The 70785-nt window shown below is 45.3% G+C and overlaps 4 protein-coding genes and 1 long non-coding RNA gene across 7 annotated transcripts in view; 3 read left to right on the forward strand and 2 right to left on the reverse strand.

Moving 5' to 3' along the window:
• The first annotated feature begins 16103 nt into the window (after positions 1-16103).
• LOC114894305 (olfactory receptor 15) lies at positions 16104-26422 on the forward strand. The gene is given in 2 exon segments (XM_029220840.1): positions 16104-17148; positions 26343-26422. Coding segments are annotated over 2 exon segments (1125 nt in total).
• A 2568-nt stretch (positions 26423-28990) lies between these two features.
• LOC114894499 lies at positions 28991-33993 on the forward strand. Its single transcript, XR_003793239.1, has 3 exons — positions 28991-29054; positions 31449-31763; positions 33846-33993. It is a non-coding gene; the product is annotated as an uncharacterized LOC114894499 (long non-coding RNA).
• Positions 33994-36672: 2679 nt separating this feature from the next.
• On the reverse strand, positions 36673-48739 carry ZSCAN32 (zinc finger and SCAN domain containing 32). Its single transcript, XM_029221247.1, is given in 11 exon segments — positions 36673-36814; positions 36816-37551; positions 38649-38803; positions 38805-39084; positions 41789-41888; positions 42669-42695; positions 42697-42756; positions 43075-43169; positions 45995-46160; positions 47478-48028; positions 48637-48739. Coding segments are annotated over 10 exon segments (2103 nt in total). The 5' UTR covers positions 47841-48028; positions 48637-48739; the 3' UTR covers positions 36673-36693.
• A 69-nt stretch (positions 48740-48808) lies between these two features.
• On the forward strand, positions 48809-60454 carry ZNF174 (zinc finger protein 174). 3 transcript variants are annotated; one of them, XM_029221243.1, is made up of 3 exons: positions 48809-50141; positions 51135-51357; positions 59831-60454. In XM_029221243.1, exons 1-3 carry the CDS (start codon positions 49734-49736, stop codon positions 59998-60000), a joined length of 801 nt encoding a protein of 266 aa, XP_029077076.1. In that variant the 5' UTR covers positions 48809-49733; the 3' UTR covers positions 60001-60454. The 3 variants fall into 3 exon arrangements, with proteins under 3 accessions (XP_029077076.1, XP_029077077.1, XP_029077075.1); XM_029221244.1 differs by having other exon boundaries at positions 48815-50141; positions 59635-60454; XM_029221242.1 differs by lacking the exon at positions 59831-60454 and adding an exon at positions 54200-55269 and having other exon boundaries at positions 48832-50141.
• A 7684-nt stretch (positions 60455-68138) lies between these two features.
• The window catches only part of ZNF597 (zinc finger protein 597), an 8193-nt gene continuing 5546 nt past the window's right edge, over positions 68139-70785 (reverse strand). The window contains 1 exon segment of the mRNA XM_029222366.1: positions 68139-70785. This exon segment is cut by the window's right edge and continues 2210 nt beyond it. The gene's annotated coding sequence lies outside the window, so the exon portion shown is untranslated.

Below are 70785 nucleotides of genomic sequence, written 5' to 3' on the forward strand. Positions count from 1 at the left end.
CAGAAAGGAGGTTAATGGTTGTCAGAGGATGGAGCAAGGGAGAATGGGGAGTAACTACTAAATGGGTAGAGGGTTTTCTTTGGGGATGATGAAAATATTTTGGAAGCAGACAAAGGTAATGATTGAACAACCTTGTGAATATACTATAAACCACAGGATTGAACATTTTAAATGGTTAAAATTATGAATTTTGTTATGTGAATTTTATCTCAATAAAAATTTAAAAGGCACTCAAAACTTTCCCTAATTGATTTTTCTAATTGTAAAGAAATACATTCTTATTGTATTTAGCCAAACAATACAGAAGTCTATTTCAAAAGAAGTTAATCATTCTTCTTGGGGCAGGGACTATTGCTTGGCTGCTCAATACCTCTTCTCCATTTCTTTCTTACTAATATAACACTTGTATTATGGGGGCTGCCTGACATGATGGTATGTGATGTGATATAATAATTGTGACCAGCTAAAAACTACATTTTCCAGCCTCCTATGCAATTAGGTGTAGTTATATAACTGAATCCTCATCCATGAGATGTACGGGGAAGATATTTGGTGGGACTTCTAGGATAGCTTCCCAAACTAGGCGCAAACATCTCCTTCCACCTTCCGTGCACGAATGTGGACATGTGGCTAGAGCACCTACCACCATCTTAGACCACAGGTGGCCTTGAGGATAGACGCCACTGTTAAGAATGGTGGAACAGGGGGAATTCCCTGGTAGTCCAGCGGGTAAGACTCCGTGCTCCTAATGCAGGGGGCCCGGGTTCGATCCCTGACTGGGGAACTAGGTCCCGCATGCATGCCGCAACTGAGAAGTCCACATGCCGCAATTAAAAGATCCCGCATGCTGCAACAAAGATCCCGGTGCTGTAACTAAGACCTGGCGCAGCCGAAAATAAATAATAAATAACTAAATAATAAAAAAATTGAAAAATAATAAGGTAACTTTCTTTTCTTTCTTTTTTTTTTTTTTTTCGGTACGTGGGCTTCTCACTGTTGTGGCCTCTCCCGCTGCGGAGCACAGGCTCCGGACACGCAGGCTCAGTGGCCATGGCTCACGGGCCCAGCCGCTCTGTGGCATGTGGGATCTTCCTGGACCGGGGCACGAACCCGCCTCCCCTGCATCGGCAGGCGGACTCTCAACCTCTGTGCCACCAGGGAAGTTCAAGGCAACTTTCTTAAAAAAAAAAAAAAGAATGGTGGAACAGGGACTTCCCTGGCAGTCCAGTGGTTAAGACTTCGTCTTCCAATGCAGGGGATGCAGGTTCGATCCCTGGTCAGGGAGCTAAGGTCCCACATGCCTTGTGGCCAAAAAGCCAAAACATAAAGCATAATAAATTCAATGAAGACTTACAAAAAGGTCCACATAGGGCTCCCCTGGTGGCGCAGTGGTTAAGAATCTGCCTGCCAATGCAGGGGACACGGGTTTGAGCCCTGGTCCAGGAAGATCCCACATGCCGAGCGGCAATTGAGCCCATGTGCCACAACTACTGAGTCTGCACTCTAGAGCCTGCGAGCCACAGCTACTGAGCCCGCATGCCACAACTACTGAGGCCCACGCGCCTAGAGCCCGTGCTCTGCAACTAGAGAAGCCACGACAATGAGAAGCCCGCGCACTGCAACGAAGAGTAGCCCCCGCTCCCTGCAACTAGAGGAAGCTCGGGCACAGCAACGAAGACCCAACACAGCCAAAAATAAATAAATTAATTAATTTTTAAAAACTGGTACACATCAAAAAAAAATCTTAAAAAAAAAAAGAATGGTGGAACAAAAAGGCACAAGGAACCTGAATTGGTGATTGTTGAGCTGCTGCCATGCTAGATCTTGATTGTCGATTTCTTATTTATTTATTTATTTATCTATTTGGCTGTGTCAGGTCTTAGTTGCGGCATGCGGGATCTTTGTTGCTGCGCAAGGGCTTCTCTCTAGTTTTTGTGTGCAGGCTGTAGAGTGCTCGGGCTTATCCCTCGGCCTGTGGGATCTTAGTTTCCCGACCAGGGATTGAACCTATGTTCCCTGCATTGGGAGGTGGATTCTTAACCACTGGACCACCAGGGAAGTCCCTGATTGTCTATTTCTGAACTTGCTTTTTGTGAAGGAAAAATAAACCACCTATTTTCTTATAAAATAATTAATTTGGATCACTACCTCATACCGTATACAATAATGAACTCCAGAGAATTAAAAACTTACATATGAAAGATAAAACTATATGAAGAAATTGAAATGAAATATATTTGTAAATTTGGGATTGGGAAGAAGTTCTTAAAAATCTTAAACGCACAAATCAATTTTAAGGCAGATAATGTATTAATTGGATTATATAAAAATTTAGGATTTCTGTTCAGAGGTTAGCATAGACTAAACTAGGGGGAAATATTTACAGTGTATATACCTGGCAAAATTTATCTAGAGTATTCTAGGATCTACTGCAAATCAGGAAACCGCAGAAAAACTAAAATAAGAATGGGCGGAGGATATGAAAAGGCAGTTTATAGAAGGAGAAATAAGAATAGCCAACAGATTTATTAAAAAATGTCCAATCTCGGGCTTCCCTGGTGGCGCAGTGGTTAAGAATCCACCTGCCAATGCAGGAGATACGGGTTCAAGCCCTGGTCTGGGAAGATCCTACATGCCGCGGAGCAACTAAGCCCATGCAGCACAACTACTGAGCCTGAGCTCTAGAGCGCACAAGCCACAACTACTGAGCCTGCGTGCCACAACTAGTGAAGCCCATGTGCCTAGAGCCCATGCCCCACAACAAGAGAAGCCATCGAAATGAGAAGCCCACGCACTGCAACGAAGAGTAGCCCCTGCTCGCTGCAACTAGAGAAAAGACCACACACAGCAACGAAGACCCAATGCAGCCAAAAATAAATAAATAAATTTTAAAAATGTCCAATCTCACTAGTAATCACTTTAAATTAAAATCAAATTAATCTGAGATACCATTTTATACCCATCAGATTAGCGTAAATTAGAAAATTTGATTGTAGTAGGTATTAACTAGGTTGGGGCAGGGGGGCGTGGGATCAGAACCCTTCATTTATAGCTGTTGGGAGTGATATACTGCTACAACCCTCTGAAAGAGTCTGGTAGTGCTTATGTATATATATCCCTATTCCTCAGCATTCTCAATCATGTGTGTGTGTTTGTGTACACATATGTGCATACAATAGAGACTCATGCAGGTCCATAAAGGGACCTGTACACAAATGTTCACTGCAGCATTGTCTGTGGTTGTGGGAAATTAAGACAAGCTATACATTCATCCCTAGTGGAATGTACAAATAAAAGATGATAGATGCATATTCAGCATTGAAAACACTAAACTAAATATACACATAACAACATGGATATATCTTTTAAAATATAAGTAATAACACTGTGGGAAAAAAGGAGTTAAAGGGCTTCCCTGGTGGTGCAGTGGTTGAGAGTCCGCCTGCCGATGCAGGGGACACGGGTTCGTGCCCTGGTCCGGGAGGATCCCACATGCCGCGGAGTGGCTGGGCCCGTGAGCCATGGCCTCTGAGCCTGCGCGTCCGTAGCCTGTGCTCCGCAGCGGGAGACGCCACAATAGTGAGAGGCCCGCGTACCGCAAAAAAAAGAAACGAAAATAAATAAGCAACAAGCACATATTGTACAGCGTGGGAAATACAGCCAATATTTTATAATAACTTTAAATGGAGTATAATCTATAAAAAATACTGAATCACTATATTGTACACCTGAAACTAACATAATATCAGCTATATGTAAATCAACTGTACTTCAAAATTATATGTAAATCAACTATACTTCAAAAAAATACTAACCTCCTCTACATAGAATGGTCTGTTTATGCCTCGTGAGAAAACGAACACTGTTTAACACTAAGCAAGTCATTTTATTCTCACTTTATGCTTGGTTTACTTGTCTACCAAGTGGGGATAAGGCCACCTGCCATAGAAAGCATTTTAACAACTAAGCTAGATCCTGTGAAAGTACCTTGGAAAGGATAAAATTATATAATTAGTAATTATTTAAGGAATGCAGTTATTCTTATTGCTCTTTCAATTAGTAATCTGTGTTTGGAGATGGAGTTCAGGTGAAAGAACCAGTCGGTTCTTCGGGGACAGCCTTTTTCCTGTGTTCCAGCCATGCTAGTGCTTTGTGCTAATTGCCTGTGGGGGACAGAGATCCCCTCTTGGGCCCTGCAGAATGAGCCAGAGCGAGCCTGGCTTCCAGGTGGCAGAGCCAGCACTCCTCAGAGAGCCAGGGCCAACCCCAAGCCTGCGCTCTCAGCTCGAGGGCATGGGAGCAGCCACAGAGCACAGCCACCATCCTAATTCCACACTCTCTCTCCTACTTGATCCACCAAGCACCAGTGACAGTGTGACAGATTCAGGTGGAATCTTGAAGCCAAAGGTATGTTTCCATAGAAAATCTGTAGACATTTATTAGTGGAGAATCCAGGGTATGGGAAAGAGAGGCAAAGAGGAAAAAAGAGAAGGAAAGAGCAGTCATGGGGATCAGAGAAGAGAGAGCGTGTGAAACAGCCTTTTACAGGGGCTGATTTTGGCTTCTTCCTGCCTGGGAAAAGTTGGAGGTGATATGGTATTAGGGCCCCAAGCATATTTGTGACCTTCTCTATCAGCTAAGAGAAGAGATAGGAAGGAAAAATATTTAAGCTGCACAGGGGAATTGTAAAACTACAAATTAAGAACTTTTATTGAATAAAAGTCATCTCTAGAATGTCTAGGAGAGAAGCTGGAAAATTTTTATCCTGACCCCCCCCCCGTAAAAAAAGGCCCTTTTGTGTGCACATTCAAGTCCTAGGAACAGAATCCTCCAACAGAAAAGGGTCATAGCAGACTTAGGGACAGCCCAGTGCCCTTGGTCAGGCAAATCTCTAAACACGAAGTCTCTAATTCCTTTTTCTCTTGCCAAAGAATTTGCCAATATTTTATCATGCCAACATCTCAGAATGTATAATCACAATTTCTCTTGCTTTTAATTTAAGCCTGTTTTTGCTTTTTCTAGGTAAGGAGAGCACCTGCTCTGCAAGCAGGAATCTTTGAAATCCCACCATATAGCAAAGACATTCTTTAATCACTTCTTAAATGAGCCTAACATCTTGGCCATTTTCCATAGAACCTATTTCCTCCTTCTCCCTCTTCTCTGAAAATCTGCACATGCTCCTTGTCTTTTTAAAAATATCTGACAGGAGACTTCCTGGCTGTCCAGTGGTTAAGATTTTGCCTCCCAGTGCAGGGGGTGCGGGTTCGATCCCTGGTCGGGGAGCTAAGATCCTACATGCCTCGGGGCCAAAAAACATAAAACAGAAGGAATATTGTAACAGATTCAATAAAGACTTTTAAAATGGTCCACAACAGCAACAAAAAAAATCTTAAAAAAATGTAAGACCCTCCAATAAGGAATTTCCTAGGCAAGACAGGGCAGAAAGCTTCCTGGACCTAAAGTAGAGCACACCCCTCTCCGGTTTTCCCTTACAAGACCCGCTGCAAACTGCCCTCAGCTTGCACAGAAATGTACCCTCGATGGAACACCATGCTTATCCAGCCTTTTCCAGTCTGAGTTTTTGGTGGTAAATTTTTATATGTATTTGATGTACTACCATGCATTTAGCCTTCTTTTAATTTTATAAAATCCTATGCTCATTAGGATTACCCCCTTAGCCAGCCTGATAGTCCATGCATCCAGCATTCTTTTTCCAACAGTAGCATCAGAAATCAATTTAAGGGAGCTTGGTTGGATTCCCTGACGCAAACATCAAATGTAGAGGCCCCTTCAGACTTCATAGATTCCCTTCATTTCCCTTTATGAATCTTAAATTTTAATATATTTTTTCAACTGTGCTGCTCTTAGGAGTAATAATTCCCATAGATTTACTATGAACTATGTCATTTTTTCTTTTATTGATCCTATGTTTATCTCTTTTAAGATTCAAACTCCCACATCTCTAATTCTTTTTTTTTTTTTACATCTTTATTGGAGTATAATTGCTTTACAATGGTGTGTTAGTTTCGGCTTTATAACAAAGTGAATCAGTTATACATATACATATGTTCCCATATCTCTTCCCTCTTGCGTCTCCCTCCCTTCCACCCTCTCTATCCCACCCCTCTAGGTGGTCACAAAGCACCGAGCTGATCTCCCTGTGCTATGCGGCTGCTTCCCACTAGCTATCTATTTTACGTTTGGTAGTGTATATGTCCATGCCACTCTCTCGCTTCGTCACAGCTTACCCTTCTCCCTCCCATATCCTCAAGTCCATTCTCTAGTAGGTCTTTGTCTTTTTTTTTTTTTTTTTTTTTTGCAGTACGCGAGCCTCTCACTGTTGTGGCCTCTCCCGTTGCGGAGCACAGGCTCCGGACGCGCAGGCTCAGCGGCCATGGCTCACAAGCCCAGCCGCTCCGCGGCATGTGGGATCCTCCCGGACTGGGGCACGAACCCACGTCCCCTGCATTGGCAGGCGGACTCTCAACCACTGCGCCACCAGGGAAGCCCAGGTCTGTGTCTTCATTCCTGTCTTACGCCTAGGTTCTTCATGACATTTTTTTTTTCTTAGATTCCATATATATATATGTTAGCATACTGTATTTGTCTTTCTCTTTCTGACTTACTTCACTCTGTATGACAGACTCTAAGGCCATCCACCTCCATACTAATAGCTCAATTTCGTTTCTTTTTATGGCTGAGTAATATTCCATTGTATATATGTGCCACATCTTCTTTATCCATTCATCCGATGATGGACACTTAGGTTGTTTCCATCTCCTGGCTGTTGTAAATAGAGCTGCAGTGAGCATTGTGGTACATGACTCTTTTTGAATTATGGTCTTCTCAGGGTATATGCCCAGTAGTGGGATTGCTGGGTCATATGGTAGTTCTATTTGTAGTTTTTTAAGGAACCTCCATACTGTTCTCCATAGTGGCTGTACCAATTCACATTCCCACCAGCAGTGCAAGAGTGTTCCCTTTTCTCCACACCCTCCCCAGCATTTATTGTTTCTAGATTTTTTGATGATGGCCTTTCTGACTGGTATGAGATGATATCTCACTGTAGTTTTGATTTGCATTTCTCTAATGATTAATGATGTTGAGCATTCTTTCATGTGTTTGTTGGCAGTCTGTATATCTTCTTTGGAGAAATGTCTATTTAGGTCTTCTGCCCATTTTTGGATTGGGTTGTTTGTTTTTTTGTTATTGAGCTGCATGAGCTGCTTGTAAATTTTGGAGATTAATCCTTTGTCAGTTGCTTCATTTGCAAATATTTTCTCCCATTCTGAGGGTTGTCTTTTGGTCTTGTTTATGGTTTCCTTTGCTGTGCAAAAGCTTTGAAGTTCATTAGGTCCCATTTGTTTATTTTTGGTTTTATTTCCATTTCTCTAGGAGGTGGGTCAAAAAGGATCTTGCTGTGATTTATGTCATAGAGTGTTCTGCCTTTGTTTTTCTCTAAGAGTTTGATAGTTTCTGGCCTTACATTTAGGTCTTTAATCCATTTTGAGCTTATTTTTGTGTATGGTGTTAGGGAGTGATCTAATCTCATACTTTTACATGTACCTGTCCAGTTTTCCCAGCACCACTTATTGAAGAGGCTGTCCTACCTCCACTGTACATTCCTGCCTCCTTTATCAAAGATAAGGTGACCATATGTGCGTGGGTTTATCTCTGGGCTTTCTATCCTGTTCCATTGATCTATATTTCTGTTTTTGTGCCAGTACCATACTGTCTTGATTACTGTAGCTTTGTAGTATAGTCTGAAGTCAGGAAGCCTGATTCCTCCAGCTCTGTTTTTCGTTCTCAAGATTGCTTTGGCTATTCGGGGTCTTTTGTGTTTCCATACAAATTGTGAAATTTTTTGTTCTACTTCTGTGAAAAATGCCAGTGGTAGTTTGATAGGGATTGCATTGAATCTGTAGATTGCTTTGGGTAGTAGAGTCATTTTCACAATGTTGATTCTTCCAATCCAAGAACATGGTATATCTCTCCATCTATTTGTATCATCTTTAATTTCTTTCATCAGTGTCTTATAATTTTCTGCATACAGGTCTTTTGTCTCCTTAGGTAAGTTTATTCCTAGATATTTTATTCTTTTTGTTGCAATGGTAAATGGGAGTGTTTTCTTGATTTCACTTTCATATTTTTCATCATTAGTGTATAGGAATGCCAGAGATTTCTGTGCATTAATTTTGTATCCCACTACTTTACCAAATTCATTGATTAGCTCTAGTAGTTTCCTGGTAGCATCTTTAGGATTTTCTATGTATAGTATCATGTCATCTGCAAACAGTGACAGCTTTACTTCTTTTCTGACTTGAATTCCTTTTATTTCCTTTTCTTCTCTGATTGCTGTGGCTAAAACTTCCAAAACTATGTTGAATAAGAGTGGTGAGAGTGGGCAACCTTGTCTTGTTCCTGACCTTAGTGGAAATGCTTTCAGTTTTTCACCATTGAGGATGATGTTGGCTGTGGGTTTGTCATATATGGCCTTTATTATGTTGAGCAAATTTCCCTCTATGCCTACTTTTCTGCAGGGTTTTTATCATAAATGAGTGTTGAATTTTGTCAAAAGCTTTCTCTGCATCTATTGAGATGATCATATGGTTTTTCTCCTTCAATTTGTTAATATGGTGTATCACGTTGATTGATTTGCATATATTGAAGAATCCTTGCATTCCTGGAATAAACCCCACTTGATCATGGTGTATGATCCTTTTAATGTGCTGTTGGATTCTGTTTGCTAGTATTTTGTTGAGGATTTTTACATCTATGTTCATCAGTGATATTGGCCTGTAGCTTTCTTTCTTTGTGACATCCTTGTCTGGTTTTGGTATCAGGGTGATGGTGGCCTCATAGAATGAGTTTGGAAGTGTTCCTCCCTCTGCTATATTTTGGAAGAGTTTGAGAAGGATAGGTGTTAGCTCTTCTCTAAATGTTTGATAGAATTCTCCTGTGAAGCCATCTGCTCCCGGGCTTTTGTTTGTTGGAAGATTTTAAATCAATTTTCAATTTTAGTGCTTGTGATTTGTCTGTTCATATTTTCTATTTCTTCCTGATTCAGTCTTGGCAGGTTGTGCATTTCTAAGAATTTGTCCATTTCTTCCAGGTTCTCCATTTTATTGGCATAGAGTTGCTTGTAGTAATCTCTCATGATCTTTTGTATTTCTGCAGTGTCAGTTGTTACTTCTCCTTTTTCATTTCTAATTCTATTGATTTGAGTCTTCTCCCTTTTTTTCTTGATGAGTCTGGCTAATGGTTTATCAATTTTATTTATCTTCTCAAAGAACCAGCTTTTAGTTTTATTGATCTTTGCTATTGTTTCCTTCATTTCTTTTTCATTTATTTCTGATCTGATTTTTATGATTTCTTTCCTTCTGCTAACTTTGAGGTTTTTTTGTTCTTCTTTCTCTAATTGCTTTAGGTGCGGGATTAGGTTGTTTATTCGAGATGTTCCCTGTTTCTTGAGGTAGGATTGTATTGCTATAAACTTCCCTCTTAGAACTGCTTTTGGTGCATCCCATAGGTTTTGGGTCGTCGTGTCTCCATTGTCATTTGTTTCTAGGTATTTTTTGATTTCCTCTTTGATGTCTTTAGTGATCACTTTGTTATGAAGTAGTGTATTGTTTAGCCTCCATGTGTTTGTATTTTTTACAGATCTTTTCCTGTAATTGATATCTAGTCTCATAGCGTTGTGGTCGGAAAAGATACTTGATACAATTTCAATTTTCTTAAATTTACCAAGGCTTGATTTGTGACCCAAGATATGATCTATCCTGGAGAATGTTTCATGAGCACTTGAGAAAAATGTGTATTCTGTTGTTTTTGGATGGAATGTCCTATAAATATCTATTAAGTCCATCTTGTTTAATGTATCATTTAAAGTTTGTGTTTCCTTATTTATTTTCGTTTTGGATGATCTGTCCATGGGTGAAAGTGGGGTGTTAAAGTCCCCTATTATGAATGTGTTACTGTTGATTTCCCCTTTTATGGCTGTAGTATTTGCCTTATGTATTGAGGTGCTCCTATGTTGGGTGCATAAATATTTACAATTGTTATATCTTCTTCTTGGATCGATCCCTTGATCATTATGTGGTGTCCTTCTTTGTCTCTTCTAATAGTGTTTATTTTAAAGTCTATTTTGTCTGATATGAGAATTGCTACTCCAGCTTTCTTTTGGTTTCCATTTGCATGGAATATCTTTTTCCATCCCCTTACTGTCAATCTGTATGTGTCTCTAGGTCTGAAGTGGGTCTCTTGTAGACAGCATATATATGGGTTTTGTTTTTGTATCCATTCAGCCAGTCTGTGTCTTTTGGTGGGAGCATTTAATCCATTTACATTTAAGGTAATTATCAATATGTATGTTCCTATTCCCATTTTCTTAATTGTTTTGGATTTTTTATTGTAGGTCTTTTCCTTCTCTTGTGTTTCTTGCCTAGAGAAGTTCCTTTAGCATTTGTTGTAAAGCTGGTTTGGTGGTGCTGAACTCTCTCAGCTTTTGCTTGTCTGTAAAGGTTTCAATTTCTCCATCAAATCTGAATGAGATCCTTGCTGGGTAGAGTAATGTTGGTTGTAGGTTTTTCTCCTTCATCACTTTAAATATGTCCTGCCGTCCCTTCTGGCTTGCAGAGTTTCTGCTGAAATATCAGCTGTTAACCTTATGGGGATTCCCTTGTGTGTTATTTGTTGTTTTTCCCTTGCTGCTTTTAATATGTTTTCTTTGTATTTAATTTTTGACAGTTTGATTAATATGTGTCTTGGTGTGTTTCTCCTTGGATTTATCCTGTATGGACTCTCTGTGCTTTTGGGACTTGATTAACTTTTTCCTTTCCCATATTAGGGAAGTTTTCAACTATAATCTCTTCAAATATTTTCTCAGTCCCTTTCTTTTTCTCTTCTTCTTCTGGAACCCCTATAATTCGAATGTTGGTGTGTTTAATGTTGTCTCAGAGGTCTCTGAGACTGTCCTCAGTTCTTTTCATTCTTTTTTCTTTATTCTGCTCTGCAGTAGTTATTTCCACTATTTTATCTTCCAGGGCACTTATCCATTCTTCTGCCTCAGTTATTCTATTGATTCCATCTAGAGTTTTTTGTGTGTTTTTTTGCGGTACGCGGGCCTCTCACTGTTGTGGCCTCTCCCGTTGCGGAGCACAGGCTCCGGACGTGCAGGCCCAGTGGCCATGGCTCACGCGCCTAGCCGCTCCGCGGCATGTGGGATCTTCCCGGACCGGGGCACGAACCCATGTCCCCTGCATCGGCAGGCGGACTCTCAACCACTGCGCCACCAGGGAAGCCCAAGAAAAAAATTCTTTAAAAAGAAAAAAAAATGGACAGGCAGAACGCTAGGACAAATGATAAAAGCAAAGCTATACAGACAAAATCACACACAGAAGCATACACATACACACTCACAAAGAGAAAAAGGGGGAAAAAAATATATATATCGCTGCTCCCAAAGTCCACCTCCTCAATTTCGATGATTCGTTGTCTATTCAGGTATTCCACAGATGCAGGGTACATCAAGGTGATTGTGGAGATTTAATCCGCTGCTCCTGAGGCTGCTGGGAGAGATTTCCCTTTCTCTTCTTTGTTTGCACAGCTCCCAGGGCTCAGCTTTGGATTTGGCCCCGCCTCTGCGTGTAGGTCTCTGGAGGGTGTCTGTTCTTCGCTCAGACAGGACGAGGTTAAAGGAGCAGCTGACTCTGGGGCTCTGGCTCACTCAGGCCGAGGGGGGAGGGAGGGGTGCGGATGCGGGGCGAGCCTGCGGCGGCAGAGGGCGGTGTGATGTTGCACCAGCCCGAGGCTCGCCGTGCGTTCTCCCGTTCTCCCGGGGAAGTTGTCCCTGGATCCCGGGACCCTGGCAGTGGCAGGCTGCACAGGCTCCCCGGAAGGGAGGTGTGGAGAGTGACCTGTGCTCGCACACAGGCTTCTTGGTGGCGGCAGCAGCAGCCTTAGCGTCTCATGCCCGTCTCTGGGGTCCGCGCTGTTAGCCGCGGCTCGCGCCCGTCTCTGGAGCTCCTTTAAACAGCGCTCTTAATCCCCTCTTCTTGCGTACCAGGAAACAAAGAGGGAAGAAAAAGTCTCTTGCCTCTTCTGCAGGTCCAGACCTTTTCCCGGACTCCCTTCCGGCTAGCCGTGGCGCACTAACCCCTTCAGGCTGTGTTCACGCTGCCAGTCCTCTCCCTGCGCTCTGACCGAGGCCTGAGCCTCAGCTCCCAGCCCCGCCCACCCCGGCGGGTGAGCAAACAAGCCTCTCGGGCTGGTGAGCGCCGGTCAGCACCGATCCTCTGTGCGGGAATCTCCCCGTTTTGCCCTCCGCACCCCTGTTGCTGTGCTCTCCTCCGCGGCTCCGATGCTTCCCCCCTCCGCCCCCCGCAGTCTCCGCCCGCGAAGGGGCTTCCTAGTGTGTGGAACCCTTTCCTCCTTCACAGCTCCCTTCCACTGGTGCAGGTCCCGTCCCTTTTCTTTTGTCTCTGTTTATTCTTTTTTCTTTTGCCCTACCCAGGTACGTGGGGAGTTTCTTGCCTTTTGGGAGGTCTGAGGTCTTCTGCCAGCGTTCAGTAGGTGTTCTGTAGGAGTTGTTCCACATGTAGATGTATTTCTGGTGTATCTGTGGGGAGGAAGGTGATCTCCACGTATTACTCTTCCACCGTCTTCCCGATTCCCACATCTCTAATTCTTGAATCCTAAGATTCGGGGGTAGAACTCCTGTTCACCCCATCAAATACCTGAAATCCACCTTAGACTTCAACCTTCTAGACAAATTTTGTTCTGTTATGTGGCTCTTGCCTGCCATGCTGCCACAATGTTTACACTGAAAACCTTATCTCCAGTTCTGACCAAGTCATCATGAAAAGGTTAACTTAGACCTTAGATGCAAGATAGGCACAAACTGAGCTCTCAGGAATATCACTGTCAACTGTCTCCCACATAAATGAAATATTTTAAAATAAAACATATATAAAAACTTCTCTGCCAGGGTCAGGAATTCAGGATTAGGTTTATTTATTTGTTTTTTTTTTTATGATTCCCTTTCCTTTTATTACTCAGGCTAATATTAAAGCAAGGCTTGAATTCTGAGAACTTGCACCCACATACGGGGAGTGCTGACAGCTCAGGAGCAGTTTCCATGACAGGAGAAAGCCAACTCCAAATTCCGTATTTGCTGTGGCTAATCCACAAGTGGCCAATTGAGAATTGTGGTAAAATTTAGGGGAGGAATGGACAGAAATCTGGGCAAAGGTGGGTTATTACCACACCCAGGATTATCTTTAAGAAGCAAGTCTCGGCTGCTCTTCTCAATATCCTGAAAGTTCAAAACAAATTTACGGACAGGCCAAGATGGGAACCATCTATGTATACATGAGTGATTCCTAAAAATCTTTCTGTAGCCAAACAAACTCCATCTGGGTGCTCCTAAATTGCACCATACATGGCGCATCCTCTGAGTTCAGTATTGTCCTTTCTAGGCTCCTCTTAAAATGCAAATAGTGCCGGATCAATTTAACATTCCAGATTACAAGAGAGCTAGGAACCAAGTGGAGAGACCTTTTAAGGGTGGAAAACACCCTGAAGAGCAGTCAAGTTGCTGAATTCAAACTTGAAGTTACATTCATGTTTGCTTGGGAGTTTCTGAGTGCCTGGGGTCAACAGCCTCCCACTGTATACCCTTTCCTTTTTCTGTGCTGACTGGTATGCATAGAGTGGGGACCGAAAGAGTCCCCAGCTGAGCAGACACAAAGCATCAGCCACCCAGAGACCAGACAACTTATGGAAGAAGATGGGCCATGTCTGTCTGTGTTTCTTTCCCCTAGGGGTACAAGAGGACAGGCACTTCTAGGAGGAGGTAGTGAGATGGATACCAGGAAGAACAGAAATATGAGCTACCAGATTGGTACCTCAGTTCCGCAGCTCCCTTAAGTCCTAATTGAAAAGAATAAGCAGTCACCTCTTCTTCTTTTTAAATTAATTTATTTATTTTTGGCTGGATTGGGGCTTTATCTAGTTGTGGCGAGCAGGGGCTACTCTTCCATTGTGGCGCGGGCTTCTCATTGCGGTGGCTTCTCTTGTTGCGGAGCACGGGCTCCAGGCGCACAGGCTTCACTAGCTGTGGCTCGCGGGCTCTAGAGTGCAGGCTCAGTAGTTGTGGCGCATGGCCTTAGTTGCTCCGCAGCATGTGGGGTCTTCCCAGACCAGGGCTCGAACCTGTGTTCCCAGCATTGGCAGGTGGATTCTTAACCACTGTGCCACTAGGGAAGCCCTAAGTAGTCACCTCTTCTCAAGGTATTCGATAGAGGTATGAAGGAGGGTTGAAAAGTGCTCTGAAATCTTTATCATCCCTGACTCAAAAGAAACAGACAATTAGAAGAGATTTCCTGCCTGACATCTGGGTGGGATATAGCATTAGGATCTCCAGTATATTTGCTACTTATTGATGAAAAGGACAGTTCTCAGGGTCTTCGGCCAAGAGGTGTAGCCAAGTGGTTCCTGTCTAGAGCACCAGAACCAGATAAGCACATATGCACACTTCCCTTGAGTAGAAACTTCCATCAAGCCTGCTCTTTGGGCGTGGCAGCCAGGGTTCCTGTGGGACATGTCATGATCCAGAGGAAGAGCAGAGCATTTACTCCCAGTCTTCAGCTTCAAGATGAGGACAGCTGACCCAAGACTATTTTTGTTTTCTTCTCAGATCCTTTTATTTATTTATTTATTTATTTAAAAATTCTGACTTCCTTGCAGTTAGGAAGTCAGAATTTCTTTTTTAAAAAAATTAATTAATTAATTAATTAAGAGCTGTGTTGGGTCTTCATTTCTGTGCGAGGGCTTTCTCTAGTTGTGGCAAGCGGGGGCCACTCTTCATCGCGGTGCGCGGGCCTCTCACTATTGCGGCCTCTCTTGCTGCGGAGCACAGGCTCCAGACGCGCAGGCTCAGTAGTTGTGGCTCACGGGCCTAGTTGCTCCGCGGCATGTGGGATCTTCCCAGACCAGGGCTCGAACCCGCGTCCCCTGCATTAGCAGGCAGATTCTCAACCACTGCGCCACCAGGGAAGCCCAGATCCTTTTATTTATTAGCCAAAGAAGGGGGGTGGGCTTTGGTTCGTGATCTTCAGTAAAGCCTAGGTCTTGCCCAATGAAGGGAGATGGTAATTGGCCCATTATTAACAAGAGGTAATTTTTGTTTATGAGATGTTAAGAATTACTCCATGGTTTAGAGGTGGGCATAGTGGTCATATACCTCAAACTTTCGGGGATCCCCTCTGAAATCTTCTATTTTCCTTTTCTAATTATGGGTATCCTGTAACTGATTTAACTCCTTTTGGGGTAGACTCTGTTTCTATCTTTAGCCTGTTCCACCTACATGTACTTGGGCTTACATGAAGTTTTGTTCTGTTCTACATTTACCTCTTTTTAACTCACGTGTTTGTATCTTCTGTATTTGGTGAATATGTCTATATTCATGCTTCCCATTCTTTTCATGATTGTATAGACTCATCACCTTCTCCCTCAAACTTCATCTTTCAGGACCAGGAGTTTTCACTTGGGAGGGGAGGGATATAGAAGAGAAGGGAAGAAATTTATCAGAAACATTTGGGGAATTCTTCCAAATACAGCAGGTCTGCTCACCCCTCCCCTGAGTATACCAAAACCTTGGCTGGGGAAATTAGCATTTTTTGAGAATTTCCACATTTAGTTCCAATGGTCAACTTCCTCTACCCTTTTGAACTGAAGGAGTTCACACTCCTTCATCATGGACAAAGATGATGGATGGACAGGGTGCAAAGATGAATTTCTTGGGTCATCACTGTGTTGAACTGAAGACCCTGATCTTTTTGTTCTTCATGAAGCACTTCCTTCATTTTGTGATAGCTCATGTTGATATTCAGATGGAATAAAGTTTCCATTCATTGTGGGACTGATAGTGTTTGGGGATTGCAATGAAACCTTGCAATCATAAAATTTAAACTGGTACTTAACTACAAAGGTCGGCGACATCAGACCTGCACTGATGCAGATCCACCTAATCCAGTAGCTTCTTCACTTGCTTTACTCCTGGTTGTCCCTGGACAGATTCCTCAAGTGACTGAAGGCAACCAGAGATGGAAAGGGCCAACAGCAGCTCCTTGGAGAGCTTTATTCTGATGGGTGTATCTGACCATCCCCAGCTGGAGATAATCTTTTTTGTAGTCATCCTCTTCTCCTACTTGCTGACCCTTGTTGGGAACTCAACCATGATCCTGCTTTCCAGCCTGGATGCCCGGCTGCACACACCCATGTACTTCTTCCTCAGTAACCTCTCCTCCCTGGATCTTGCTTTTACTACTAGCTCAGTCCCCCAAGTGCTGATCATCTTGTGGGGATCAGACAAGACCATCAGCTATGGTGGCTGTGTGACCCAACTCAATGTTTTCCTCTGGCTAGGGGCTACTGAGTGCATCCTGCTGTTGGTGATGGCATTTGACTACTATGTCGCGGTGTGCTGGCCCCTGCACTACACCACCATCATGAACCCCCGGCTCTGCTGGCTGCTGGCTGCCATTACCTGGTTGGGTGGCTTGGGCAACTCTGTGGTCCAGTCAACCTTCACTCTGCAGCTCCCTTTGTGAGGGCACCAGAGGGTGGACAGCTTCCTGTGTGAGGTGCCCGCCATGATCAAACTAGCCTGTGGAGACACAAGTCTCAATGAGGCTGTGCTCAATGGTGTCTGCACCTTCTTCACCACTGTCCCATTAAGCATCATCCTGATCTCCTACTGCTACATAGCTCAGGCAGTGCTGAAGATCCACTCGGCCAAGGGACAGAGAAAGACCTTTAACACGTGCCCCTCTTATCTGGTGGTGGTACTCCTCTTTTATGGCTCAGCTATCTATGGGTATCTGCTTCCAGCTAAGACCAGCAACCAGGACAAATTCATTTCCCTCTTCTACTCTGTGGTCACACTCATGGTGAACCCTCTCATTTACACTCTGAGGAACAAGGAGGTGAAGGGGGCGCTGAGGAGGCTGCTGGGGAAGTCAGCTGAAGGAAGGGAAAACTATCATTTACCACCTCTTCATCTCTACAAGTTTTTTCTCATTCTCTCTGGCCAGCTGAACATGAGGAGTACTGACCGCAGTACAAGCATGTTCTTGACAGCACTAAGCTGTTGGTACATGGTTAATGTTATTTCTTTTTTTTTGAGGTTAAAGGGATTTTTTTTTAACATCTTTATTGGGGTATAATTGCTTTACAATGCTGTGTTAGTTTCTGCTTTATAACAAAGAAAATCAGTTATACATGTACATATTTCCCATATCTCTTCCCTCTTGCGTCTCCCTCCCTCCCACCCTCCCTATCCCACCCCTCCAAGTGGTCACAAAGCACCGAGCTGATCTGCCTGTGCTATGCGGCTGCTTCCCACTAGCTATCTACCTTACGTTTGGTAGTGTATATATGTCCATGCCTCTCTCTCGCTTTGTCACAGCTCACCCTTCCCCCTCCCCATATCCTCAAGTCCGTTCTCTAGTAGGTTTGTGTCTTTATTTATTTTATTTATTTATTTTTTTGCGGTACGCGGGCCTCTCACCGCTGCGGCCTCTCCCGTTGCGGAGCACAGGCTCCGGACGCGCAGGCTCAGCGGCCATGGTCCACTGGCCCAGCTGCTCCGCGGCACATGGGACCCTCCCGGATCGGGGCACGAACCCGTGCCCCCCGCATCGGCAGGCGGACTCTAAACCACTGCGCCACCAGGGAAGCCCGTTAATGTTATTTCTAATGTTCTACACTTCTTTACCAAATATCCTACTGTGGACCACAGATAACAGGGCAGATGTGTCATCAATGACTCAGAGGTTGTTGACTTAGTACAGACTTAGTTCACTGTCACTGCTGTCCACATTTTATTACGTGTAATAAATATTACATATGTATTATTGTATTTCTAGAGAATTCTGTACTTTTCTAAAGAAAGCACCTCCACTTGGCAGTATCTTATATAATTCCATAAAATCAAGCCAGGTTTTATTAGCCCCAGTTGAAAACCCAAGAATTCATCTTTGCACCCTATCCATCCATCATCTTTGTCCATCTCTCTTTGTCTTTTCTTAATGTTTCAGTCTATCTACCCACACTTCCCAGTCATATGCCCCTCTGTCATCTTGTTTAACCTCTATTTTATGTCTACATTCCATTTTCCCTTTTGCCTTATCCAATGTTGAATGAGAAATGGTAGGAAGGAGATTGGTTCAAGATGACGGAGTAGAAGGACGTGCTCTCACTCCCTCTTGTGAGAGCACTGGAATCACAACTTATTGCTGAACAATCATCAACAGGAAGACACTGGAACTCACCAAAAAAGATACCCCACATCCAAAGACAAAGGAGAAGCCACAATGAGACAGAAGGAGGGGCACAATCACAATAAAATCAAATCCCATAACTGCTGGGTGGTTGACTCACAAACTGGAGAACACTTATACCACAGAAGTCCACTGGAGTGAAGGTTCTGAGCCCCACGTCAGGCTTCCAACATGGGGGTCCGGCAACAGGAGAAGGAATTCCCAGAGGATCAGACTTTGAAGGCGAGCGAGATTTGACTGTAGGATTTTGACAGGACTGGGAGAAACATAGACTCCACTCTTGGAGGGCACACACAAAGTAGTGTGCACATCGAGTCCCAGGGGAAGGAGCAGTGACCCCCATAGGAGACTGAACTAGACCTATTTGCTAGTGTTGGAGGGTCTCCTGCAGAGGCAGAGGGTGGCTGTGTCTCACCATGTGGACAAGGACACTGGCAGCAGAAGTTCTGGGAAGTACTCCTTGGTGTGAGCCCTCCCAGAGTCCGACATTAGCCCCACCAAAGAGCCCAGGTAGGCTCCAGGGTTGGGTCACCTCAGGCCAAACAACCAACAGCGAGGGAACCCAGCCCCACCCATCAGCAGACAAGCGGATTAAAGTTTTACTGAGCTCTGCCACCAGAGCAACAGCCAGTTCTACCCACCACCAGTCACTCCCATCAGGAAAGTTCCACAAGACTCTTAGATAACCTAATCCACCAGAGGGTAGACAGCAGAAGCAAGAAGAACTACAATCCTGCAGCCTGTGGAACAAAAACCACACTCAGAAAGATAGACAAGATGAAAAGGCAGAGGGCTATGTACCAGATGAAGGAACAAGATAAAACCCCAGAAAAACAACTAAATAAAGTGGAGATAGGTAACCTTCCAGAAAAAGAATTCAGAATAATGATAGTGAAGATGATCCAGGACCTCCAAAAAGAATGGAGGCAAAGATCGAGAAGATGTAAGAAATGTTTAAAAAAGACCTAGAAGAATTAAAGAACAAACAAACATAGATGAACAATACAAAAACTGAAATGAAAACTACACTAGAAGGAATCAATAGCAGAATAACTGAGGTAGAAGAACAGATAAGTGACCTGGAAGACAGAAAGGAGGAATTCACCTCTGCGGAACAGAATAAAGAAAAAAGAAATAAAGACAGCCTAAGAGACCTCTGGGACAACATTAAACGCAACAACACTCGCATTATAGGGGTCTCAGAATGAGAAGAGAGAGAGAAGGGACCTGAGAAAATATTTGAAGAGATTATAGTCGAAAACTTCCCTAACATGGGAAAGGAAATAGCCACCCAAGTCCAGGAAGCGCAGAGAGTCCCATAAAGGATAAACCCAAGGAAACACACTGAGACATAGTAATCAAATTGGCAAAAATTAAAGACACAGAAAAATTATTGAAAGCAGCAAGGGAAAAATGACAAATAATATACAAGGGAACTCCCATAAGGTTAAGAGCTGATTTCTCAGCAGAAACTCTACAAGCCAGAAAGGAGTGGCATGACATATTTAAAGTGATGAAAGGGAAGGACCTACAACCAAGATTACTCTACCCGGCAAGGATCTCATTCAGATTCGATGGAGAAATCAAAAGCTTTACAGACAACCAAAAGCTAAGAGAATTCAGCACCACCAAACCAGCTCTACAACAAATACTAAAGGAACTTCTCTAAGTGGGAAACACAAGAGAAGAAAAGGGCCTACAAAAACAAACCCAAAACAATTAAGAAAGTGGTAATAGGAACATACATATCAATAATTACCTTAAACGTGAATGGATTAAATCCTCCAACCAAAAGACACAGGCTTGCTGAATGGATACAAAAACAAGACCCATATATATGCTGTCTACAAGAGGCCCACTTCAGACCTAGGGACACATACAGACTGAAAGTGAGGGGATGGAAAAAGATATTCCATGCAAATGGAAATCAAAAGAAAGCTGGAGTAGCAATACTCATATCAGATAAAATAGACTTTAAAATACACAATGTTACAAGAGACAAGGAAGGACACTACATAATGATCAAGACATCAATCCAAGAAGAAGATATAACAATTATAAATATATATGCACCCAACATAGGAGCACCTCAATACATAAGGCATCTGCTAACAGCTATAAAAGAAGAAATCGACAGGAACACAATAATAGTGGGGGACTTTAACACCTCACTTACACCAATGGACAGATCATCCAAACAGAAAATTAATAAGGAAACCCAAGCTTTAAATGACACAACAGACCAGATAGATTTAATTGATATCTATAGGACATTCCATCCAAAAACAGCAGATTACACTTTCTTTTCAAATGCGCACAGAACATTCTCCAGGATAGATCACATCTTGGGTCACAAATCAAGCCTCAGTAAATTTAAGAAAATTGAAATCATATTAAGTATCTTTTCTGACCATAATGCTATGAGATTAGAAATCAATTACAGGGAAAAAAAGTAAAAAACACAAACACATGGAGGCCAAACAATATTTTACAAAATAACCAAGAGATCACTGAAGAAATCAAAGAGGAAATCAAAAAATACCTAGAGACAAATGACAATGAAAACATGACGATCCAAAACCTATGGGATGCAGCAAAAGCAATTCTAAGAGGGAAGTTTATAGCAATACAATCCTACCTCAACAAACAACAAACATCTCAAATAAACAATCTAACCTTATACCTAAAGGAACTAGAGAAAGAAGAACAAAATAACCCCAAAGTTAGTAGAAGGAAAGAAATCATAAAGATCAGAGCAGGTATAAATGAAAAAGAAACAAAGAAAACAATAGCAAAGGTCAATAAAACTAAAAGCTGGTTCTTTGAGAAGATAAACAAACTTGATAAACCATTAGCCAGACTCATCAAGAAAAAAAGGGAGAAGACTCAAATCATTAAAATTAGAAATGAAAAAGGACAAGTTACAACAGACACCGCAGAAATACAAAGCATCCTAAGAGACTACTACAAGGAACTCTATGCCAATAAAGTGGACAGCCTGGAAGAAATGGACAAATTCTTAGAAAGGTATAACCTTCCAAGACTGAACCAGGAAGAAATAGAAAATATGAACAGACAAATCACAAGTAATGAAATTGAAACTGTGATTAAAAATCTTCCAACACACAAAAGTCCAGGACCAGATGGCCTCACAGGTGAATTCTATCAAACATTTAGAGAAGAGCTAACACCCATCCTTCTCAAACTCTTCTAAAAAATTGCAGAGGAAGGAACACCCCCAAACTCATTCTATGAGACCACCATCACCCTGATACCAAAACCAGACAAAGATACTACAAAAAGAGAAAATTACAGACCAATATCACTCATGAATATAGATGCAAAAATCCTCAATAAAATACTAGCAAACAGAATCCAACAACACATTAAAAGGATCATACACCATGATCAAGTGGGATTTATCCCAGAGATGCAAGGATTCTTCAATATATGCAAATCAATCAATGCGATACACCATATTAACAAATTGAAGAAGAAAAACCATATGATCATCTCAATAGATGCAGAAAAAGCTTTTGACAAAATTCAACACCCATTTATTATAAAAACTCACCAGAAAGTGGGCATAGAGGGAACCTACCTCAACATAAAAAGGGCATATATGACAAACCCACAGCAAACATCATTCTCAATGGTTAAAAATGAAAGCATTTCCACTAAGATCAGGAACAAGACAAGGATGTCCACTCTCACCACTATTATTCAGTATAGTTTTGGAAGTCCTAGCCACAGCAATTAGAGAAGAAAAAGAAATAAAAGGAATACAAATTGGAAAAGAAGAAGTAAAACTGTCATTGTTTGTAGATGACATGATACTATACATAGAAAATCGTAAAAACGCCACCAGAAAACTACTAGAGCTAATCAATGAATATGGTAAAAGTGCAGAATACAAAATTAATGCACAGAAATCTCTTGCATTCCTATACACTAATGATGAAAAATCTGAAAGAGAAATTAAGGAAACACTCCCATTTACCACTGCAACAAAAAGAATAAAATACCTAGGTGTAAACCTACCTAGGGAGACGAAAGACCTGTATGCAGAAAACTATAAGACACTGATGAAAGAAATTAAATATGATACCAACAGATGGAGAGATATACCATGATCTTGGATTGGAAGAATCAATATTGTGAAAATGACTATATTAACCAAAGCAATCTACAGATTCAATGCAATCCCTATCAAATTACCAATGGTATTTTTTACAGAACAAGAAAAAAAATCTTAAAATTTGTTTGGAGACACAAAAGACCCTGAATAGCCAATGCAGCCTTGAGGGAAAAAATCAGAGTTGGAGGAATCATGCTCCCAGACTTCAGACTATACTACAAAGCTACAGTAATCAAGACAATATGGTACTGGCACAAAAACAGAAATATAGATCAATGGAACAGCATAGAAAGCCCAGAGATAAACCCATGCACATATGGTCAACTAATCTATGACAAAGGAGGCAAGGATATACAATGGAGAAAAGACAGTCTCTTCAATAAGTGATGCTGGGAGAACTGGACAGCTACATGTAAAAGAATGAAATTAGAACACTTCCTAACACCATACACAAAAATAAACTCAAAATGGATTAGAGACCTAAATGTAAGAACGGACACTATAAAACTCTTAGAAGAAAACATAGGAAGAACACTCTTTGACATAAATCACGGCAAGATCTTTTTTGATCCACCTCCTAGAGTGATGGAAATAAAAACAAAAATAAACAAATGGGACCTAATGAGACTTAAAAGTTTTTGCACAGCAAAGGAGACTACAAACAAGATGAAAAGACAACCCTCAGAATGGGAGAAAATATTTGCAAATGAATCAACAGACAAAGGATTAATCTCCAAAATATGTAAACAGCTCATGCAGCTCAACATTAAAAAGCAAACAACTCAGTCCAAAAATGGGCAGAAGACCTAAATAGACATTTCTCCAAAGAAGACACACAGATGGCCAAGAAGCACATGAAAAGCTGCTCAACATCACTAATTATTAGAGAAATGCAAATCAAAACTACAATGAGGTATCACCTCACACCAGTTAGAATGGGCATCATCAGGAAATCTGCAAACAACAAATGCTGGAGAGGGTGTGGAGAAAAGGGAACCTTCTTGCACTGTTGGTGGGAATGTAAATCGATACAGCCACTATGGAGAACAGTGTGGAGGTTCCTTAAAAAACTAAAAATAGAGTTACCATATGACCCAGCAATCCCACCACTGGGTATATACCCAGAGAAAACCATAATTCAAAAAGACACATGCACCCAATATTCACTGCAGCACTATTTACAATAGCCAGGTCATGGAAGCAACCTAAATGCCCATCGACAGATGAATGGATAAAGAAGATGTGGTACATATATACAATGGAATATTAGCCATAAAAGAATGAAATCAGATCATTTGTAGAGATGTGGATAGATCCTGAGACTGTCATACAGAGTGAAATAAGTCAGAAAGAGAAAACAAATATCGTATATTAACGCACATATGTGGAACCTAGAGAAATGGTTCAGATGAACTGGTTTGCAGGGCAGAAATTGAGACACAGATGCAGAGAACAAACATATGGACACCAAGGGGGGAAAGTGGCGTTGGGCGGGGTGTCGTGGTGGTGTGATGAATTGGGAGATTGTGATTGACATGTATACACTAATATGTACAAAATGGATAACTAATAAGAACCTACTGTATAAAAAGCAAATAAAATTAAATTAAGAAAGGAAATGGTAAGAAGACCATTTTTCTTTTCTTTTCTTTTTGGCCGTGCCCTCCGGCTTGTGGGATCTTAGTTTCTCGACCAGGGATCGAACCAGTGCCCCCTGCAGTGGAAGCCTGGAGTCCTAACTACTGAATTGCTGGGGAATTCCCAAGACCATTTTTCTTTCAATTAAATAGTTTTATTTAAATTATTTTCTCACTGGGACTTCCCTGGCTGTCCAGTGGTTGAGACTCCACGCTTCCACTGCAGAGGGTGCAGGTTTGATCCCTGGTCGGGGAACTAAGATCCCACATGCCACATAGCCAAAAAATTAATTAATTAATTAATTAAATCATTTTCTCACCAAAGTCCCAGCCATCAGATTTGCTACCAGTATTTGGATATGCTGGTATGGTCAGTGGATTATGGAATGCTCTGAGATTCCTTAAGCAAGTTTAAGAGCCCAGGAAAGATCATCCATTTGTAAAGCATCTCCTCTGCCTCATGATCTAGTCTTTCACCCCTAAAGTTTCTAAAATTCAGCAATCAGTCCAGCACACCATGACTTACCAAAGAACTCAGGTATTGGAATTAGAATGCCAGTACATGATTCTTCACATCACTAGAATTGCCAAGGGAATCCACACCTGCCACTGCAGTTCATATGTTCTTTCCCCAGGGAGAGAAGCTGGGTTGATATGAGAAAGTTACCTGGCAACTACATTACCAGAGAAAAGATGATCAATGATTTTAGGGCTACTTTCTAAAGAGTCTTGTGTCCTTCACAGCACCTAAACACATGCCTAATACATAGTAGATGCTCAATAAATACTTAGTGAGTTGAATTAATTAACAAGCCCCATGAATCTCCCTTTTTCACACTAGGAACTAAAAATGTCAAATGAACCATTTTCATATTTGCCACTTTGGGGTCATCCTGTCACTTGGACAATGCTGAACAAACAATGACGTTTCCCCTCTTTCCACATTTGCATAATGCCTCCCCAAAGACGTCTAGTTATATTGTCCCAGCCTGAATTTGTTTTTCTAGTTGTAGATCAGAACCATGACCTATTGTCTCAGTTCCCTACCCAGTAATACTGAAGTATGTCTCCAGGACTAGCCACCTAGCAGCATAATCTTGGTGAGCTCATCAAAGTCCAGAGTCGTGCAGGCTCAAAAGTTTTATTGATCAGCACACTCAGATTAGATGAAGTTCTCAGGAGGTAGAATCACAATGACTAAACTCCTAAGTTGATATACACACCAGAATGCCAGTTGATTAATTTATGAGAATTGTATTTTCCAAGGAGATATCCCCTAGCTAATTCGTTTAAATTGCAAAATTACTTGGGGGAAAATAGGAAGAAAATAGACAGGCGTTCTTCAGACACTTCAGAGTTTTGCAGGGTCTCCCTACGGAAAGTACAGGACGTTTTGAATCTAACTTGCATTTAGGGGCATAGTAAGACACAGAGAATTACAGGGAGGAGAAAAAGCTTGGGACATGAATGCATCATGGGGATCACATACGCCATCATCAAAGTGTACACATATTCATCTTCCATTCTCAGTGGTGTGCTTGAAACAAAGTCAAAAATTGGGAAAAAAGCCATTAAATGTGAGGAAAGCTCCTTGTTATTAAGGACTTTGACGTTCCATTTCTAGGGTTTCAGAAGAAAAAATATGTTTTGTGTCTTATTCAGTTGGATATTCAAAAAAATGCAAAACAAAAGATATACCAAGAACTATAGAAGGTTCACCAGCCTTAGTAAAATATAAATGTAGAGAATTTGAATATGCTAGTGTGGTCATTGGATTTAAATGAATTTAAGAGCCCATCTCTTAGAGCCTTTCACAGAGTCTGTCCAAGTCCCACCTTGCCCTGTATCCTAGCAAAGTGAGTGCAATGACTAAATTTTGAACCTGTCAATGAAGGGTGTCAGTCCTTTTTCCGTCTTCACAGCCTTCAGGTTCAATTACATGGCTGTGGTTAGGAGATGTTGGAATAAAGGAGATGGTGAGAAATAAGAATTGGAAAGTACCTTTGGCTTGGTGAGCTTATGCTCTAGTATGTGAATTCTAAATTACAGGCTAATTTGGACACTCCATTAACGATTGGGTGGAAAAATCCAGTTTATTTGACTATATAGATGGGTTGAGCACATCAACTTTACTGAGTACTTATCCTGGGCTATGTAACAATCTAAACCCTTTATAGGATCAACTCCTTTAACCCTCACGACAACCTACACCATCCCCATTTTAAGATGAGGACATTGGAGCACAAGAGGAAATGTGCTCCCAGTACACAGTGGTAGGTCTGGGAATCAAACCGAAGTACTCTTGACTCTAAAGCTTGTGCCTTTTCCAAATTTTTTTCTTTTTGTAATAATCACAAACTTACAGAAATGTTGGAAGCATGATATAAAGGACTTTCTCTCCCTGGATCATTTGAGAGTAAGTTGACAGCATGATACTCTGTCTTCCCCAAATATTTTACTGTGTATCTCTAACAAACAAGGACGTTCTCCTACAGGACCACCATGTAGCCATCAAAATTACTAAATGAACATCAATACATTATATTATTTAATCCTGAGACCCCATTCAGCTTTTGCCAGTTGTCCCAACAATGCATTTCATAGCAAAAGGATTCTGTTCAAAATTACACGTTGCATGTAGTTGTCATGTCTCCTTAGTCTCTGTCAGTCTGAAATTGTTCCTCTGTCTTTTCTTGACTTTCGTGACCCTGACACTTTAAAAGATCATCCAGTTATTTAGTAGAACATAGCTCAATTTCAGTTTTTTCCTCATAGTTAGATTCAGGTCATCTTTGTCAGGAATTCCACACATGTGATGTTGCATTCTTCTCATCGTATGCTGTCAGGTGGTGCTATGGACTGAATTTGTACCCCACCTGAAAATTCATATATTGAAACCCTAAACCCCAATGTAATTAATTGTATTTGAACATAGAGCCTTTAGGAGGTAATTAGGGTTAAGTGGTATCATAAGGGTGTGCCCCTCATCTGATGGGATTGGTGACCTTACAAAGAGAAGAAGGAGAGGGAGATCTTTCTCTCTCCACACACAGTCAAAGGAAAGGCCAACTGTAGACAAACCAGCCTTCTGCAAGCCAGGAATGAGCCCTCACCAGAAACTGAATCCTGCCAGAACCTTAATCTTGGGTTTCCAGGCTCCATAATTGTGAGAAAATTAATTCCTATTGTTTAAGTCACTCAATCTATGGTATTTAGTTATGGCAGCCTAAGCAGACTAAGACAGGTGGTGTAAATTTCAATGTCTTCAGACTAAGACAGGTGTTGTAAATTTCAATGTCTCCCATTACTAGTGATGCTACTTGGATCACTAAATGAAGGTGGTGTCTGCTAGGCTTTTCCATTATTTCCTGTTTTGTAATTAATAAGCATTTTACAGGGAAATACTTTGAAACTACTTAAATATCCTGATACTAATGAAACTCAATTTAATCTTTTATTTATTTACATCTTACAGAATCAATGTTTCCTATTCTATGGTTTATAACTTCTTAATATCATTATATTTTTGTCCCTTGTTTCATCACTGGGAGTCCATTCAAACTGGCTTTTGTGTTTTTTGACTTGTCCCCATATTCCTTGAGCATTTCCTTGCTTTCCGCTACATCAAGATGTCCCAGGCTTATGTTTTGTTAACCCTCTCTAGCACTCTGTTTCATCATCTGAAATGTGGATATAGTAAATGGCAGGAACAATGTAAGGATCAAAGTAGATAGTGCATGTGCAAGTGCTTAGAGAAAACCGCTCAGTGTTGTACTTAATCAAAGATGGTATACTTACCCTAAGGAGGTTTATCAGTCTATATCACATCCCAGCTCCCTCCATTTATATCCTGATGGAGTACTACTCTCACTGTGCAGCCAGATTGTTTATAAATGATGGATGGATGAAGTGGGGCCAGAATAAAGGCAGAGAGAAGCCTCCACTTTTCTTTCCCACACACTCTTATCCCAACCCATGAGCTCCCTCTTCAGAATATATTCAGAATATCCCAATCCAGAATCACACACACACACACACACACACACACACACACACACACGAAAATTAGGAAAGTATTTGAATGTCCATCAAAAGGGAAATGATTGAAGATTGAACACATAATGGTGAATGCCAAACACAGGAGTTTAAAAAAAAAAAAAGAGGAGGTTGATATATTGAAACAGAAAAACTTGTAAGATATACTAAGTAGACAAAATTACAGATTAAGATCCAGCAAGACATACACACTAATGACAGTTATTTCCTCTGGAGAGGGAGTGTAACTTGGGAGTTAAGGGATGAGAGGCTTCATTTTTAAATGAGAATGTTTTGCGATACTTGTGGAATATGAAAAAATTAAAACAGAGGGAAGAAAAGCATTGGGTTAGAAGCGAGTTCTAGTCCTACTTCTGTGATTAGACAGTCACTTAAACTGTCGCAGTTTTCTCGTCTGGAGGACGGTAATAGTACTGGCTTCATAGGATTGGTGTGAGGATAAGTTACTGTGTACGTGTATAAAACTGTGCCAAACATATAGTAAGCGTTACGTATTTTTGATACTGTCATTGTCTCATCTGTAAGTAGGGTACGAGTCCGGGTAGGCCTGGTACAAAGACCCTTCCAAGTAAGAGAAGCGGAACCTCCTGTCGAGCAGAACAGCAGCAGTAACCAATAGGAGGGATTAACAAACGTCCAGATCCAGGGCCCCGGGTTTTCGAACAGCGTTATTGGTCCAGGTTATGACGCAAACGAGGAACCTGTCTCCTCATTGGGGAAGACTGCTGTCGATTAGCGGGGGGGCGGGACCATCTGGGGAGGGTTGTGCGTATCCGGCGGCGCTGTTTTCCGTCTTAGCCCTTGCGCATTCGTTAGGCTTTCTGGAAGTCCCGGCCTGCCCCGCGGCAGCTTCAGGCCGCGCGCTCTGGGAAATTTGACCAGGTGGGTGAGTCGCGCGTTTGAGGCTTTTCGCGGCGGGGCGGGCTGGAGCTCCGCGGCTCCGCCCTCTCCCCTGAGGCTCTCATGATGTCCTGGGTCTTGTGACGGGAAGGCTCTCAGTGGCCGTGACCCGGTGCCGCCTCCCTCTGTTTGGAGAGGCTGGGAACATGGTAGGCTGGTGTACGGGACCTGTCGCCCTTTGGAGGCTCCTGTCCGCTTTCTTTCCCTGTGAAGTGTGCTTTGAAAGGCGCAGAGCCTTTTACCCTTGTGCTTTACGTGAATAAAACACTGGTTCACCGAGGCCCTATCGCGTCCTTGTGCGCCCTTGTGTTGGGCAGTGAGGACACGAACGCAGCTCAGACATGCTCCTTGCACTCAGAGAGCTCCCAAACTGTGGAGTAGATAAACTTGCAGAAACAAGTTCTGGTGTTAGGTGGAGTAAGAGAAGGTTCCCCGAGAAAGAGTTACAGACAGGGCCGAGGAGTTCAGAGCGTCAAGGAAGCGTCAAGAAGGTGGTGATGGTGCTGTTACCAATCCTCTATCAGTGGGTTTTTTGTCTTCTTTGATGGACTCCACTCATGAGAACATAAAATTTACCGTATTTCTAATTTCTAGGCTTAGGTGCCCTTCCTCCCTAGCTTGGGAGGAATGGAGATTGGCAGCCCCTGGTGTTCAGTTTCTCTGGAAAGAATGAAATTAGGTCTTGGGAAAAGGTTAGAGGGCAAAGACACTATGGAAAGCAGAGAGCCTGTTCCACGATGTGGGACCAGTTCACCTGTGCTGGATTGTAGACCATGTGTAGGAGAGTGCGCAGTGAGACTGGAGCAGTAGGTTAGATCTAGAATCCAGGGAGAGCCTTTGCAAGTTAGGAGATCTTGACTTATTTCAGTGGTATTAGGAAGTCTTGAAGGCTTTTGAGCAGAGCAGTTTACACAATTGAATTAGATTTGTAGAAAGTCAAGAGATCCAGATCTGCTCTGTAGGAAGATCAGGTAGATAGATGGAAGACTCTTGTACCAGCCTGGCCTAATGATGTGTCCCTGACCAGGGGTTCTCAGCCAGGGAAGATTTTGACCCCCCAAAGATATTTGGCAAAATCTGGAGTAGTCTTGTCATGACTGACAGGTGCTCCTGACATCTAGTGGGTGGAGACAAGGAGTGCAGCTAAACATCCTACAATGCATAGGACACCCCCCCAACCCCCCACCCCGACCCCCACAGACAACAAAGACCTGTCTGGCCCCAAATGTCAATACTGTCGTGCTGAAGTTCAAGGGAATTCCCTGGAGGTCCAGCAGTTAGGACTCCACACTTCCACTGCAGGGGGCGGGGGTTCGATCCCTGGTCGGTGAACTAAGATCCTGCGTGCCGCGCAGCGTAGCCAAAAAACAAAAACCTGAGCTTTAAAACAACAACAAAAAATAGTGCTGAAGTTCCGAAATGCAACCTTATAGCGATAGAAGTGGAAACGAAGGGGAGACAGATTTCAGAGACGTCTCAGCCAGAGACCAGTCTTCGCCTCCTTTCATATTCTTTACAATGCTTAAGTACTTTAAGCAGTCAATCAGGTCTAAAGACCCAGACTTCCTTGTCTTTTTTCACCCTTTCATTCATTTGCAAAATATTTATTTTGCATGAGACACTATTCAAGGTGCTGTGATTCAGCAATGAACAAAACAAATTACCTGCTCTCCAAGAACCTTACATTCTTGTAGGGATGACAGACATGAAACCAATAAATATATATCAAGTAGTGAGATATGCTATAAAGAAGTTCCTGTAAGATAGAGCTTCTGTTATTATCACCACAGACCATTTACTCTGCATCTTGTAAGTGCCAAGCACTGGCCAGATGCTTTACAAATAGCATTTCTAATCTTTTTCTGTATGCTGCAGGATTGGTATAGTTATGCTCAGATGAGAAAAAGAAGCTTAGAGAAGTTGAGTATTTTGCCCCACATCAGTTAATGAGGAGTTGAGCTGGCACTGGAAACTGGATCCACCTGACAAAGTCTGTGAGATTTCCATTAGGACACTGTCTGACTTGAATGGGAGCGCAGTGGTTGAGAGTCCGCCTGCCGATGCAGGGGACGCGGATTCGTGCCCAGTCTGGGAAGATCCCACGTGCCGCGGAGCGGCTGGTCCCATGAGCCATGGCCACTGAGCCTGCGCGTCCGGAGCCTGTGCTCCGCAGCTGGAGAGGCCACAACAGTGAGAGGCCCGCGTACTGCAAAAAAAAAAAAACTATACCTTCTCACCCAAACTTAGCAAAGTGAAGTAGAAATGAAGTTCTTATTGGAGAGGCCTAGCTGGAAGTGATTCTCCACATTGTAGGAACTGCATTTGAGAACACATGAGCCTCAGTTGAATTTGTCTTCATTACTCACGTTCTCTCAGGTGGCTGATGGCAGGTTCTGACATCTCAGAGAGGTTGGCAACTTGGAGGTCTCCCACCAGCTCTTCAGACTCTCACGATATTGGCAACTGCTGGGCCTCACAAGCTTTCAGCCAGCTCTGGGAGCTGTGCTTATGATGGCTGCAGCCCAAACTACATCAACGAGAAGATCCTGGAGCTGAAGCAATTCCCTACACGTCTTCCTTTCTGCATAGGAAGATCCAAGCCTGGATGAGGGTGCATCATCCAGGAAGCGTTGAGAAGGCAGTGACCTTGGTGCAGCTTTTAGAGTGAGAACCCAGGAGACGAAGGCAATGGTGAGAAGGGGAGTAAGGAAAGAGAAATGGGATCAGGTTGGAGAGGGCCTGGGTTAGGGGACAAGCAGTTGGAACAAGGTGGAAAAACTTGATTTAGCTGTTGCTTCTCAAGCACTTGTTTGTTTTCCTTATTGGTGTCCATGCCAGCTTTTAAGAGAACAGATTTTCTTTCCCCTTTGAAGGAAGGAGGGTGGGTGGAGAGAGAGTTTGGATCCTCATCAATCACCGAGCTTTCAGTAGGTCTCAGCTGCCAAGAATAAAGGAAGGGAAGTATTTGTCCCTGTAGAACTCAGGCTTTCTCCTCTGCAGGTTATAATGACCTGAGCCAGCTCTGTAAACGAGAGTCTTCTGGTTCTTGACATGCCTGTTGAAGACAGAGGGATTGTAACGCTCAGCTAGCTGTGGGAACTTTGGTTACGTCCTCAGGGTCTGGGTCACACCTCTCACAAAACAGATAAACAGAACCGGATTTCTGGTCAGGAGAGGGCCAGACTGGGACCTGCTGAGGACTGATAGTAGTGCTGCAAGATATAACAGCGCTGTGGGGCCCTGGGCAGGGGCTGCCCCAGACCTCCCAGCACTGCCCTGAGCACACAGGACTCGGAAGCACTCTCTGCTGTTCTGCTCAGCCACACACATCATATTCCTCAATCAAGTTTCTAACTCTGGCTTTGCAGGAATCTTCGTTCCTATACTTTTCCTCCCTGGGCCCATATGATGATCTTTGGCGGGGGAGGTAGGGTGTCCATTGATGGGGTTTATTTCCAGGTGATGGTGTTTGTGCTCCAAGAAGAGCCAGCAACCGGGGTTATGGCGGGGAGGGGGGCAGTTACCAGGCTTCTATTGGAGACCATGAAGCCCATCCTCAGGGGCTTTCCCAAGAAAAGAGGCAGAGCTATGCTCAGACCACTCACACCCTGGGGCCTTAAAGAACAACCCACCTATTTGAAGAACAGAGTCTCAGGCTGGAAAGGGGAGAGGCAGGAAGAATCCAGGAATGAGAGGTTGTCCGTGCCTGTGCCATCCATCAGAGACGTAACCTTATCGTTCGGTCATGACCACAGTTGGGAGCAGGAAGCTAGTGATTTGGGACGCAGTTGTGGTTTTGAGGCAGCTCAGTTCCATATAGAGGCTTTGTCGTTCCCTCTGGTTCTCCCTTCAGAAAACTTCATTCCATGACAGCTCTTAGAAGGGTCATGTATGAATCAGGTCTAGGGGCTTACATGGTGACCTGCTGCCATACAAGGCAGAGGGCCGGATCTTAGTTTAGACCTGTAAGACTCTGCCACTATCAGGTGGCAGGGTCCTGACTCTCTGCCCAGCCACACGTACCGTGCCTCGACGGAAGGGGTACCTTTTTACCATCCTGTATAACAAGTGAGATCTCTGATGGGTCTCCTTTTCTGTCTTTTTAATGGGTCTCTTTTTGCTTTTTCTCACTTTTGGCTGTAAAAGTTTCTTGGGAACCATGTCTAATCTATACTGTGTAATAACTAGCTCTTAATCTTGTGCCAGGCACAACACCATGCCCGGGAGGTAGTTGCTGGTAATGGGTGTGACATGAAACCTCAACTGTACCTTCCTCCTCCCCAGGAGGCTGGGCCTACGGCCCCTGCCACAACAAGGCTGCCCTCGTGGCATGAACATGTAGTATAAGGTCTGTGTTTGGAGGTTTCACAGAAATTGTTAGCCAGAAAGAGTGTTGAGAGTGACAGTGAAAAATTAAAGGTTTTGAAATTGATCTGACCCAGGTTCAAAATCCAGCTCTTTCACTTTAATCACTATGCAAGTCACTTTAAACCTATGATAGCAGGTGTGCATTGGGGCTACCAGGAAACCCAGACTTTACTTGCAAATCTCAGTAAATCCCCAATTTATCAAAAACTCCAGAAGTGCCACTAGAATGGCCAAGTGTACAGGGAATGCCTGAGCAGCTTCAGGACCACAGCTTTCTCCAGATGCCAGAACAGAGTGGCCCAAGTTCAAAATCCTTCAGGCTAACTTCCATATCACAGGGAGTAGCCAGGTTAATTGCTAGTGTCCTGTGACCTGCACTCAGTCCTTCTCTTTGTCTCTATCCAGAAGCTGAGCCGAGGACGAGCAGCAGGACTGCGAGGAGGCTGGAGCTGATGATGGTGAAAGCGAGGATTCGCCTGTGATGGTGTCAGCGATGACATGGGCACAGTCTCACCCAGGACCCCAGGAGTCCTGGCTGTTCCCAAACTGACCGGTAAGGCAGTCCCTCACAGGAGAGGCAGACAAGAGGTGGCAAGAGGAAAGGAAGTTGGGTAGGAGGCCTGAGGGGCCCAGCTCTGGCTTTGGCTGTGACCACCCATCAGCCACCTTAGGCTGAGGAACCACAGCAGATGTGTGAAAAGGGAATGGTGTGCAGGCTTCGCGCTACTTCTCTGGGTTGTGAGAATATTTATTTGATCCTGTCTGTGGCAAGTGGTTAGCGGTCCTTGGAAAAAAGGCATGCTGTCAATTGAAAAATTGTATCAATGAGTTAAAATGTTTCAGTGAGGAAGGGATGTACAGACACTATATGGAGAGCCCCAGTATTAAACGTACAGGGGAAAACTGGCTTTTCAATGGATATCTGAAGGGCTGAAGCAAACCAGGAGTATAAGTTACACGTCAGAGGAAATGGATAGACTTGGGGGTGTTGCCTTTTGTACAACCTACTTCAAATTTATTCTCAGGTGGTTGGTGCAGTGATCATGCTGATTTGTCAGTGGGACGTAGACACTAAGGTAACAGAGGTGGTAACTGTAGGAAGCAGTGACCACACAGGGAGTAGGGGGAAAGGTTGGGTTTATCAGAACTCAGAAGCAGGTTGGGTTATCAGAACTCGGAACTTAGAAGAGTGGCCCTGCGAGCTGGAACTCAGATCTTGGGGCTCGGGGGCTGGGTGTGCTGCCTGACTTGTGCTGTATTTCTGAGGGGTCCAGTAAGGCTGGTTCTGGAAGGAAGATACAGTGTGTTTCGTTCACTGCTTTGTATTTGGCTTCTGTGTAATACCTGGTACTTTATAGGCAATCAAATGTTTCCTGAATGAATGAATAACTGGATGTATTCTCCAGTTCTTACTGTCTGCTCCAGACCCTCCCAAGAGGCTGACAGGCAAGGGCTGCGTGCTCTAGTACTCTGTGTTCTTTCTCCTGCCCAGCAGACTACAGGATAAAGCAGTTTGGACGGTGGAGACAATCTAAGAATGCAAGGAGGAGTTCAACAGTTGCATCCCAGTTTCCCTGGTTACCGCAGACCCAGGAGTGGGAGGAACCTGCCTGTGAGGCCTGGGTACCTGTGCTTCCTTAGCGATTCCATTGACTTTCACTGGCTTTCCTCACTTATCAAAGCCAGCTTCTCTGAGCTGGTGTACAAAGCCCTTCAGTAGTTGATCCACCCCGGGCTGTCCCCCTCTTCCCCACCATGATCTCCAATGAAGTCAGGCTGTCCCCCAATGGGTCACATTCAAGCCCATCTCTTTGCCTTTGCCTGAGCTTTCCTAAGGTATCATTTTTTTCCCACTCTCTGTAGAGCAGAGGTAAGTATGTGACTCTGGGAACTGACCTGCATAGCTTGTCCACTGGGCCATGTTCAAGGACCGTGTATGCAGAGAACTGTGGGATGGGCCAAGCGAGACTCAAGCTGAGGAAACACTGAAGTATATTTTTCTGTCCTGCCTTTGCTTCTCTTTTTCTAAATTAAAAAAAAATTTTTTTGGGCTTTGAGGTAGAGTATACACTCTCCTTTGCTCATCTGTAATTCCTCAAGAAGGCTTAAAGCAGAGACCATGACACTTGCTTTTCAACAAAGCTTAGGCAAGGTACTGACAATTTGCATGCACAGGCCAAGAACCATGGACAACTTACCCATCTTTCACATTTTATCATAGAGATTTCACAAAAGCTTAAACATCCATGCCTTGTTCTGGATCAGTAAGCTTTAATTTTGGCTCTTCATGCTCCTCACACCCAGCCTTCTTTTCACCTGTAGTCAGAGCTGCCTGCAGCCCCTGTGTTTTCCTTACTCCCCAATCCAACTGTATTCCTTCTCTCCCCATTTTCTGCCCCTTATTCCTTCTCTGCATGTCCTACTGTCCCGAAGCAGTTTCTACCCTTGGATCCTCTTGAGGACCGTGCAGGCTTCTGCATGAGAATAAAGTTTCTAATAGAGAAAATTTCAACCAAAGGCCAAAGAAGTAGAGGGAGAAACACCTTTATTGTCAACAGAAGTGGTAATGGTTATAAGCTTGTAGAAAGTGTTAACTATAAGAGACAATAAACCAGGAACTGGGGTGGAGGTGATGGTAAAATGAGGAATCTTACAAAGATTAACCTAGATGTTACCCTTGCTCTGAGATTACGTCACCAAGGGAAACAGATTTAATATTGCCCAGTGGCTTAACCTCTCCTTCCTTTCCTTTGTTCTTTCTTTGGTGGTGGCTGGATTACAGAGTAGTGATCTGCTCTGAAGTTAGCAGTAGTACCTAACACTAGGTGTCAGAGGTCAGTTGTTGGTTTAGAATACATCCAGGCTGTTAACTTCTAGATGTGCTTCCCATGAGGGTGGAGAATTTCTTCTCTGACATGGCCCAGAAACAGTGCTCAGGCCACTAGCCCCCCCATTCTCTGTTGGGAACAGTCATACCCAGGTTTCCTGGCAGGACTTATGGATCCTGTAGCCTTGTCCCCTTCAAACAGAACTGAAATCGACAATGAGACAGGACCCAGGAGTCCCAGGCAGAGCCAGAAAGAGTTCAGCATTCTTCCCCTGATTCCTATTCCTGGACATGGTCCTTAAGATCCGGTTGTCAATAAACCTGTAGCTAAGCTGGGGATTGCCCAGTAGAATTCTCGACAAGCAGAAGGAAGCGCCAGAAACACGTGTTGACATAAGGAATTGATCCGTCGGGTTTCTTCCACACTCATAGCACATGCCTTCCTTCCTGGGATATGGGAACCTCTTCTGTGTGCACCCCCTGATGGTGGATGAGGGAAGGGTTCTTAGTGAAGATTTTCTCACACTGAGAGCACTGGTAAGGCTTTTCCCGTGTGGGTTTTCTGGTGGGCACTCAAGTGGGAGCCATTGTTGAAGCTTTTCCTACACTGCCCACACTTGTGCGGGCTCTCCCCAGTGTGGACTCGCCGGTGAGCGCTGAACTGGGAGCTGTTGTTGAATCTCTTTGCACAGACAGTGCACTGATAAGGCTTCTCCCCCGTGTGGGTCCTCTGGTGGACAATGAGGCTGGAGCTCTGGTTGAAGCTTTTCCCACATTCCCCACACTGGTAGGGTCTCTCCCCTGTGTGAGTTCTTAGGTGGGCAGTGAGGTTGGAGCGCTCGCTGAAGCCTTTCCCACACTCACTGCACTTGTGAGGCTTCTCTCCCGTGTGGATTCTCTGGTGTCGAACAAGATAAGAACTTCGGCTAAAGCTTTTCCCACATTCGTGACATTTAGAAGGTTTTTCCACTTTGAGGACTGGCTGGTGGTGAGAGGGAGAACTCTGAGAGCAGTTTCTCCCACACAGGAAATGTGTACAGGCCTTTTCCCCAGTACGAAGTCTCTGGTGACTCATTCTCTTCTGGGATGGGGGTTTCTCCTCACTCTCCCCTGGAGAACATCTTCGTTGCCTTCTTGACACTGGAGCACCCGCCCAGCCTCTTTTTAGCTCAGAATGCCAGAAGACTTCACTGGACTTTCTCTGAAAAGGCTTGCTAATTTCTGCTTCCTCTGTATCATCCCATTTCCAATTCTCTTTTGTAATCCCGCTCTTGATCTCAATACCTGCAAGAAGAGAAATACATCAGACTGTCAGGACTTCCCTGGTGGTGCAGTGGTTAGGAATCCGCCTGCCAATGCAGGGGACACGGGTTCGAGCCCTGGTCCAGTAAGATCCCACATGCCACGGAACAACTAAGCCTTTGTGCCACAACTACTGAGCCTGCACTCTAGAGCCCACGAGCCACAACTACTGAGCCCGCGTGCCACAACTGCTGAAGCCCACGCACCTAGAGCCTGTGCTCTGCAACAAGAGAAGTACCGCAATGAGAAGCCCGTGCACCACAATGAAGAGTAGCCCCCACTCACCACTAGAGAAAGCCTGTGTGCAGCAACAAAGACCCAACGCAGCCATAAATAAATAAATAAATAAATAAAAAATAAAAAAAATACATCAGACTGTGGAGCAGGAAACAATGGAATGAGGAAAGAATTACAACTAAACTACCTTTAAGAAGAAAAACTAATTGGAATTCTCATGTGATTCAGGCTTCTGCTAATTAAAAACCTAAGTTTTATTTTCCAATTGTAATATCTTTAAGCTCCAAATTCTATGATCACAGGTAAATATACCCAAAACTCCATCCACCCACTTTGCTCCTATTGCACCTCTTTTTGGATGTTCTGACACAATGAGTCAAGGAGTCAAGCTGTTTGTCATCTGTCTCAGTTCTTGAATGGCCTGGCTTCTGGGAAGAGTAACAAAAGGCCACCCCGGGTTTAACCATCTCAAACAGGAAGAAGGCAAGTTGCTGGGCATCTGGGAAGCCCAGGCTTAGATTTGAAAGGAGGGTCAGTGCTGGAGAAGGAGAGAGAGTCTGGGCTGGAGACCTGACTGGCCATCTATGGAAGCAAAGTAAGTGCAAATCCATGGGGAAGAATGACACGGACCCTGTGAAAGAGGCCAGCAAAGCAAAATCGGGGCTCTGAAGTGCAAAGGAAATAATCCTTAACCATGAAAACCAAGACTCTCTGGCCTATGTCAGGTCTACATCAAGATGATGACAAGGCCAGGAGCAGAATGGCTCTCTGGTGATGCCAGGCTAACGGCCCTAAGTGGACTTTCCCATGCTTTGACCAAGAGTCAAAGCCAAGAGTCTTACCACGTCTATTTGGGAACAGGTCTGGCAGGCCAACCCTCCTAACCGCCTGGCCAGGATCCCTGAAATCCTCTTCCTCCCAGTCTTCACCATCCACGGTGGTACCTTCTCTAGCCTCTGTGGGCCCCCCATTCTGCTGACTCAGCTCTCTAGCCTCAACTTCCCTCTTGGCCAGGATCAGTACTGCTTGCCATAGTAGGTGCAGAGGCCCAGGGGCTGGAAAGGGCATCAGTTTCCTCGTAAAAGATACAAGGCTCAGGCACATAGCCTCTCCTCATGTTGCGGGAACTCAACTGCAGGCTTTTGAACTTGGTGCGATGCTGCTCTGGGGTCTGCAGAAAGCTTTGCTCCTGGAGTTGTTCCACCAAGGCCCTGGAGATCTGGCTGTTCTGCTGATGGGTCTGGAGTTTTTCATAAAACTGAGAATGGCCAGGAGTGTCTTGGTCTCTTCATAGCCCCAGTGCACACTTGCTGCCAGGAGACAACTCAGTGACCAGAGCAGGGCAGGCTGATACCGCAGTGCAGGGTTTTAGCAGCCCAGGAAGCCACATCCTAGTCTCTCAAATTATGCCATGCTGGCTACTGTTGTTCCTGGGGAGATCTCACTGTGCGCTTGTTCCTAAAGCAACAACTTCCAGTGAAATCCTCTCCAGCTGAGGAGGGGTTGCAGAGTCTTTACCAAAGCTTCTGCTTTTATTTCTCTTTATCCTGAATCCCACTAATTTCCCCTGAGAGATGATTCACGTGCTTGTCTGTCTCCAGGGTGGTGGGAATCTCTGAGGGTGAGTGGCCATATAAGAGGACCTGGTGAACAGGTAAGACTTGGATGGAAGCAAAGATTCACAAGAGGGAAGACAGGATACTTCTGCTAAGTCCCACCTCTGATGTCTGAGTCCCTCCTGATCTGGCTCCTATACATCTGTTTCTATCTCTTGTCATCCCTGTGTATGCAAGAAACTGAATTACTGCAGGTAGTGTCCCAAGGTGAGAATAAGTAGTAAAGGTCTGGGAAGAGCAGTTCAGGAAGGCTGGTTACTCAAGAACACTCAGCACAGGCCCCACAGGGGCTGCCCATCTGGGCCGGTGGCTGAGGGCTCATTTGTCTAGAGCCGTCCCAGCAAATGCATTCTGACCACATCTGGTCATGATGCTCTGAAGGGCACGCAGCCTCTTCTCATCACCCTCTAGTCCACTCTTCTCTGAGCCACTGTCTTCTTGTGCCTGGATTACTGCAGTGGCCGCCTACCTGGTCTTGACTCTCCTCTGGACCTCCTACAGTCTTTCTCAATCCAGCTGTCAGAGTGGGCCCCTCCTCTTCATTCAACTCAACTAACCTCTGTGAGTGCCAGCAGGCCAGTTTCTGAGAAATGCAACTGTCATATGACATGGACCCTGCCTTCAAGAAGACCACAGTCCTCCAAAGGTCTCCGTAAGAAAACGGAGACACAAACACGTGTTTAAATAGAGTTAAGTGTCAAATAAATTGAAATTCTCAACATGATCCTTTTAAAACTATTACTCCTCTGCTCAGAATCCTGCAAGGCTACCCCATTTCACACAGAAAAAGCCAGATTCCTTACAAAGTCCTCTATGTAGGGCCTGAGGCCCTAGGTTAGTGCTTCTCAAAGTATCTGTGAAGAACCAGGTTTTTTTGTTTTTCAAAATACATTGAATATGCAGTTAGATGGTGCAGCAATGTCAGATTGCTATAAAAGTTTCTAAACGCTCGCTCTCAATTTCACTTTCAGTAGTGCTGCCCCACGTGATCTGGTTCTGACCTTGTTTATTACTCTCATCCCCTCTCAATCTGCACCAGGCACACTGGCCTCCTTGCCCAGGCTCCTCCGGCTCAGAGCCTTTGCACTGGTGATCCCCTCCGACTGTTACAGTCTCCCCAGAGAGTCACACAGTTCACCCATTCTCCTTCACATCTCTAATGTCATTTTCTCGGTGAGAACTACCCTGACAACCCAAATTAAAAATGCAACCCACCCTCTGTCCCCACATGCTCCATCACTCTTATCCTGCCCCATTGCCCTGCAGCTACAATGGAACCTGATTCCCAGACTAAGATGACAGCTCTCTGAATCCACACAGCGGCTCCAGCTAGGACATCACCCACCTTCCACAGAGAACACAGTGCTCCTTCTCCAGGCTAACATTAGCTTCGTTCTTTTATGTTCAGTTAACAAAATCTAGATATAACATTTACTCACACAATTTACTTCTTAGGTCACAGAAACAGCCCAGGCTTTGGCTTTACAATTTACAACTCAAAAGAAAATCCCCTGGGTTACCAAGACAACATAATGGTTTAGGTACTGCTTTTCCCTGTGTGTAACCTGCAGGTGGCCGAGTGAATGGCTTTATGTTGGGTGTCCACTAGAGCCTTCATCCCAGCATTTCCCCAGCAGTGAGGGAACAGGAACAGTCCTCAACTTACAGCTGGAAGACAAGGCACAAAGTGGGGGCATGGTTTGCTTATAGGTGACAGTACCAGGACATGTGTGCCGAGAGGCCCTCACCCAAGTGGCTCTGGAGCTGGCTGTAGGTGTGGGGACTCCAGTTTCCTGGACTGGCTGCTTCCTGTCAAATTTGTAGCTGTCTCAGGGCTTCCCTGGTGGCGCAGTGGTTGAGAGTCTGCCTGCCGATGCTGGGGACACGGGTTCGTGCCCCGGTCCGGGAAGATCCCACATGCCACGGAGCGGCTGGGCCCATGAGCCATGGCCGCTGAGCCTGCGCGTCCAGAGCCTGTGCTCCACAACGGAAGAGGCCACAACAGTGTGAGGCCCGCATACCGCAAAAAAAAAAAAAAAAATTTGTAGCTGTCTGAGCCCCCCCACTGTGTCCTCGAGCCTCGCCTCTTTGCGCTTCCATGGCCCTTGGCTTGGCCCTTTGGCCTCAACAGCCCTGTCTGCCAAGCTCCTGGGAGAACTGGAGGAGCCCTGTGAGGCCGGCAGAGCTTCCTTCTCCTCCTGAAAGGCGGCTGCAGCCTCCCCTCCTTCGACAGTCACTGGCCCAGAGGCTTCTGAACTGGTTCATGCTGCTCCAGAGTCTGGTGGAAACCTCGTTCACACAAGAACTCAGCGACTTCCCCACAGAGCTGGCTGCTCTGCTGGTGCTCCTGCAGTTTCTCATAAAACCGAGGCTGCTGAGAACAGACAGGAGAGTCCTGGTGTCCTCGGCCGCCCAGGGTGGGCCAGGCTCTGTCCCATTTGCTGAGTCTGGCTCTTGTGCTTCACCCTTGATTTCTTCTTCCCTGTTTGCTGGTGTCTCATGGGCTTTCACTCTAGTCTCCCTTGTGGAAGTCTTAGGCCTTTTCCTTGCCCTGCAGCCCTGCATATCTGGGGTCCCTGCGTGTTCTCTGATCCAGCCCAGGATGTCCTTCCGACCATGAATGAGCAACCCTGCATGTGGAGATGCAGGGAGGAGACATCAAGGCTGCAGAGCATCTGTCTCTGAATCTGATGGTCGGGGAGGCTGCTTTGAGGAGGAGCAGCCCAGATGGGGCAAAACTGATTTGAAAAAAGGCAAGAGATCGGTCCAGAGACTCTGAAAAAGGGCTCTTCTTGCCTCCTGAAGGGCCTGGGCATAGAAGTAGACTATCACGGTTGGATTCTCTTGTCTTTCAGTCTCCTCTGCTCCCCAGGACCTATCACAGCTGTGTGTGTGAGCACAAGTTCACTCATCTCTCCTCTGTTCCCAGCACAGCCTGTGCCTCCCTAGCTGCTGTCTTCCCTCTCCACTCATCCTCTGCCTCCCACACGCTCTGTCCCCACTGCCCCTGTCATAAGCCCGTGCTTTCCCTTCCTTCTATCACTCTGTCCCTCTCTGTGTCTTCCTTTCTCTGTGTCTCTTGTCGCCTCTCAGTATGTTCCTGTTCTTTCTTTCCCCCCACCCAACAGGCTCCCCACTGCCTCTCTGTCTCCTTTCCTCTTGGGTTCTCTTGGTCTCTCTGTCTCCAGACAACTGAACACATTCACTCTGGACCTAGAGGGAACGTGGATCCTTACCCAGCCAGGCCCTGTAGAGGGCCCTCTGTTTGGGGCCCAGGTGTTATCTGCCCTTCCTGACAGAGGGATATGGCTCTGTCCTCACATGTGGCTCGTCCCTGTAACAACACAGGGGTCTGCTGCTACCGATAAAATAGCACCGCTCTAGCTTGGGGTGGGGCAGAGACAGGACCACGGGTATCAGATCAGGGGCAAAGCAAGGCAGGGAAAGGTCAGGCCTCCAAGAGAAGGATCGGGATGGGTAAAGAGCCATATGATGATGTCAGTGGACAGAACAAGGAAACAACCCAAGAGAAACTCAATGGACCACGTAAAAATCTTTCCAGCATCTCTAGAAAATAAGGGACTTTAGGCTGAGAGTGAGCGCAAGATGAAAGGGGAACTTAAAGAGACAAAAGGTATCCACCGTAGCTCACCTGGGCCCCAGCTATGTGGAGCACAGCACCTGTCTCCTGGTCTCCAAGACCCCTCCTCTGAGGAAGGTTCCCGGGAGCCTGCAGAGTAAGCCAGGCTAGGGGAGAAAACAGCCACTGTTAGAGGGTGGTCTCCACGTAACAGCCACAGAGCAGAGGTTGTGAGTGGGGTCCCCAGGCCAGCAGCCTCAGCAGTACCTGGGAGCTCATCAGAGATGCATATTCCTGGGCCCCACTGGTATATAATGAATCAGCAACTCTGGGGGTGAGGCCTGGGAATCTGTTTAACGCCCTCAGGTGAGTCTGATGCATAGTCAAGTTTCAGGACCACTGCCACAGCCAATGTCCTGTGTGTTAAGAAGTTCCTTTCATCAGATATCTCCTGACATAATAGCTTTAAAAAAATTTTTCATTCTAAAGAAATATGTGCATAGTATATATATATTTTTTAATTTATTTATATTATGTATTTATTTTTGGTTGCGTTGGGTGTTCGCTGCTGTGCGCGGGCTTTCTCTAGTTGCAGCGAGCGGGGGTCGCTCCTCGCTGCTGTGCCTGGGCCTCTCAGTGCAGTGGCCTCTCCTGCTGCAGAGCACGGGCTCCAGGCATGCGGGTTCAGTAGTTGTGGCTCACGGGCTCTAGAGCACAGGCTCAGTAGTTGTGACGCACGGGCTCAGTGGCTCCGCGGCACGTGGGATCCTCCCGGACCAGGGCTCGAACCCGTGTCCCCCGCATTGGCAGGCGAACTCTTAACCACCACGCCACCAGGGAAGCCCCATAGTATATTTTTTAAAAATTTTAATAGAATACTTGGGAGCAAGGGGAGGGAATGTCTCATTGCCCAACCACTCAGAGATGACTATAATGCTTTTTTTTTTTTTTTTAATTTATTTATCTAGTTTTTGGCTGTGCTGGGTCTTCATTGCTATGCGCAGGCTTTTCTCTAGTTGCGGCGAGTGGGGGCTACTCTTTGTTGTGGTATGTGGGCTTCTCACTGCAGTGGCTTCTCTTGTTGTAGAGAACAGGCTCTAGGCGCATAGGCTTCAGTAGTTGTGGCACATGGGCTCAGTAGTTGTGGCTTGTGGGCTCGAGAGCACAGGCTCAGTAGTTGTGGCACACAGGCTTAGTTGCTCTGCGGCATGTGGGATCTTCCTGGACCAGGGCTCAAACCGGTGTCCCTTGCATTGGCAGGCAGATTCTTAACCACTGTGCCACCAGGGAAATCCCCTATAGTGCTCTTAAAAATACCATGGGAATTCGATTCTTTTTTTTTTTCAGACCAAGATAATACATTCTTTTCCAGATCTCCATCTTCAAGAATAGTACAAAGAAAATGGTACATTTTGATGACTTATTAGTGGAACTTGACCCCTGGGGAGGTTTCACCACTTGGGAGCAGCCCGCAGGTACGGTGAGCTGAGGTTGCAGAACGTGGAACACAGTGAGTCCTGCCCCCTTTACTCAGACCCCAAAGTCTCAGAAATCACACACCAAAGAGCACAGATGTTCCCAAGGATTAAAAGTAAATAAATTCTAAATGGCAAAGTTTTCTAACATATTGATAGTGTATTTACTTCACTTAAAAAATACAAAAGCAGGGACTTCCCTGGTGGCGCAGTGGTTGAGAATCTGCCTGCTAATGCAGGGGACACGGGTTCGAGCCCTGGTCTGGGAGGATCCCACATGCCGTGGAGTAACTAGGCCCATGAGCCACAACTACTGAGCCTGCGCGTTTGGAGCCTGTGCTCTGCAACAAGAGAGGCCGCGATAGTGAGAGGCCCCCACACCGCGATGAAGAGTGGCCCCCGCTTGCCACAACTAGAGAAAGCCCTCACACAGAAACGAAGACCCAACACAGCAAAAATAAATAAATTAATTAATAAACTCCTACCCCCCCCAAAAAAATACAAAAGCAAATAAACTCTTAAGACTGTTTCTCATTTCATCAACAGAAGCTTGCCTTTTTAAACAGCATGAAGACACAGTGCTTTTCTTTAGGATCTGAGTTAAATAAAGGTAAGGTGGCTTTAAAATAATTACTTAGAAACCTGTAAGGGCAGCTTTGAATTACACAGAAAAGGCAGCAGTGGCCTTTACATAGTCTAGAAATGTATGCAGCCAAAGTGCTTCACAGAAAGAGACTTATAAAGATAGAGCCTTGGTCTGTCTGCGCAATGGAATATTACTCAGCCCCCAAAACAAACCAAGTAGTGATACTTCGTAGGCTGGAAACGTGATAAATGAGAGAGGCTAGAAACAAAAGGTCATATATTGTAGGATTCTATTTCTATGAAATGTTCAGAACAGGCAAATACAAAGAGAGAGAATGAGGAGCAACTGCTTAATGGGCATGGCGTTTATTTTGGGGAGGATGAAACTTTTGGAATGAGACAGAGGTGGTGATAGTACAACATTGTGACTGTACTAGATGCAACTGAATGGTTCACTTGAGATGGCTAATTTTACATTAGGTGATGAATTTGAGATCAATTAAATTTAATTAAATTTTTAATTAACCTTTTTCTAAAAAATTAGGACAATTTTTTAAAAAAGCACTGGAAGAAAGGAAAAAGTAATAGGAGAAATGTATTTTGGAAGAGATTAAGCTGGATGGAAGGGGGTTGTATTCAAGTTCATGAAGAACTGCTCTGTAGAAGGTGAGGTAATTATGCTCACCTTTAGTAACACCTGATTCAGAAGCAATAGAATTAACTTGTGATAAGAGAGAATTAAGCTAACACATAAAGGATCTCCACCCACATTTTAAGTGCTAGTACCATCAATTATAATTTGAAAACTTGATTTTTGGATGTATCTCAAAGGCATTTAATCTGGAACCCAGGGGCCAACTTGAGCTCAGACCTGTATTTCCAAGAGATGACTGTCCCTCACACCTTGGGGGAGGGCAGAGGCTTCTGCTTACCTTCTGACTGTCCCCACGGTCTCTGGGGTGAGCTCCGTGACCCCTTCACAGTCCATTCTTCTGGAAGAACCCCCTGTTTCAGGTGGGATCTCAGTGATTCTCTGGCTGCTCCCAAAGAGGCCGTCTCCTCGATGGGCATTTTCAAGTCCTTCCCAGATTCCGGGACCTGAGAACAGACCCCATCATCTGTCACTACAAATTCCTGTCTAAAGTGACAGAGGAGAGATACTGAGAGGTAGCTGGGTTATCACCTCCCTTACTGCTTCTCACCTCCACCTCCTGCTCTCCCCTTCACCCCCCTGATGGGTTTCAAATAGCCATTTTAACCCTTACATTCCTATACTGTTTTCATTCACATTAAGAGTGTGATCCTGAAATGGTGGTGGACAATAAGGGAGAGATGGTCCACACAGAAATGGCAAGGGGAACCAGGACCAGGATGACTGTTAGCACAGAGGGATTCCCGCTCTGCTTAGGTCCCCTCTCCAAACTCTTAACTTCGTACATGTGCTCCACTGCCCTTCTCCATCCATCCTGGTTATTATTAACAGTCTCCAAACCATGGATATTAAATTAACTTCCCCCATTTCTAATGCATCACCACCATACTGCTCCCCCCTCCAAATTATGTCAAAACCTTTCAATCCTATGAAATTTCACCGACACCCCCTTCACCACTCTTCCTCCTACAGCTGGTGTGCACATCCGCCTCCTCGCTGGGAAACGCAAGCACATCCTGATCCAGCCATGCAGACTCGGGCGCCAGCAGGCTGCTTCCTGCTCTGGCCACAGTCACGTTCAGGCTGGCACTCCTCTGACCCACACTCCTCCGTTATTCGTTGCCTCTCCCAGATTTCTGACCTGGATTTCAGCCGCCTTCTTCCCACAGAATCTCCCACAACTGAAGCCCTCATGTTTCTTTTCCTTCTCCTGTGCCTTTCACACCCCCCTTCTCCCAAAATATACAAAACATTACACTGAGTGGATCTCAGACCGAGTCCTTACCTCTACAAGTAGGTATTTTGTGAAACTCATCACTGTCCCAAACTGACCACTTAATTCAGGCAGCAAGGACCGGCTCTAATATGACTTTGTTTAGTGTACAACACATGACACACTCCTTCAAGGAACCTTCTAGCAAGAGAGATTAGATTTAAATTCAACAACATCTCTAATTTTCCTGACCTGCTGAGTGAAGGATTGTTGTCCTTTTCCTCGCCTTGTTTTGGAGAGTGTTATCTCACTTTAATTAGTGACTCCAAGGTTTCAGTGAATATATGAATGTCTAAGTTATTTCAGCAAATGAGAAATTCTTCCCATAGACCAAGGACATAGGACCAAGGCAGGATAGCTAATACTTTCTGGGCAGCAGACAGCTTCTGGCATTTCTCAGCTAAGCGCCTCTCCAGTAACTGGATTCTTGAGCTCCTCACACCAACTTATTCATGACTAAAACCACAAGGTTCTGACTGACTTTTCTCACCTGCTGCCCAGGTGCTCTCTGTACATCCTCAACCAGAGCCACAGCTTCATCACCATTTTCTGGACACTGCTCCCTCACCCAGCTCTGGATCTTTTCTGGCAAGATGGTCAGAAACTGCTCCAAAACCAGCAGCTCCAGGATTTGCTCTTTTGAGTGTGTCTTAGGCCTCAGCCACTGACAACAGAGTTCCCAGAGTTTGCTAAAAGCTTCATGTGGACCAGCTACCTCCTGGTAGCAGAACTGCCGGAAGCGCTGGCGGGAAGCTTCATGGTCAGGGCCGTTGTTGTGCAGGGCTGATTTCTGTCCCTGTGTGGAGTCCTTGCTTGGGGACGGGTGTGCCTGGGAACTCCTTATTGCAGCCATGGTTTGCTTCAACGAACTGGCTTACTGGTTGCCACTTCCATCCTGCAGATCAGATTCCATCTCTTTTCTTATCACTGGGAAGCGGGTCTCCTGGATACCAGTGAAAAGTGTGTCTTTTTGGAATCAGAGACATGAGCATTTCATAGACATGCAGACTCAGACGCACACTTGAAAAAGGCTCAGTGAGGCTGAAAAGAATCAAAAAAGACAGCATGAAACCATCCCATATTCCTCCACTCTAGTTCTTATGTTTTGTTTTTTTTTAATGCAGTACGCGGGCCTCTCACTGTTTTGGCCTCTCCCGTTGCGGAGCACAGGCTCCGGACGCGCAGGCTCAGCGGCCATGGCTCACGGGCCCAGCCGCTCCGCGGCATGTGGGATCTTCCCGGAACAGGGCACGAACCCGTGTTCCCTGCATCGGCAGGCGGACTCTCAACCACTGCGCCACCAGGGAAGCCCAGGCTGATTTCCTTTTCATTCGGCAAGGATTCCCTGAGTACTCCAGTGCACTCGATGCTAGGGTTAGGTCCTGCGGCTGAAATGGACTAGGAAACAAGTCCGCGGGCTCCCGCTCCGGTCTCCCGGGGGTGAGACGGGCAGGGCCACAGGCCGGAGAGAGTCCGCGCTGGGGCACAGGGATCGGGACAGCCCAGGCCAGCTCGGGTGGGCCAGGGCGAGGGGCCGCGTCACAGGAGGGTGACCGCCGAGCGTGCGAGGGGCGCCCTGACCTGGCCCAACTGCCTCTGAGACAACTGCCAGCAGCAAGCCCCCGGCCGCCAAGAAGCGGAGCACTCACCTGATGCACTCACTCGCGACTCCCCAAACTCGCTCGGCTACCGGGCCGGAAGTCAGCACCGCGAGCCCCCGCGCGGATCCGCCCACTGCGCTTGCTCGCGAGTCTTGCCAGCGGACTACAACTCCCGGAGTGCACTGCGACGGCGGGGCGCCGTTCTCGCCAGCATCGACAGACCCAGCAGCCGATAGATGAGAGAGGACGCCCCCGAGGAGCCAATCCCTCTGCGGAGGAGGCGCGCTCTCCCGTGGCACAGTTTCGCGGCAGCCTGTGGGAGTGTCCGCGGCGAGCGGCTTCTGCCCCGCCCTCAGCCTTGGCTCCTGGGTTCTGGGTCCCCGGTCCTCAGAGAGGTGAGTCGGCTGCAGGTGGGCGTGTGGAGCGGGGCTGTCGGCGGTGCTGCCGTCGCAGGCGCCACCCCCGGCTCGCACCCGGCCACGTAGTTGAGCCGCGCGCCAGAGTGCTGCAGCTTCGCCAAGCCCCGGGCCAGCTGGGGCGCGGAGTCGGAGCCGGGCGCCCTCGGAGGCAGGAGCGGCTGGGCCTCGGAGCCTCGGGGGTGAGCAGCCGCTGCGCGTCCGTGTACCTTGCTCGCTAGCAGGAGGTTTCCGCTAACTCACAACCCCCAGCGTGCGCCGTGGCCTGCCTGGGCTCGCCCTGTAGCGCCCGGCGAGATGCTGGAAGTCGGCCTGTGGAGGATGCGGGGGAGCTGGTGCAGGCTACCTGGATGACAGCTTGAACTTTTCCCAGGGATTCCTGCCAGCCCATTAGGTCACGTTGCGCATTTTCCTCTGAGACCTCTTGTGCTTGCCGCTGAAATAAAAGCGGTATTTCCCCCAGTTTCCTTTTAGGACATTATGACTTTTCTCCTTTGCAAGACAGTTCAAGAAACTGGCAGAAAAACAAACTCTTCCCACTCTCAGGGACTGTGTTGTCTTCAGGAGTTTGGGGTCAAGTTCAGCGAATGAGGAGGCTCTGTTTGCATACTTTCCTCTCCAGTATTCTCAGAGGAGCTTCGTTTCTAGCATCTTTCTAGCATTCAGGGCCATGATCCCGAAGGCTTGAGCTGTTTACAAGGAGAGAGAAGCTGTCTCCTGAGCCCCAAAATGGCGGCTAAGATGGAGATAACTTTGAGCTCGCAGTCCCACATTCAGGCTTCCTCCAAGCAAGAGAGACATATAATAGCAAAACTAGAAGAAAAACGGGAGCCCGCTCTGCAAAAAGACTGGCCCGATCCTGAGCTCTCCCGCCAGAGTTTTAGACGGTTTTGTTATCAAGAGGTGTCTGGACCCCAAGAGGCGCTCTCCCGTCTCCGGCAGCTCTGCCGTCAGTGGCTGCAGCCTGAGGTGCACACCAAGGAGCAGATTTTGGAGCTGCTGGTGCTGGAGCAGTTTCTGAACATCCTGCCTCCGGAGATCCAGGCTCGGGCCAGGCATCAATGTCCAATGAGCAGCAAGGAGATTGTGACCCTGGTGGAAGATTTTTACAGAGCAGCCAAGGGACCAAAGCAGTGGGTAAGGAGGGTACTTTCTGTGGTCTCCAGGATTTCTTTTTCATCTTTCTTTTTCATCTGGTTAGTGTTTGGTTCCTGGACCCCTCCCTAGATAGAGTCCAGAATTTCAAACGTTGCTTCTGGCCTCTGTTTGGAACCCTCCTCCCCCCACCCTCCTAGGGAGATGTAACAGGTTTTCAGAAAACCCAGCCACAGGCATTCCAGTGAGAAAGTAGAGGATCAAGTAAGGCTCTTGAAACTTTGCTGACAGATCTCCCCTGACGCTTTCTTTTTGAAGTTTTTCTACAGTCAGGATTCATAGCAGGCAGAGTCATTCTACTGGATAGGAATTTGATTTGGGAGGAACTTTATTAGACCTTGTCTGAAGTGTCTTGCATATTGCCTTTGGATCAGGAAACTCCAGCTCAATTGGCTAGTATTCCTTCCAAATCCCACCCCCAAGTCAGACCGCAGTAGGAGCCTAGGGAGGAAGCAAACAATCATGTGCTTTGGTGAACAGAAGCAGTTAGGGAACAGGGGTAGGGCAATTCTCTTACTACTGAGATCTCCTTACCAGGAGAGCCTTGGGCAAAACAATTTATTGGTAAGGGTGGTTTTTAATGGCCCCCACCCTACTGCTTCCTGATCCTACGGGGCCTGTTTCCTCCAGAAGCAGGGAGGCAAGTGAGCATAGGGTAGGAACCTGCTGGGTGGGTGTCATGGCTGACCCTGATATATTTGTGCCTGCTCTCTGATGACTTTGACTCCAGGCCTTGAGAAAGCCCCAAGCTTTAAGGACAGGAAGTATCGGCTGATTTGAAGCAGCCTCCTTTTGGTCATTCTGCACGTCCTTCCCTTTGCTTCCTTTGAGAGTTTCAGCATTCTCTCTCAAGGTTGACCCCCAGGCCATTATCAGAAATTTCCAGGGAAAAACAGTCATTACAGAGCAGTGAGAGGTCAAGCTGCCCTCAGACAGTCCTTGAGTTGTGCTCTAATGCATGGGGCTTGTTCCTAGGTGGCTGTTTGTATGGAGGGTCAGAAGGTGCTCTTGGAGAAAACTGGATCCCAGCTTGGAGAACAGGAACTGCCAGACTTTCAACTGCAAACTCCTAGCAGATATCCCAGGGAGAGCTCTCTGGAGGAGACGTCCCAGGCAGGATCTCAGGATCAGCGGAGCCCCCGTCATTGGGAAAAATCCCTGCTCCTCCAGGACCCAACCCCCAAATTGGCTGAGACAGGTAAACACTCGGTGCCTCTTCTCTCTCTCTCTCGTCATCCCCTTATCTCCATCAAAGCATTTCATGGTTCTAAAAAGCCATAGACCAGGTATTGGGCTTTTTTTTCAATATTGTATGTGATAGTAGATCTTTATTCTCCAACGAATTTCACGAATTAGAATGGTAGTGTTACTAAAGTGTGCTTTTATCATTTTCTGTTCCTGACTATTTGAGAATCCAGTGCACAGGATTATTCTAGTGCCTACTTTTCTGTCCCTTTCAGAGCTACTTATAGTGAAGACAAATCCAAATATGACCACTGATGAACTTCCATTCAAGCTGTGGCTGAGTTTTGTCACTTAAAATGGTCCCATGTTTAGAAGGAACCTAAACAAGATTCTGCTAATTAGAGAAAAAAAACCCTCTCCGTTTTATGTTTTGCCTCTTTCTCCTCCTGTGACATTGTCCGTGTCCATTTCCTTATCTGTCTCTGGTACAATGCCAGTATAATTGCAGGCCCTGCTCCACACAGTCCTGTGGTCTCTCTGACTGAATGAAAGTGACACTTTGGCCAGTCTTGGTGATGTGAATACAGGATATGGTCAACAGGTTAGAGAAGAAGGTTACAAGAAAGCTAGATTCCTTAAGATTTGCTACATTCAGCGAAACACTTTGATTTCATTATTCTCAAAACTCATGAATGGAGAAGACCTAGGGCATCCAGCAGGAAAGCACTGTGGCCCTGGCTGAGGTCCCGCCTCATAACCTACGGCCTTCATGGTCCTAAAGAAAGTGGACCACACGTATTCCCTTCTGCCTCAGCAGAGGCAGCTGGGTGTGCATGCTGTCTCCATTTCCTTTTATTTGATTCCAGAGAGGGTGGAGTCTCATGCTCAAGGTTCATCCATGTTGTAGCATGTGTCAGTACTTCATTCCTTTTTAATGGCTGAATAATATTGCACTCTGTGGACATTTCGTCTGTTTATCAGTTGATGGACACTTGGGTTGTTTCCACCTGTTGGCTATTATGAATAGTGCTGCTGTTAACAGTTGTGTACAAGTTTTCGTGTGGATGTCTGTTTTCATTTCTTTTGGGTGTACACCCAGAAGTGGAAATGCTGGGTCCTATGGCAACTCACTGTTTAACCTTTTGAGGTTGGACTTTTCCAAAGTGGCTGCGCCATTTTACATCCAGCAGTCTATGAGTATTCCAATTTCTCTACATCCCTGTTGACACTTGTTATTTTTTGTCCTTTTTATTGCATCCATCCTATTAGGCATGAAGTGGTATCTCATGGAGCTTTTGAGTTATTTCCCTAATGACTGATGATGTTGAGCATCTTTTCATGTGCCTATTGGCCAATTGTGTATCTTCTTTGTAGAAATGTCTATTCAGATCCTTTGCTCATTTTTAAAAAATTTATTTATTTATTTTTGGCTGCGTTGGGTCTTCATTGCTGTGCATGGGCTTTCTCTAGTTGCAGTGAGCGGGGGTACTCTTTGTTGTAGTGTCCGGGCTTCTCATTGCTGTGGCTTCTCTTGTTGCGGAGCACGGGCTCTAGGCATGCAGGCTTCAGTAGTTGTGGCTTGCGGGCTTAGTTGCTCCGCAGCATGTGGGATCTTCCTGGACCAGGGTTCAAACCCATGTCGCCTGCATTGGCAGGTGGATTCTTAACCACTGTGCCACCAGGGAAGTCCCCTTTGCTCATTTTTAACTGGGTTGGTCTTTTTATTGTTGTAAGAGTTCTTTGCATAATCTGGATACTAGACCCTTATGTATAATTTGCAAATATTTTCTCCCATTATGTGGGTTATCTTTTCACTTCCTTGATAGTATCCTTTGAAGCACAAATGTTTTGGATGTTGAGGAGGTCCAGTTTATCTTTTTGTTTGCTTGTGCTTTTGGTAACGTACCGAATGTGCTATTGCCTAATCCACCATCACAAAGGTTTACACCTTTGTTCTGTTCAAAGAGAGATAGGTTTAGCTCTTACATTTAGGTCTTTGATCCGTTTTGAGTTAATTTTTGTATGTGTTGTGAGTCGGGGTCCAACTTCATTCTTTTGTATGTAGAAATCCAGTTGTTCAGCATCACTTGTTGAAAAGATTATTCTTTACTCCATTGAATTATCATGACAACCTTGTTGAAGAGCAGTTGACCATAATTGTGTGGGCTGCTTTTTAAATCTGAATTTAAATTAAAGTTAAATAAAATTAAAAATTCAGTTTCTCAGTCACACAAGCCACATTTCAAGTACTCAGTAGCCACGTGTGGCTAGTGGCTGCCATACTGAATAGATCTTCCACATGGCAGGAATCCTGTTGGATAATAGCACTGTTGTGGAGTTTCTGTAATGAGGGTGAATGTCTGGCCCATATCCCAATTTCCAATCACATATGCTGTCTATCAACTTCATAATGGAAGAAAATACCACACTTGCTGGATTTACCATTATTTGAAGAGAGTGGTGGTCAGTGTCCATGTAAGTGAGGGTATATTTGCAATGTTGAAATTTCTGATGGGTTTACTTTTCCCTATTTCTCCTTTCTTAAACCTTTCCCCAAAGGTAGGAAGGAGGGAGGGGTTGGAGAACTTGTTTCCTAACTTTAGTATACATCAGAATCACCCCAGCTTCCCCCTGTTAACTGCAGACTTCCAGGTTCCATCCCTCAGAGATTCTAACTCAGCAGCCTTGGGGGAGCAGGGGCAGCCTGCTTGGTGGATAGCTGCCCCAGATGAGTCTAATGCAAGTTGCCAAGTGGAGAACAGCACTTTGAGAAACTTTGCCGTGTATCTCATAGCTCTTTTGCTTGGGTTCTTTCTTCGAAGCCCAGAAATGAAACATATTCTTTATAATTATAGAGGCCTCCAGAATGAAAAGTGACAACAAGGAAAATCCACAGCAGGAGGGGGCTAAAGGAGCAAAGCCAGGCACCTTGTCAGTGGGCAGGCCCAAAGGGAATGGTCTGCAGAGCCCCGAACCCAGAGGGGCGACTGTGAGTGAGCCCCGGTTGTCACGGAGGCAGGTCAGCCCCCCACACGCTCAAAAGCCATTTGCTCACTACCAGAGACATTGCAGGGAACTGGAATACATCAGCGGCCCCCTGAAGAGCCACCCACTGAGAGAGCTGAAGAAAAGCAAGGGAAGCAAAAGAAACCTGAGCAGCCGTTTGCAACGTCTTGGTCACCAGCCGACCCGCTCAGCGAAGAAACCATACAAATGTGATGACTGTGGGAAAAGCTTCACGTGGAATTCAGAGCTGAAAAGACACAAGCGAGTCCACACAGGGGAGAGGCCCTACACATGTGGAGAGTGTGGGAACTGTTTCGGGCGGCAGTCCACCCTGAAGCTGCACCAGAGGATTCACACCGGAGAGAAGCCCTACCAGTGCGGCCAGTGTGGGAAAAGCTTTCGCCAGAGCTCAAACCTTCACCAGCATCACAGACTCCACCACGGGGACTGAAAGCAGGGCTGGGTCCTCTCTGTTCGGAAGAAGGTACTTGCATTTCTCCTCCCCCTTGCTTGCATGTAAATCACAAAGACGATCTGCGTGACTTACAAGGGAGAAAACGAGATCCCTGAAGAGTGATGGTGCCCGTCGGGCTGGTGAGGCATCGGTCGGGAAGAGGCTGACAGGGGACTTGATCGTGCATGGGGTCGTGTACGATGATGGGGGAAGAGATGGAAGGTCTAGGCATTGGGTCAGAGAGCACCGGGGTGTCTGTTGGAGAGCGGGGAGTCACTACTGAGGGAGAATCAGGATGATCCTGCAGATGTGCCCCACACCTTGATGTTAAATCTCCTCCTGCTGCTTTATTTATCCTCTAAATCTGTTCAAGGATAAATCCTATATATAGTTATACATTTGCTGTCATACCAGACAATCTTTATCATTGCACACACTCCTTTAATAAAGATGAGTGATCTGCAAGAATTTCAAGACAGAAGTTCATTGGAATGTAAATCCCCTAATATTCTTGCTGTCATTCCTGGCTGTTCATAACAAAGGAAGCATGAAGTGGGAGTATGGACACGTTTGTGTGAGGCAGGGGTCTCCAAGTATTAGTGCTTTTACCAAATAATTACACATACACACACACTAAAGGTTCTTTTTATATCAAAGCACCTTTGATTTGGTAAAAGAAAAATCACAGCTGCTGCAACCCCCCCACCCATAGTGATAAGGAAAAGCTACAAGAAGCAAGACTGCTAAGACAGCAAAGGGAATCCTTCCTACTTTCCTTTCTCACTTAGGCCAGTAGCTTTAAGAATAACAAAATGCTTGGGGTGATGAAAATATACTAAAACTGAATTATTTCAGAGCAAGTACCCAAAATCATTGAAACATTCATTAATTTTATGATATGTAAGTTATACCTCAAAGAAGTTTCTAAAAATGACAAAATGTATTTATGTAAAATGTTAAAGTCCTAGAACTAGGCCTGAGAGATCATCTAATCCCACCCCTCATTCTCTCAAAATGGAAGTTATAACCCAATCAGTATACAATTCTTAGTCACACTGGGCAAGCCAGTGGATCTCCCAGTTTAGAGAAGACTTTTGGTAGGTGGGTGCAGTATGTCAAGCAGGAAACAGGTGCAGGTAGCGTTCTTCCTAAAGCATCAGTAACCTCAGGTCACTGCTAGCCACCTCAGGGCTGTGGTTGTGCTATTGTGTGTCCCCCCCCCAAGGATCTCAGGTTCCTCTGACCACAGAGGGACAGGTGCTCACATGGGCAGCCCTGTCCCCCAGGTCTTTGCACACACCGTTCCCTTTGCCCTTAGGACCCGCCGCCCCCACTCCCTCTCACATCTCACAAGAGTTGCCAGCTCTGCAAAGCCTCCTCTGACAAGTTCTAGGCAGAGGTAGACTTCACCAGTGGCGCTCAACCTGGTAGCAGTTTCGCTCCCTAGAGGATATTTGGGAACGTCTGAAAACACCGTTGGTTGTTATGACTTGGGGGAAGGGAGCATAGCTCCTGGCCTCTGGTAGGTACAGACCAAGGACGTAGCTAAACATCCTGCAGTGCACAGGATGGCCCCAAAACAGTTATCTGTTCCAAATGTCAGTAGTACCAAGGTTGGGGAACTGTGCTATATATGTTAAAAGCTCTTTAAGGACAGAACCTTGATTTTCCATCACTTTAGCTTTAGAACTTAGCCCACACCCAGCCAGGAGAAATAGGTGTTCAGTAATTGAAGAGTTGAGGGCCCCTGCTTCACCCTGGGGCCCATTCCTGCCTGAATCAGAGATCCCGGTAGCAATCTTTGAATGCAGTGGACAAAACCTCTCATCTTTTGGGCAGAGAGAGATTTAATGGGAGCCCAGTGGCCTGCTTCCTAGTATTTGGTGGCCCTTCAGAATCTAATCCAAGGTCCCTTTCCCAACAATTATGTTAGATGTTAGAAGAGTTTATCCTTATTGTTAGGCCTGCCTGTTATCTCACTCCTGTCCCCTGCCTCTCACTGGTCAGAGCCTCCTGATTCCTTATTCTGTTACCACCTTTTTTTCTCCAGGCCAGTTTCACTGTTGTTTCTTAGTAACTTCCCTAATTATATTTACATCTGTATTAGTTTCCTCTTGGTGCTGTAACAGATGACCACAAACTTAGTGGCTTAAAACAACACAAATGTCTTCTCTTATAGTTCCTGAGGTCAGAAGTCCGAAATCAGCTTCACTGAGTAGAAGTCAAGGTGTCAGGTGGGCTGGTTCCTTTGGAGGCTCTGAGGGGTGAATCTGTTCCCTCGCCTTTTTCAGCTTCTAGTGGCTGCTGGCATTCCTTGGCCTGTGGCCCCTCCCTCCATCTTCAAAGTGCGCCCCTCCCTCCATCTTCAAAATGCATCCGTCCAGTCTCTGTCATCACGTCACCTTCTCTTCTGACTCTGATCCTCCAGCCTCCCTCTTAGGAGGACCTTTATGATTATATTGGGTCCACCCAGATAATCTGAGGTATCTCCCCATCTCTAGATCCTTAACACACCTGCAAAATCCCTTTTGCCATGTAAGGGAACATTCACAGGTTGCAGGGATTAGGATGTGGACCTCTTTGGCGGGGACTGTGATTCAGCCGACCACATCCATCTAGTGAATCAATTCGGTTAGTCAAAGACGATCTCTCCTAAAAGCAAAGGAACATAGATTTCCACTTTCCTTAGATTTGGGACAGGAAATCTCTCTTAAGATAAGAGCTTTGTTTACTTGGTATGTTTTGAAGAACCCGTGTATGTGTGTTTTCTGTCTTCTGATTATGAAATTAATAATTGCTGAATCTTAATGTCTTTGGGTACCTGTTCAACTGTGGACCTTGAATAAATGTGACAAAATCACCACTCTGAATATCACTCACTCCCAAAAGGTTTTCAAGCCTGTGATGCTGCTGCCTCCCCCAGCCCAGTTTTCCTTTGACAGGTAAGGCTCAGCTCCAGGTGAGGAGTGCCCGTGAGGGTCTGAAGTCCTGGTAGAAGGCCCCTGGGCACTCAGCCACATTTGCTGGTCTGTACTCACTTCTTCAAATGTGGGAGTTCCCATGTGTGGTTCCACCAGAGAGTCTCAGCACAAAACATTGACATGCTGACTTACAATCGACTACCCCATACGAGAAAATAACCTCTCTCCTTTTGTGTGCAGCCTTACCCATGGAGCGGTCTGTTAAGTGTCACCATGTTTTCTGAGTTTGCCCTGTACTCACCCATGTGGGGGTGGGATGATTCCTACCTTGGTTATTTGGTCCCCGGCTTACCCCAGGAGACAGGGAGAGGGGAAGATTCCATGCATATGTGAGGGATATGGACCTCGCAGATTTCTCTGAAAAGCATTTTCCATCTACAGCAGATAAGGACTTGTAAAACCCGTCCCATAATACTGTTATCGCTCCCAACAAAATTAACAACTCCCAAATACCATCTGATAGATAGAGTTGAAATTTCCCCCAGATATTTCTAAAACCAAAATGCTATTTTTTACAACTTTATTGAGATATAGTTCACATATAAAATGTATCCATTTAAAGTGTACAGTTTAATAATTAAAGTAGATTCACAGTGTTATACCACCATCACCATAATCTAATTTTAGAACATTTTCAACAGCCTAAAAAGAAACCTTTGGGACTTCTCTGGCAGTCCAGTGGTTAGGACTCCAGGCTTCCACTGCAGGAGGCACGGGTTCGATCCCTGGTCAGGGAACTAAGATCCCACAAGCTGTACAGTGTAGCCAAAAAAAAAAAAAAGAAAAGAAAGAAACCCTGTCTCATTAGCAGTCACTCCTCACTCCCCATCCCTGGGGCCCCTTGAGCCCCCTTCCTCCTTTCACTCAGCACAATGTCTTCAAGGTTCCTCCATGTGGTAGCACATGTCAGTACTTTATGCTTTTAGTGGCCGAATAATATTTCAGTCTGTTAACAGACCATGTTTTGTGTATCCATTCATCAGTTGATGGACATTTGGGTTGTTTCCACTGATTGGCTATTATGAATAGTGCTGCTATGAACATTCATGTACAAGTTTTCGTGTGAACATATGTTTTCATTTTTCTTGGTTGTATACCTAGGAGTGGAATTGCTGTGTCCTATGGTAACTCTATGTTTAAGAATTTGAGGAACCGCCAGACTGTTTTCCACAGGGTCTGCACCATTTTCCATTCCCACCAGCAGTGTATGAGGGTTCTAATTTCTCCACATCCTTGTCAACACTTGCTATTATCTGTCTTTCTGATCGTAGCCACGCTAGTGGATATGAAGTGGTGTCTCATTGTGATTTTGATTTGCACTTCCCTGTTGGCTAATGATGTTGGCATCTTTCCATGTGTTTACTGGCCATTTGTGTATCTTCTTTGGAGAAACAGCTATTCAAAACCTCTACCCTTTTAAAACTGGGGGTTTTGTCTTTTTATTGTTGAGTTGAAGAGTTCTTTATATATTCTGGATTCAAATCCTTATCAGATAAATGACTTGCAGATATTTTCTCCCATTCTGTTGTAATGTAACTTTTGCACAATTGCAATAACTCTCTTTAAAGCACTGTCTGTCACCTGCCAAAATACAAAACTGACTAATACGGTGACAGTCCTGAATTGCCAGTGAAACAGACGTGTGAGGCAAAATGTCACTCCTGCCTCTAGAAATTCGTCTGGACCAGATAAGGGCAGAGCCAACTAGGGTAGCCCCAGGAACCTACCTTGGTCTACCTACCTGACCTGACTTAGTCAAGTCTGAGGCAGCTCCATAAACAAACCAGAGTGGACTTGGTACCAGGCTAAGACCAAGGATGGTTTTGCTCACAGCTCTGTTGTCCCCCAGCCCCCTGACCTGGATGTGTCACTTAAATTCTTCAAGCCTGTCTCCTCCGCTGGAAATGGGAAGACCCACTCTGCGTACCTCACATGATTGGTGAAGTGAACACATGTGTGTGAAAGTATTTTCTGTAAAGTGTTACATAAAAAGAAAATGAATTATGTGTCAAGTAAAACAGCATCTTGAAATCTCCTTCTGTCAGCTTTTCAGATCCAAATACTTGTGCCTGGAATGAGCAGAGAGGCCACAGGCGTTCGAGGGTGGAGAGGTCCTATTTTCCTGGATTTGGCACTTGCTCACACTGGGGTCGCGGTAGAGAATGTCCTGGAAGGGGAGAAGAATTTCTCCAAAAGTCTGTTTATGAAAAGTTGATGTCCTAGAGGGAGGCACCCCAAAGCAGAGGCACCCGCCCTTTCTTCAATGCCCCTTCATGCTGCTCCTTACTTTTCTTTTTAACATTGACGTTTTAAAAGTTTTTTTATCGTGGTGAAATATACATAACATAAACTTTACCATTCTAACCATTTTTATTGTACGATTCAGTGGCATCACGTACATTCACAATGTTGTGCAGCCATCACCATGATCCATCTCTAGAACTTTTCCATCTTCCCAAACTTAAACTCTGTCCCCATTAAACACTAACTCCCCGTTCCCCCTCTTCTTGCACCTGGCATCCCGCATTCTACTTTCTGTCTCTGCGAAGTTGCCTACTCCACATACCTCGTATAAGTGGAATCATACAGTATTTGTCATTCTGTGACTGGATTATTTCACTTAGCACAATGTTCCTGAGGTTCATTAGAATTTCTTTTCTTTTTATGGCTTAATAGTACACCGTTGTATGGATAGATCACATTTTATTTATTTATTAAACATCTATCTATCTATTTGTTTATTTATTTTGGCTGTGCCATGTGGCTTGTGGGATCTTAGTTCCCAGACAAGGGATCAAACCTGGGTCCCAGCAGTGAAAGTACTAATTCCTAACCACTAGACTCTCAGGGAATTCCCATGGATAGACTGCATTTTAACCATTTATCTGTCAGTGGACACTGGGGTCGTTTCCACCTTCTGGCCATTATGAATAATGTGCTCCTTACTTTTTGCAAATACATATTTTCAAAAACCCCAATGAAAAATTTGCCAGAAGGCCCCGAGTCTTGTGAGAGTGGCACCGCACATTAGTGTTCCTGGAGCAGCTGCAAGCAGGAATCGGGGCAGAGGTCCAGGGAAGGGCTTGTCCTAGGAGCTGGAGCAGAGGGTTAGGGGCCAGGAGGGAGACAAAGGTGGCAGAGGGAGGCCATCCCGGATGGGAGCAGCTTTAAGGAGGGTGGAACAGCCAAAGATGAAGGTTACAAGTTAGGGCTCACCTGGGTCCCCCTGGGAGATGTGGGGCCATGGATGTGTCCGAGTGTCAGGAGGGGACACCTGCACCGAGGTCTTGGGAGGACAAGAGCAGTGTTTTCAGCAGTGAAAGGGAAGGCCAGAGTCGCAGAATTCTGCAAGTGGCACAGTCTTAGGAAGTGACGCTGCAGAGAGATAGATGGTTCATGTGGAATGGGGGTGTGCAGGCTAAAGACAGTGTCCAGAGGAAGAGTTTTAAGGCATTTATTTTACCTTTTGGAAAACTTTAATAAAGGAGCGTTGGGACATAGTTCAGCATAGCCAAGTGTTTTAGTCTGTTTGGGCTGCTGTAACAAAATCCCACAGGCTGGGTGGCTTACAAACAATACATATTTATTTCTCACAGTTCTGGAGGCTGGAAGTCTGAGATCAAGGCACCAGCACGGTCAGGTTGAATTCTAGTGAGAGCCCTCTTCTTGGTTCATAGATGGGCTGTCTTCTTGCTGTGTCCTTACATGGTGGAAAAGCTGAGGGAACTCTTTGGGGTCTCTTTTATAAGGGCACTAATCCCATTCGTGAGGGCTCCATCCTCATGACCTACCTCCTAATACCATCACACTGGGGGTTAGGATTTTAACATAGGAATTAGGGGGGGTGCACAGACGTTCAGACCATAGCACCTGGTGTGCATGAACTTTGGCTTTGGACAGACCTAGCTTCAGTCCTGGCTCTAGTTCCCCTTTCAAACCTGTTTCTTTAACTTTATAAGGTTTAAATGAGAGGATCCGAGTTATTTGCCTCCATTGTGGTGAATGCCCCAGCACTCTAAGGCAAAGGCTCCATGGGCATAAATACTTCGTCCCTCAAGAGGTCTGGTCCCCGTTCTGGGTGGCTCTCATGGGTCTGGTCCAGCCACCACTGGAAGTGTGGACCAGTGGGCAAGGCTGCCCCTGGCAAAGCTGGCCCACAGCAAAACTGGGAGGTGATCAACTGCCCCACACTCCTCTTTACAAACCTCTTCAAAATCACAGCCTATTGCTGGAGGAAAAAGCAAGATTGTCCACACTGCTTGTTATATAGATCCTCCTACCACACCCTGATAAGCTGTCATCCAGGCTCTTGTTAGAAATTCTTGTAGACAGGGGAACTCGCCACTTCACAAGCTGCAACATTTCATTTGGGAGCATCCTAGTTGTTTTAAGTTCTAGGAAGCTGGACTTCCGGCCATGCAGACTTTTTGCCCCTGGAGCCCTGGTTGTTTCTGTGAATACCTTGGATGGGCCGGTGCAGGGATGAGGGGGATCATGTTATAGCCTCTAGAACGCCCCAAATGAAGGCTTCATAAACACCAATCCATCTGAACTCCTTTGAACGCAGGGAAGAAGCCCACCAGTGAGGTATGTTTTCAGAGCACATCAGGGACCCAGACACCTCCAGAGCGCATGCCCCTGTATGTCCACTTCTGAGGCATATGCTGCACTGAGCAGGATGATTTCCTGGAAAACAGGCTCTGTTCTGGAAGACGATGGTAAGAGTCCTCTCTGATCAAGGATTTTGAGAATCGGAGGTCAAGGATCACACCAGAAGTCAGATACATGCCCTCAGGAGGGAGAAACTGGAGCTAAGGAGAAAGTTCTGATGGAGAAGTTTGCTTCTAAAGAGTAAGGGGTGGGCGGAGGAGCTGAGCGGGAAGCATGCCTCCCCACCAGAGACATGCATCGGCTCCTCTTTTCATCTGGATTTCCTGCTCAGTCCATAGCTTTTCCCCAAACCCCAGTGAAAACTCTCCCACGCTCAGTTATTAGAAACTATGAGACACTCTTTTCCCTTTGCAACAGGTGGGTTCTATGGAAGGAAATCGTGCCTAAACCAGGACACATATCTTTTCAGTATTTTTAAATATCTTTTTGGGAACTGCATTCCTATATTAACATGCAGTTTATTTGATTTTTATTTTGGTTGCACACTATTGAGAAACTTCTAACGCACACAGATAAGGTTGAAAAATGCTAATGGATCTAACAGTTCATCTTACAAGATATCTTTGCATGGAAAAGGCAAAAGCAGCTTTACTATCAGGTCTGCCCCAAAATAAGTCATGCTGGTAGCATAAATTATTTCATGTCTCTGATGTGTTATTTTGTATATTACATTTAAATATTTTATTGCAGCTTTAAAATACATTTCAACTTTTTTTTTACTTCAAAGGTAATTTTTTTTTTTTTTTTTTTTTTGCGGTACGTGGGCCTCTCACTGTTGTGGCCTCTCCCGCTGCAGAGCACAGGCTCCGGATGCGCAGGCCCAGCGGCCATGGCTCACGGGCCCAGTCGCTCTGCGGCATGTGGGATCCTCCCGGACTGGGGCACGAACCCGCGTCCTCTGCATCGGCAGGCGGACTCCCAACCACTGCACCACCAGGGAAGCCCACCAAAGGTAATTTTTTAAATTGAGATATAATTCATATACCATAAAATTCATCCTTTTAAAGTACAAAGTTCAGTTTTTTTTATTATAGTCACAAAGTTGTACAACCAGACCCATGTCTTTTTGAGAGAGACAGAAGTTACTTCTTCACAAGGAGTTAGCTGATCACACATGTGCCGCTGCACTTGAACCTGACCAGGAGACAGCCTGAGATGGTGGGAAAAGGCCTGGGATGGGGAAAAGGCACTGAAGAGCCAGGTTCCATTTTCAGTGCTGCAGGCAGCCAATTACTGAGCTCTACGATGCCTGCACCTCAGTTTCCTTATCAGTAAAGTGAGGTTTTAGACAAAATACTCTCTAGTTTTCTTTTCAGTTCTACTCCGAGCTGCCCATGAAACCTTGAAAGTTTGGGTCTTTTCTTTGGCCAAAATAAAGGTGACCTTCAGCTCAATGGTGTGGACTCTTGTTGGAGGCCTTGGAAACAGGATCCCTGGGGGAAGAGGAAGCAGGGGTGTAACATATGCTCAGGGTATCCCCCTGTCTACTCTTTCCCAAGGAGAGGAGCTTATCACCCATCCTGTGTTCACTCTCTGAGTCTCCTCTGGCCCTTCTCACCCAGCATCCTGGTTCCTGGGCTCTCTCTGCAAATCCCCCATCAGGTTGCTGTCTCTTGTCACCCTCTGGGTGTGACACTGAACCCAGTGTGGATCCCTCAGACAGGATGGGCCGGAGAGCTCCAGTTCCAGCAGCTCCAGGATCTGCTCCTTGGTGGGCATCTCTTGCTTTAACCACTGATGGCACACTCTCCAGAGGTGGCTAAGAGCCTCTCTGGCGCAGCCACCCTTCCTGGCAGAGGGGCCTAATGCATTGACAGCAGTGTTTCAGGACCAGGATGGTGGGCTTGCAGGTTCGATTCCCACCCTCAGGTAGTATCTTTTATCAGGGGGCTCTCCAGTTCTGGGGGATGGGGAGTTGCAGGGCACCCAACTTTGCAAGCATCTTATGGCTCAGGGGATAGCTTCATACCAGCTGGGACTGAACTGAATCTGGGAATGTCACACCCTGTCTCTCTGTGGGGTGTGGTTGGGCATCTGGGTTCTCCAATTTGTTTTTCCCTGGAAACAGACAGTACCAGGTGAGTAGGAAAAGCTTACTATGTGTGGGGTCAGGTGACACATTACCTGAGGCCCTTGTTATGTTCTCTGTTTGGACCCTGTGCCCTTTCCAGAAGCCTCCAACCAATGAAGTCCAGTCGGTGTTTAGCTCTCAGCTCTTCTTTCTGGCCAGGTGCGACCCCTTTCACAGCATAACATACCTCTTCTCGATCACACTGAACACAGCTGCACTGTCACCCTCACTTGTGATGAACACGTCTCCCTAGAAAGTTTAGGAAAACTGTAAACTCATGAGAGGCAAGCAATCTCTCCACAAAGCTACCAACCATCAAGTCACCCAAACCGGAAACTTCCAATCATCTTTGACTCCCTGCTTTCTCACCCTACCAAAGAGTCACCTTTTCCTCCTCAATCTGTCTCGAAGCCCCGCCATCTTCCTCATTCCCGTGACCCCTAGTGAGGGCCCTCATCTCTCACTCGCTTTATTGCAACAGCCTCCTGAGTGTCTGTTGTCTCCAAGCTTGTCCCAGTCTGCAGCGTCTGGCTATGGTCATCCCCACAACGTCAAAACCCTGTCCCTGCCTTGCTGTCAACCCGGGGCAGTGCTGTTGGGTAAGGGTGGAGACAGAAGTCAGCTTTGAGAGAGATTTTTGAGGTAGAATCCACAGGACTTGATGATTGAAAGTTTGAGGAGTAGAGGAGGGAGTGTGTGTTAGTAGCATGAGCAGTTGTGTGGATGTGGCGCCACATACTGGAGGCAGACAGATGAAGGACTTAAGGCATGGGACTTCCCTGGTGGCACAGTGGTTAAGAATCCACCTGCCAATGCAGGGGACGTGGGTTTGAGTCCTGGTCCGGGAAGATCCCACATGCCGCAGAGCAGCTAAGCCTGTGAGCCACAACTACTGAGCCTGTGCTCTAGAGCCTGCGAGCCACAACTACTGAGCCTGCATGCCACAACTAATGAAGTACGCGTGCCTAGAGCCTGTGCTCCGCTACAAAAGAAACCACCACAATGAGAAGCCCACGCACTGCAACAAAAAGTAGCCCCTACTGGGGCTTCCCTGGTGGCGCAGTGGTTGAGAGTCTGCCTGCCGATGGAGGGGACGCGGGTTCTTGCCCTGGTCCGGGAGGATCCCACATGCCGCGGAGCGGCTGGGCCCGTGAGCCGTGGCCGCTGAGTCTGCGCGTCCAGATCCTGTGCTCTGCAACGGGAGAGGCCACAACAGTGAGAGGCCCGCGTACTTAAAAAAAAAAAAAAAAAAAGTAGCCCCTACTCACTTCAACTAGAGAAAGCCCGTGCACAGCAAGACCCAACACAGCCAAAAATAAATTTTTTTTTTAAAAAAAGGACTAAAGGCATGAGTTCGGTTTTGGGCATGTGTTTGTTTTTTGTTTGCTTGTTTGTTTGAATTTTTTTGGAGTATAGTTGATTTACAACATTTTGTTAGTTTCAGCGAAGTGATTCAGTTATACATACACATTTTTCATTCTTTTTTAGATTATTTTCTCATATAGGTTATCACAGAATACTGAATAGAGTTCCCTGTGCTATACACACAGGTCCTTGTCGGTTATCTATCTTATATATAGGAGTGTGTGTATGTTAATCCCAAGCTCCTGATTTATCCCTACCCTCTCCCCACGTTTCCCCTTTGGTAACCGTAAGTTTGTTTTTGATACCTGTGAGTCTGTTTCTGTTTTGTAAATAAGTTCAATTGTATCATTTTTTAAAATTAGAGTCCACATATGAGTGATATCATATATTTGTCTTTCTCTGTCTTACTTCACTTAATATGATAATCTCTAGATCCATCCATGTTGCTGCAAATGGCATTATTTCGTTCTTTTTTATGGCTGAGTAATATTCCATTGGGCATGTGTTTTCATGCCTCGGAGACACCAAAGGAAGATCTATTGGGGCTTCCCTGGTGGTGCAGTGGTTGAGAGTCCGCCTGCCGATGCAGGGGACACGGGTTCGTGCCCCGGTCCGGGAGGATCCCACATGCCGCGGAGCAACTGGGCCCGTGAGCCATGGCCGCTGAGCCTGCGCGTCCGGAGCCTGTGCTCCGCAACGGGAGAGACCACAACAGTGAGAGGCCCGCGTACTGCAAAAAAAAAAAAATCTCTCTTTTACACTTGAATACAGGCATCTAGAGTGCAGGAAAGAAGAAAAATTGGGGCTAGACATAAAGTGAGGTACTTGTAGTCATGGAAGTGGCTAAGCTCGCTTGGGAGTTGGGGCGGGAAAGGGGGAGTGGGGACTATGGATTCAGGTGATCCCAAGATACACTCTGATCAAAAGCATGTTAGAATTTGGCTGTGGAAATCAGGTGAGGAGACTGGCGCTGGTTCCAGAGAGAAGTGTCGACTTTTAAAACAACACACAACTTAAAAGTTGTCAAGTTTATTCATTGTCTTACTGAGGACTACAGCTAGGGAGACAGCCTCTCAGATAGCTCTGAGAAACTGTTCTGAAGAAATTAGGAGGGGGATATATGTGATTTTGACGAAGAGGTATGCAGCACGCCCCTAGGTAGAAGGTTACTGCTATTCACAAGGAACAGATATCTCAGTAATGCTTTTAGTGCTTTTCCAAGTATGGGACGATGCAAGAATCTGGGTTCATAAAATTTTCTCCTTAAAATATCTCACTCTCTGAAGGCCTGCTCTGCCAGTTTTCCCTGAGCACAGAGTGCCTCATTCCTGACCTTCGCCCTGAATTCCTTTCGGGTCGTGTTGAAGGTCAGTGACTGCAATGGCTAACGACTCAAGCCTTGCAGAACTGGACAGGCAGCGACACTCTTTAGTTGGCAGAAGACACTCTACCCAGGACAAGTGAGAAGCTCAAAGCGTCCCTTTCAAGTTAAGAGACAAACAGGGCAAGCCCATAGCTTCGCGTTGCCAAAGTAGGGTTAGGGCCCAGGAGGTAGCGCCGGGCTCCTTTTCCCGTCACCAGTGCGAGATTCGGGATGGCCCACCCACGTAACCTTCCCGCTGGTGCGGAGGGAGAGACCAGAGGAGCCGCTCCGCAGACGCTCTCACCCGCTCCGCTCGGGTTCTGCAAAGGCCGCCTCTCGTTGGGTGGCGGAGGTGGGCCGGGAGCCTGGCCGAGCAACACGGCCGCTACAGGGACGCGCAGCTCTGCCGCCGGAATAGGGCGACGGAAGTAGGCGTAGGACTTTCGATTCCCAGCCTTGTGGGCCGCTCTAGCGCGTCTCGTCTCGTTGGTGTCTCCGCCGGCCTGCGCTGCTGGTGGCCGAGCGCCGCAAGGTCTCCCAGGCCTCGCAAAGCCTTCTGGGAGCCTTACTCCACGAGTCCTCAGCTCCAACCCCCGCTCCAGACGGCGGCCCACGCAGGGCTTTGGTGGCCTGCGTGGCCGGAGGTATAGCCGTCGTGGAGCAAAGACTGGAAGGGAAGATGACGTCTAATGCCGTCTCCCGGGAGCTGTGCTGGAGTTTTCTTCTGACTTCCGGCGAGCAAAAGATTTTACCTCCATTATTAAACGGCCGAAGTCACTCATTAACCCCTTCCAAGCCACAATCCGGCCACACAATGTCACATCTCATTGGTATCTCAAACTAGTAAAGTGTAAAAAAAATTTTAAAGTTCACTTCATTGTCATCATCATAAAAAAACATTTATTAGATGCCAAATTGCACATCAGACAGTAATCACTGCCCAGTGAGAGCTTGAACTCTAGAGCTAAGACTGATGAGAATAGACCAAAAACTGTAAAATCCAAACATTAAACAAACAGCACAAGTGCCTCCAACAAACATATTACTTCTAAGGTATCCAAAGGAACTAGAGATTGCAGCATATTCTGTTTATATAACTGTATATTTACATCATATCCCCACACTCCCTAGATTGTTAATACAAGGAAGGCTGTCAAAAAATAAGACAAAACACCTGTAGTCAGACAGGCCGTGAAAAGATGGATAATGGTCATCCTGATATCAGATCAATAGCTCTATCTACAAAACTAAAACAGATGAATATAAACACTTCTAATGAAGATTATTTGGTTACTTTTTAAACAGATGTCCAAGCAAAAACACTTTCCAACGGAAATCCTATAGGCTTAACAAGTTTCATGAACTTTCAAATAGACTCTTTATTCAGATAAACTATAACCTGCTTAGTACACATATGCAGTAAATTGGCAGATTACTTTGAGCAAAATCTGCAGTATCAGATTGTATGACATGCTGCAGTCATCAGAACAATGCCACTTAATTATATGGAATCACAGGAGTCAAAGACTCAGAACAGCATTTGCTGTGAAATGTCACTTGTTTTTAGTTTTAACTCCCTGAATTACTGGGTTAGTCATTTTCTATGTTTAATGCAGAGATGTGAATAGACTATTACCTACTGCAACAACGCTGTAAACAAAACTATTTTGAGTTCAACTCCTTCAAGAATAACAATTAAATTCCACAGTTTCTTTAATTACAAAATGTAAACTGTTAACATCTGCATGCTATTGGAATAATGCTGTTTCATCAATGATGTATGTTAGAGAACCTGATAGTCCAGCAATCACATTAAGGACTTTAATACACATTTTCATCACTGCATCAACAACAAAACCAAAGAAATTTGTTCAACAATTGAATTCTTCAGTACAAGGTTTTCACTCTGCCTGTGTCAACATCCATGCTGCAAAATGTTGTGAACCAACTGTTCCTAGCAATAAACTCCTGCATTTAGTTTTTCATCCCTATATTAACTTTCATCCAAGTATTCATTGAAAGTAACATGGTAGGCTAATGATGTCTCTGAATTAATGACCATCTGTGGAATCTGTCAGTTAACACTGTAAATAGAAGGTGAAAAATCCATCTGCATAAAACCAGCATGGGTCTCACTGATGAATACTGACCGCTTCCTTCAACTTCTTGGGCTCAGAGCAGCTCGAATTACATCCAGCAAATGGATTTAGGTGCAAGTGCACAATAAAGCAACAACTGAAAAGATGCCTCTTTCACAGTAGCTGACACTCAGGGATTTTTTTTTTCCTCCGCATAACGATCATTAACAATATTACACCAAAAAGGCATTTTAATTATACTCATGTATATATTGATGTCTTTGTAAAAGATATTTTTCTAATCTCTTATGGAGGTTTGGCATAATCTTCCAAAATCTAGAAAATAAAAATGTAAAAACTGAAGTTAATTGTGAAGAAAACCTCATCTGGAAAGGTAACTTCCCATGCTGAGTGCAGAACGTCATTTATGGTATGAATTTTCACCTTCCCCTGTACTTTCTTAGGAGCAAAGGAAAGGATGACAGCTTCCATGTTTCAGGTCAGCGCCACTCTGTCCAAATGCCTTCTAAAATAGTCTTCTCTACTTCTTTCTGCAGCAACTATGCTACTAGGGACCTCTTTCCCAATTTCATCCCCGACCCTGCAACTCTTCAGTTAACTGAAATATGGGAGCCCCTACTATGTGCCAATGGTACACTGTGCCAGCTGCTCCCACGGAAGGCAGAAGCAGGAAAGCAGGGAGGCAGTACTTTATGATATTTAGCAAAGGTCTTTATATCCCAGAGCTGGCTGATAAGAAACCTAACTGGAGACCATCTTTCTACACAATTCTAAACACCTCAGACAGAGAGACTTGCTGAAGAACCTATAGGAGACCTCGCTTTTTTATTTGAGACCCCAAAGGCCCAGCAGACTGGTGTCCTGTATCCTAAGAGTGGAGACATCGGAAACAATGAGCCAAGTGTGACCTTGACATACAGAGCACAGGGTCTCAACTGTGGATCTGCAAACAAGAAGCAAAAGAAGAAGGAGGAAAAGGGGGAAAGGAGTGGGTGAGCTGGGTTAGGGCTATCGGTTTCCCTTTTCCTCACCAACAGAATCTTCCTGCCTCTAATCACTGTTAAGAACTTACAGCAGTAGCCAGCACCTTTTTGTACATTCAGTTCTCAATCTGCTGTTTAGTAGAAAGACCCTACCTTCCAGGTACTACTTTCCTCCAATTAGGCCTAAAGAGGTCTATTATTACTCCTGAGATTTCCCAGTGATAATCCCATTTTAGTAAATGCCATACTTTTATACCATTTATATAGAATAAGACCATTCTCACATCCCAATCAAAAACCCCTTTAAATGCTGCTTTGCTGATAGGTATACAATTTTGCTTTAAAGAGAAATTCCACATGAATGTAACATTTACAAGATCCCCTGGTTCTTTAACATTAATAACCATTCCATTTAACAATATTTTGCTCCAGTATTTACATGTAACAG

Source organism: Monodon monoceros, unplaced genomic scaffold (genome assembly GCF_005190385.1).
Source record: "Monodon monoceros isolate NGI ecotype Baffin Bay Population unplaced genomic scaffold, NGI_Narwhal_1 Super_Scaffold_13, whole genome shotgun sequence".
Taxonomy (NCBI): Eukaryota; Metazoa; Chordata; class Mammalia; order Artiodactyla; family Monodontidae; genus Monodon; species Monodon monoceros.

What these genes read in the sequence shown, in the direction of transcription:
- ZNF174 (XM_029221242.1), top strand. Translation starts at nt 49,734, where the DNA reads ATGGCGGCTAAGATGGAGATAACTTTGAGCTCGCAGTCCCACATTCAG. An exon ending in CCAAGGGACCAAAGCAGTGG is followed by an intron (nt 50,142 to 51,134) that starts GTAAGGAGGGTA and finishes GCTTGTTCCTAG; the next exon opens with GTGGCTGTTTGTATGGAGGG. An exon ending in CCCCAAATTGGCTGAGACAG is followed by an intron (nt 51,358 to 54,199) that starts GTAAACACTCGG and finishes TTATAATTATAG; the next exon opens with AGGCCTCCAGAATGAAAAGT.